General features: G+C 40.8%; 1 protein-coding gene across 2 annotated transcripts; it reads right to left on the reverse strand.

Annotated features, from left to right (window-relative positions):
* Positions 1-4,658: 4,658 nt before the first annotated feature.
* cpeb4b (cytoplasmic polyadenylation element binding protein 4b) lies at positions 4,659-35,550 on the reverse strand. Of its 2 annotated transcripts, XM_069718346.1 has the most exons (11): positions 34,946-35,550; positions 32,724-33,964; positions 21,287-21,377; positions 16,133-16,183; positions 12,563-12,586; positions 11,010-11,180; positions 10,680-10,769; positions 10,163-10,281; positions 9,895-10,009; positions 8,063-8,244; positions 4,659-5,050 (listed from the first exon to the last, which is right to left on the reverse strand). In XM_069718346.1, exons 2-11 carry the CDS (start codon positions 33,915-33,917, stop codon positions 4,823-4,825), a joined length of 2,265 nt encoding a protein of 754 aa, XP_069574447.1. In that variant the 5' UTR covers positions 33,918-33,964; positions 34,946-35,550; the 3' UTR covers positions 4,659-4,822. The 2 variants fall into 2 exon arrangements, with proteins under 2 accessions (XP_069574447.1, XP_069574457.1); XM_069718356.1 differs by lacking the exon at positions 12,563-12,586.
* Between the last annotated feature and the right edge of the window lie 36,539 nt (positions 35,551-72,089).

A 72,089-nucleotide genomic window follows, 5' to 3' on the forward strand; every position in this document is an offset into this window, starting at 1 on the left:
TTGGCCAATGCTACAACCTTCCACCAAGTTTCATGAAAATCGGTTCCGTAGTTTTTCCGTAATCATGCTGAAAAACAAACAAACTTCACCAATAACAAAACCTCCTTGGCGGAAGTAATAAGCACACTGAACGCATACTTTCATCACAGTTAAGATTTATTTCATTCAACATTTCACATTACAAATATTTAAAAATTATGCATACTGTTATAAATAGTTGGCTGCAAACAATTAAATAACATTAGATTTTTCTTTTTCGTTTCACTAGCACTTCTACAGACCAACTCCTAGAAATATGGACATATCCGTATTACATAACTTAATTAGAAAGGAAAATACAAAAATAGGAACTTATAAAGTGAAATGACAATAAAAATTAAGGTGATATCTTAAGTAAAAAATGCTATTAATAAATACAACAACCTTCCCATACACAGTTAAAAACTATTGAAATCTTGCCATTAAGTAACATCATTAACAGACAAATATTTAAATATTTATTTTCCTTCAGAAAATGTGAACCATATATTGTGGAGCACAATATAGCAATTAGTAAAAACTAGACACTTTAACATATTAAAAGCTTCACCTCAAAAATATAACAAAAATCTGATCAAAATTATAAAAATCAATTATACATTCCAATTAAAAATATACCAATAAACAGCTAAATACATTGTTGACCTAATAATTACAATGCAATCAATCACAGTAGCTTAAAATAAACAAAATAAGCAAATGAGCACAAAACCTTTAATGTTTTAAAAATAACTTCAATTATTTATATTAGTACAAATAGGTTGATTTCTTTTCTTTTTTACAAACACCAGCATGAAAAGGATTACAATAACAGTAGAAAATGACTGTGAAAAACATATTAACATCTTCTTTAATTAAATGTCTGCAATTAAAAATGGCATTAAAGAATTACATTGCAAAGAGTCTTTATCTGGAAAAAGGTTCAAAAGAAGTATTGCACATAACAACTTGAAGTTAACTTGCAACATTTACCACATTCAAGTCTTTAAGCTCCCCTTCCTCCAGATAGGTCTATATAAGATCACCTCGACAGACAGCGGGGATGAGTTCTCAAGTCTTTTAAACAGTGTTCTATAAGGATGCTCAAAGTCCTGCACTGCCAAATCAGTTTAGTTTATTTTTATCTCTCTGTCATGTGCATCCTGCAGAGGTCTGCGAATGGGGGAAGCAAGGAGATCAACACGTGGGGAAGGTGGCGGGGGAGGGGGAGGGGGAGGAGGGGAGTGAGAGTAGGTTTGGGGTGTCCTTAACAACTTAATAGTTGAGAAACATTTGGTGCACACCACAACAATTAATTTTAATAGCTAATTCATGTACTTGTCATTTTCTCTTCTTTTTTTCTTTTTTTTTTCGTCATGCATGCTAAGGATTACAATAGGTGCTAGTTGGCAAGTTCAAGAATATATATATATATATACTTTTTTTTCAAATATTAAAATATCTAAACACCAAACATCCATTCTTGTGATACGAGATTCAGCGTTAAGCGTGAACCAAATTTTGCATTCTCCTTATAATAAGTTATACTCCATCTATGGAGAGGAAACCAAGACAGAAGTTACCATTTCCAACTAGTATAGCCATGTTTAGAGACATTAACATCAATTTCAAATTACAACTCTTTTTTTTTTTCTCGCCATGCTGTTATTGACCAGATTGACTGGAAACATTGAGTGTACGAAAAGCTAAGACCAAGAGAGCGATACACTTTGGTCTCTCCTCTGCAGATCTGAAGTCGCATCAACACAAATGCGCACTTAGTTGTAAAGATTCCTCAGCACTGAAATGTATAAAAAGCATAATTGAAAATAATATATATTGAAATCACCCAACTTTTTTTTCTTAAAATGAACATTTCCATATATGCAGATCTCTCAGTAACAAAAGTACAAAAGCTACCTTTCACAATGTGAAAAATTGAGGTATTGCAAAAAGGAGTTTCCCCATTTGTGAAAAATGTGCCTAAAATGACTGTTGGAAAAAGAAAAAATATTTAGAAAAGTAGTGCATAATAAATGTTTATATGTGCATGACAAAATAATTTAGCTAGAAAACACTGTACCAAAAATCAGCAGGCCATGTATAAAATAATCTTTTTTTTTTCATCTCATTTAACAGCAAATTCTTCACAAAGTGTTTTAACTTCTAAAATGCTCACCCGCCACACCCACAAAACTAATGTCCAGGGTGCAAAACTGGTGCAACGACACCACGCCGATATGAGGATTTTCACTAGTGTGTGTAATCAAGTTTCTGTACTTACTCCCTGACATTTAAATGCTCGGCTAGTAGGTTACCACTGAGTGACTGAAAATGTCAAACAAATGTGAGGATTAGTTATACTTTCGCTGTGGGGACGTGCACTTCCTGTTAATTTTCCCAAAACACGCAGACCTATTGGAGATAAAAAATAACTAGAGCCAAACAACTCGCACCTCCATTTTGAGCTATGGAGAGTGTGAGGCCTTTTGTGTGTGTGTGTGTGTGTGTGTGTGTGTGTGTGTGTGTGTGTGTGTGTGTGTGTGTGTGTGTGTGTGTGTGTGTGTGTGTGTGTGTGTGTGTAAGCCCTGTTGTGTTTCCACTGGTGTTCTAATGGTTTTGACTGCTCTGTCATAGATATATATTTAGCATGTATATATATATGTAACATACATACTGTATAGATCATGTTCAAGGCCAATCTTTGGTTTGCTGGAGTCCAGCAGGGCTCGACAGTTAAGCGAAACTGGGTCGAAGTGACAATTTTAAGAAAATATATATGAAAACGAAATGAGAAAAGGAAACAAAACAAAAAAAAACACCAAAAAAAATCTAGACAAGAAATGAGCTACAGTATGACCCACTACTGCACAGCCATCTTTGGTTCCCAAAAGCCGCTGGCTACAACCGGCTGGACCTGCGATCTCGTTACCGAGAGCAAACTGCATGTGGGTCACGAGTGTGTAGTAGTAGAGCACACTGCAGAGACTATCTTCATTTATGCTTCAAAAACACTGGATGCTGAGTTGGATTAGATTGGCGGGAGTAAAGGATAGAGGGTTCGCTGAAAGGGCAGATCCCTCCGTGACTCAAAACGTGTGCTGACGATTCGGAAAGCAGGTAAAACTTTTTAATTGCTTCTTTCGTTAAATGTAGCTGACTCGCGGATGCAAAGTAGAACTTTTTCATTAAAGACTTGGGAGAATTGCACAAATGCATTTTCAAAACAAAAACAAAAACAAAAACAAAAACAAAAACAAAACAAAACAAAAAACCCCTAACAAAGACAGGCATTTCCTGTTTGGTGGTAGCCCCGTTTAAAAACTGCATTTAAAGACGGCCCCTTGACTGGCCTTCTCTCGAGGAGTTTACTTTAACCTCAGTCCTGAAAGATCCGGATCCGAGCCGCCGCTGCGCGCGGACGCGAGACGGCAGGTTTTGATCCGCAGACGAGGCCCTACCCTCTGTTCGCTGCTGTCTTAACAGCAGAGGCCGCAGGCAGACGTGAGGAGAGGGGGTGTTGGGGGGGGGCTGGATTTATCTCTTTTTACCAGTAAGCCTGTCTCTCCTTTAGCCTCCCTGTGCCATACATTCCCATAATACGCTGTATACTGTACGACGCTTTGCTCTGTCCCTACCACAACCCTGGGTTTGATTACAAAAATAAGGAGGTGATGAAGCAAGTGAGTACAAAACTGTGCCAGTCACATCACTCTCTGCCTGTTGCATCACTTCCCTCTGATTATAGTTCTAAGGAAAGGAGAACACCAGCGAGCGACAAGGTTTTCTTTCTTTCTTGCTTTTTTTTTTTTTTTTTTTTTTTTTTTACTGTATTCGGCACATTAGCAGCTGAGTTTGAGGTATTAGTTTTTGCATGTCAAAATGGAGATCGAAACCCAAATCTGTGTTGCTAAAATTTCGTTGTGATTTTCAAGTAACATCAAAATATTTGTGTGGTCTTGGAAATCATAAAAAGAGAGGTTGAAACATTTTGATCTGGGAGGGAAAAGAATCCATTCGTTCTGCAGCGGGCCCCTCTCTGTTCTTCAAAGTTAATTAAGATTCAGCTTTGGTTAACTACTAAGGGTCTCATATACTGTATCTTCACTCTTTAAAACCAGAAATAAGTGCACTCTTCTTTAGCAACACCTTTTTAATTCACATTTGCTCTGGAGCCTCGTCTCAATAAGCAAACTTAATTCCACCTCTCAGAAAAAAAAAAAAAAAAGAAAAAGAGCCAAAGATATTCTGTTTCAGCAGCGTTTACGCTGGAGACTCGGTACAAAACAAAAAAGTAAAAGCTCTGCTACAAAAGAAGTCCGTTGAATGTAAAAAGAACAGTATTTGTTTTGGGGCCTCTTGTTTTAAATTTAAAATCAAAAACACTGTTTAGAAAAAAAAAAAAAAAACATGCCAATTGAATAGCAGAGTACCATATCAAAACCTTCCTATATATGTATATTTAGAACTAATAAAAATATTTCCAAAAAAAAAAAAAAAAAAATCAAAAGCATAAATAAAATTATGTCGCACATCTGTTTTCCTTCCTGGACATATTTGGATATGACTCCAGTTTTTCTTTTCTATCTTCAAAATATTGATATATATATATATATATATATATATATATATATATATATATATATATATAAACTTAAAAAAAAGAAAGAAAAAAAATGTTTGGTGAAATTAGAGCAAAAAGGAACCAGCAACAGAAAAGTGCATTTATTTGTACAATGATTTGCGACTCCTGCACTACCTGCCCTCCTGCTCCTCTGTTGCCTCTCCCTCTCTTGTCGCGCGCTCAGTTCCAGCGGAAGGAGATGTGACGAGGTCGGTCGCCTCCCTCCTTCACCAGGGGTTTGTGAAACTCCCGTCCCGCGCGCGAGTGGATGGCCGCCCAGCAGTACTCGCAGTAGTACTGCAGGCAGGTGACGTTGGCGCAGAAGAACGGCGCGAACTTCCCGCCGCAGCGAGTTCCCTGGCACTCGTCGCACAGCTGGTCATCCAGCACGTATGGCTTCACTTCCACCTGCAAACAAAGGCGGAAATGATTAGTTTTTTTTTTTTTTTTGCAACACGCACTTGATGTTTCTTTATACTCCGGTTCCTTCATCATTCCAAACGGCTGCCCGGGAGGGTGGGAAATGTATCTGAAAGCTTGTGATTTGTTTGGAAATGTAGCGACGATAGTCTCTGTCGGTGGACTACGACAGCTACTGGTATTATTCTTCAGAGCAAACACTCGTTTGTTCATTCATTGTTTTTTTGGCAGCACAGTTGGCAATAAGCAGTAATTGCAGCAGTGCTTCACTTCCCGGAGAGACAAAACGGTGTCACCTGTGTGACGTTAGCTTCTTCTTCTTCTTCTTCTTCTTCTCCTCAGTGTTTCGCTTCACACCAAGTCGCAACCTGCCATGATATAACCCACTGGTTTGCCATTTCGAAGCCTCTCGTCTGGTATTTTAGCCATCGTTGTTTGTCACTGTTGTTTTTGTGTTTCATATCGGACGAGCTGATCAGGAGGGAATTTAGCTAAAGGCTTAAAAAAAAATTTTTTTTTTTTTAAAAAGTGACTTTTTGAATGGAAATCTGTGGAGCAAGAGGTTTCTTTGGAGCTAGCCCCTTGTGGACATCAGTGGTAGTGCACTTTAAGACACTTAGAAAAGTGGTGCATAATAAATGTTTATATGTGCATGACACAATAATTTAGCTAGAAAACACAGCAGGCCATGTATAAAATAATCTTTTTTTTTTTTTTTTTCCATCTCATTTAACAGCAAATTCTTCACAAAGTGTTTTAACTTCTAAAATGCTCACCCGCCACGCCCACAAAACGAAAGTCCGGGGTGCAAAACTGGTGCAACGACACCACGCCGATATGAGGATTTTCACTAGTGTGTGTAATCAAGTTTCTGTACTTACAGAAGACCCAAAAATGAAGTCCATGTTTTTACAGTCTATTTATCAAACGCAAGAGCGAGCTGGGTGAACTCGTGCGCCTCTGGCGAGCTTTCCCGGGAATGTCACCACCGTCACCCAGCTTGTTGAGTTTGTAATACTGCGAATGCGAGCTTGTTGATAAGTGGGGCCACAGGCTTAATAATCATTGTATCAGTGTATTATTCATTCAGTGCATTTACATTTAGTGATATCCTCTCTATGTCCTAGTTTTTGTTGTCAATGACAAAGTCTGCCATTCCCTCACGGAAGTATGTCCGTAGTGCAGGTCACTGTTCTTGTTAGTAATTTCATCTAATTGATAAGAGCCTCACTGTTTACAGTTTCCTTTCCTACTGCTGTATCAGAGCTATATAAAGATATAAATATATAAAGATGTCACAGCAAAAGCAACGTGTTTGTCACAGACTTCAGTCCTTTCTGAATTATTTTTTTGATCGGGGATTTGATCAGTTTTAATTACTGCATGGAGTTATAAAACAGGAAATATTGAACTACATTTTCTGTTTTGACAAGTAATCACAGGTGTCACCAAATCAACCAGGAATTAAAACATCAACAGTTCAATTCCTTTGAGGTCCTCAGAGGCTTTTAGTGTCCAATAGGTTAAAAAAAAAAATAGTAACCATACATCTGAATGGCTTTTTAAGGTTGTTGAAGGGTCAAATAAGACGACTCGCTTCCACGATAGTTGCCCAAATGCTGGAATTTGTGGCTTTTCAACCAAATGTATTTCTAAACCCCTTTTCCTTCCTTTTTTTTTTTTTTTTTTCACTGCTCAGTGATGATCGATTGCACGATTAGAAGGTAAATGTCACTTTAAGGCACTCCTTCTACAAAATTTGAACACCAATTATGCAAATCTGAACGCTATATAGTGTTCATTCAGTACTTTATATCATAACGTTACCTACTAACACTACATATTTCTGCTGGGTTTCTGCTCAAGTTATCGTCACTCAGTTATTGTGCAAATGTGAATAGCATTTGTGTCATTTCCAGGCCATTGAAACAGCCCTGTAGATATTACTGTAATTCTTTGACTGCTGACAGCAGTGGGTAGGTCAGCGATAGCCTTAGCTCATGAGTATACACATACCTTATCACACAACTGTGCACCGTATCTGTGAGGCTCAGAAGTCGCAGAGACCATAGCCTTTTTCACAGAAGAAATTGTTTTCATGTCAGAGTAGGACAAGACGAGGTGTGACTAACAAATTTATTGATGGTTTAACTCCATTTAGTTGCTTCAGTTTAAATGTCCTGGTATTGCACATTCTGGCTCACTGCAACAGCAAAATGGAAAAAAAAAAAAAAAATCCTTGTGAGTTTTGCACCTGTACTTTTCCTACTATAACAAGTCAAAAGGTCTCCTGTTGTAGCTGACTTCCAAACAGCCGATAGAGTTATAAAGTGGGAAGGAGGCATTTCAGGCACCTTTTGTTCTAGAAGTAAAAATCCCATCCATTGTTCCCAAAATGTAATGCGACTCGAAGGTGGAGCACTTCTACACTTTGGATCAGCATAAAACTCTCCCGGCTCAGTCGTTAGCATTTAAAATGGCTGGTTCTTTGATTAAAAACTTCTAAGGTACAGGCATGAGTAGATACATTTTTTGGGGCGAGAAGTTACCTACAGAGAAATATCCAATCACTGAGTTTAAAATTCTTTCAGTACTATTTTTAATATCCGTACTCTGTCTGTTGTAGTTATTTTAATTCTACATTTAACGCTGTAAAAAAGCACGTACGACCATTCAACCTACCCTGTGTAAATGTATGTCAGGTAAAATAAATAAGAGATGTTACATTTTCAGTCCAGTGTTCATCTTGGACTACATCACAAATACTTCTCTGTTCTCTCTCTTTAGTAGAGAAACACATTTTGTGCTGTATTTTTTTTCACTCCAACAATTTTATTTTTTTTAAAACCTATCTCTTTGCACAACTAAAAAAAATGGGGCAAATGCAAGTTTGAGAGAAATAGAACAGGAAGTAAGGTGGGGGGGGCACATAAATGAAGAAAGAAGGGGGCCGAAGGGGAGAGACAGAGAAACACTGTGCTCCCTTTTCTCTCCACTCACCCGTTTATCGATTTCTCCATGCTGCAGCTGTACAAAGCGAGCACTGATAGCAGCAATGTAGCTCTGCTGATTAGAGAAGGCGACCCGCCCTGCTCCCTTGGGGTACTTCAGCTCAGGGTCTGTGTCGATGCCAGCGTAGCAAACTCCTCCGTAGAGGCGGTCCATGATCATGGCCAGCTCCACTGCAGGAAGGGAAGGGGGGGGGGGCAGTGGATGACGCATAGAATTAGCTCAACAAAACATTCACAAAAACAAGTTTGACGCATCGAAGAAGCATAGACTTAAGAACCCTGTAGCCTCTGAACACAAACACACCGCACATCAGGTTGATATGGGCTGTTTGGTCTGAGAGTTTAAACCATCAACATTAAAGTTTGATGGGCCAAATATGAGAGTAGAGCCCTGTGGACAGCTGCAACAAATCCCAACAAGCTTATTTACAGTCCTTGACTGTTTTTCTCAACAAATGTTAACAAATAATGATAATTAGGGTGAGATAAATCTGCAAAATTACAATTAGAGCTTTACTTATTAAAAAGTTGAATAGCAGTTTTTACTGTGACCCAATTTATTGCACAGGATCATAAAATATTTAATGTGCTGCAGGGCGTTATGACCTTGGTCATTTCTAGAGTAACAGCACGGAGGTTTAAAACAAGGCTACCAGTGGTGCCGACAACATGAATACACAGTGCTCATCACAAAAAAAATAGAAAAAGGAATTTAATATTCTATACAGCACAGTGTGCCACAGAGAGCACTTCCTGATATCACCAGTGTAGGTCAGTGCCTCTTTAGTTCTATCCTCTGGCAAGTCTAGGGCTTCTCTTGACTTCAATACCGGTTTCATGAATCATCCCAATTTAATGAAATCCATTTTAACAAAAAGAAAATTATATTACAGGTTGGAGAACAAATCTAATAAGATTTACTCCTGCATAAATGTATCAAAAGTTATTCATTTTAAAATGAAAACATTTCAGTGTAGATGTAGCCTCGGTATTTGGTACTGCATGACAGGGCATTTTTCAATACTCTGTAGTATCGAAGCAGTTCGGTCCGTGCTATAAATTAATCCAAGTTTGTTATCCAGCCTTAAGGAAGTCTAATTTTAGAATGAATACAAGCTGATCATATTGCAGTGTCTTAGGGAAAGGAGCATTCTCATTCTGTAATCTCAAATATTAGTAAGAAATTGAGTATGAGAAGAAAAAGATGGCCAATTATTGTCCTTTATTTGGATTTTTATATAAACATATGCAAAATGATATATCAAAAAATTAAGATATGCAGTTAAAAGGCAACTGAACATAAGGAACGGACTAAAATCACTGCTTTATAGTTGCAGTTTACATTTTTAAAACAGATTTTTTTTAAAATATAAAAACATCAAGTTGTAATGATAAAGTAGACAAGTCTTTAAATATGGATGTTATTGCAAAGAAGCTACAAATCCTAAAATGCGGATGCTCCAAACACGTCTTCAACCTGACACGAACTTTGACCACCAAAATCTAATCAGTTCATCGCCAAGTTCATTGTCCAAATTTAATGCCAAATTTGAAGAATTTTCTTCAATGCGTTCCTCAGATATTGCGTTAATGAGAATAAACATAATACCTCCGGACACAGCTGTCCTTGGGGACCAAAACATTTTTTTGTAGGCCTTTGATAAATGACTGAAAATATGGGAAAGCCACAATAACAAACACTTGAGATTCAACCTACATTAAACTTCAAATGTAAGTGTTTTCATCAAAAACACCCGTGATCTTAATTCAGCGGGTGAAAAAAAAGAAGCCTAAAAAGACAAACAGAAAAGTGAGGCTTACCTGCACGGAGCGGACGAGGAACTCCTCCCACAAAGATGGTTTTCCTCGGGTCAAGAGGCTGAGATCCGTCCATCACAAAATCGCTGTCGTTCAGGTTCCAAGGGCGGATCTGGACCTGTCACACACAAAGCCCACAGGCTTCAGCTCGAGAAATAAATTCCACACGAGCTGCTAAAGTCAAGTAAAAGTCATAGCCACCGAGTTTCATTGAGTTCAATGGTAATAGCTAGAGGTTTCAGCGAATGGGTGCGTGTGCGTTCCCACTGACCGGCTTGTCTTTGATGGTGGGGCTGGACACGCAGAGGTACAGCTTGCCGTCCTCCTCGATGCAGGCATCGATCAAAGCCTGCACTGAGCTCTCATCCTGGAACAGCAGGAAAGCGTAGCCTACACGAAATACAGCGGGGTTATTCAAGCTGCCGGGGCCACACAAAGTAGTGACACAGAATCGTGTTGGAATTTATTGTGCTGATTACTGTGACTGTATGTCTGATCACAACACAGCAGGAAGACATAAGCTTTTACAAACAGACCAGACACGGTTAACAACTGCTTCGGATCATAGCCTGAAGACAAAACCAGATTGCATAGATGCATGCAAATTGATAGTGGTAGACGGATACAAGGCTAACGCACACTGTCGTCCCCAAGAACAATAAAATCAGTTACCACATTTTTTGGGGGGGATAAATGATCGAGATCATCCTTTTACACTAAAGTACTGTTTAGCATTTCATAGAAAATTGAGCACAGTGTGAACAAGCTGTGATGGGAAATTAGGATACCTTTGGGGGGGAAATAGGATTTGCTCTCAGCTTTGTGAGGCCAATCCACAAACAGGTGTCCAAAACGCCGGAAACTGGCTGTTATCTCATCTGAAATTAAGAAAACAGAATGTTGTCTCATTGGCAGTCTGCAGGGTTCTAAAAAGACAAGACTGATAAATATTTACAGCACGAGTCTTTCCTCAGAAAGTATACTTAAGTGTACAGTAACATTGCCTCGTGTGTTTCAGGTGTCATTTTCTTAAAGTGTACCTAAAAGATAATTATAGAAAAGAACAAAGAAATAAGCCCGGGCATGAAGTCTTTGTGATCTAAATGTAACTGCTGTACCTTCGTCTATATCGGGGGGAAGTCCTCCAACAAAGACCTTGCGTGAGTAGCGTTCGACACGCTCTCCGTTCTGGTGTGGAAAGCAGTGTGGAGAACCCAGGCCCGCAAGACCCTGATCGCCACGCTCGTCGTCAGGGAAACCATCCTCCATCGGGAAGAGAGAGGAGTGCCCTGAAGGTGAAGAAGAGGGGAGGAGAGCAGAATATATTTATTTCCTGAGGAGAGAACAAGGTGTAAAGATAAGTAATGTCACAGTAATGACACTAGTTAGGGTAACTGTACATTAGCGCTTTTATTTCATAAGGCTTCATTCAATTTTTACTGCGCAGCAAGTCGTCTACTTGGTACATGGTGAAAAGGAAGAAGCAGTTTTTAGTTTTTGTTTTTTTTCTCAAGCTAACACCATTTACAGCATCACTAGGGATGCGTGAGGAGTGCATTAAAACATATTTTTATATCCTTGAGCACTCTGCGGCTTTCATACCCCATGGGGGGTATGAAATGTTTAACGACGGCAAATGTGTTCAATATTAAATGTGTAGAAAGAAAAGGAAAAAAACATAAGTAGAGGTGAATGGTAGCACACAAAAAACAGGTTAGCAGTGGCCCATCTTAGAGTAAAAATCCTCATAAAAGTCATGTTGCATGGAGATATTGCAGGTTGAAAGGCACATATAGTCATATCCAAAGGAATTGGACGTAACAAAACATAATGTGCAGAATGTCATGTTACGTGTTATTTTGACAATATTTATTCTTATGAACCACAAATGGGCAGCAACAGTCTATAGAGCATTGAACACGCATGCAGGTTATCACGAAAAACACAGTAGTCCTCTCGGTGAACAAGTCTAACTAGTGGTGTGCGTGTGCGTGTGTGTGTTAGTGTGTTAGAGGTTAAGCTCTCCCTGTTCTATTCCTGCTCCCATACAACCTGCCCTGAGCTGCTTTATAAAGATTTATGCAAGGAGTTAGCCTTAACTTAATGTGTGTGTGTGTGTGTGTGTGTGTGTGTGTGTGTGTGTGTGTGTGTGTGTGTGTGTGTGTGTGTGTGTGTGTGTGTGTGCGTACGTGCGTGCGTGCATGTCATGGCCATGTGCCTGCATCTGTCGCAGTGTCTGTAAATCACACGCAACACTTTGTGTGTGTGTGTGTCACTGCCTCATTGCATTTTAGCCACAGTCATTGTGGCACTCATTTGCATTGTCGGCTAAGGAGGGATAATCTTGCAATATGTATGTGAAAATGTGAAAAAGCAAGCAGAGTGAAGCATAATGAGAGGGGGGGGGAAACTTGAGGATGAAAGATGCACAAGATCACTTTGCAAGCTTATAACAAGGCTCGACACTTAAGACAGTCATGCAGACAAACATGTCACTTCACCGTACGCATACACAAAGCAGTCATTCAAAACTCATATGCAACCAGCAGCCCATAACCAATAAAATCATAACCACACGGCTCACTGTGCCAAAATCACTCAAAACATCGAGACCTATGCAACGGACAATATTCTGAATATGTAACATAATATATTCATGATAGTATTTTACCTCGTCTCCTGCTATAATTCCTGGCTGCATGTGGAATAAGGACAAATCAAAGAGGAGGATGTTTATAAAAGTTGCATAATACACTGTAGCAACAGAAGTGCCAGGTGGTTCATGACAATGGAGGGATGTTCCATTGTCAGCCTTTGATTTTGTTAATCAGTCAGGAATCATAATCAGCTTGCGGTATTGACAGCATACTTATTTCTGAACGCTAGAATGTAGTTAAGTTAAGTAACTTAAAATGAAATAATTCCCGTGGCACTAAAAAAAAGTAATGTAATTATTAATATTAAACGGGGCGACTGAAAGACAACATGAATCAAACTATAAAGGAGTGTTACACTACATGTATGTTTGAAGGAGAGAACTATAAAACTTGTGCTTTTACTTGACCAACCCGAGTTCCCCAAGCAGACCATTCTCAACCCTGGAAACATTGACAGAAAACCTGAACCTATAAAATAAGCAACACTGAAAAAGCTTCATACATGTCAATCCAAATGAAGGCTTTGGTAGAATAAATGTACTGAATTTGAGAGCCCTGTCAGATACAATAAAGTGAGGCATGTGCAGATAGTTAGGTATCATTCAAAAATGTTAGTTGTCCTTAGTTGTTGTACAATACTTTTTTTTGATACCAATTTTATAAAAAAAATCATTTTAAGAAAAGGGAAATGACACCTCTGGACCGCACACTTTACTGATGTTGCTTTAATGCCTCAAATGTAAAGAGTAGACACCAGCTAGCCCGGCTTCTTACAGAGAAGCCAGCAGCTGCAGCATGCGCCACTCATGCAGGTGTGTGGACAAAAACTGGTTTGAAAAAGAGTGAAATAAGGAGTTCTAATGTCAGATTTACTCGTACCGAGTGGTATTATCTACATTGGTTGGCTGTCCGAGTAGTATTAAATATGATAAACCCTGTATTGGCCCACTAATGCTGATTTATTTATATATTTACTTTGGTGTTAACATGGCAGAAGTTATGCATTGTAAAACGTAAACCTGTTAGTGTGGATGTTTGGATATACAAAATGTTGTACCAATTGACAAGGCCTTTTTCCACAGTGTATAATACAGAAGCAATTCAGTCGGGAGCCCTAAAAGCATTGAGGTTTGGTACCGAGCTCTTTGCATAGAAACATGCTCCAAGACAAGGACAGCAACTTTGTTTGAATTCGATTGCCAGATATGATTAGACACTCAACACTGGCTTAACAGCTGGGCAACTTATTCAGTTCACTCAGCGTGACTGAAAAGTACTGAAATAATGCATAAGCTTTCGTAAGCATGCAAACAGTGGAGGGAGACTAATTATGACCCAGAATAATGCAGAGGGAAAGGCGAATAACGGGAAGAAAGGATCCAAAGGCAAAAAAATTTAAGACACACCACACGTAACCAGGGAAAATTAATCTCAATACTTCCTTAAAAAGGCACCAAATGCGTCATTAAGGTCAAGCAGCTCTCGCCTGACAACAGTGGATGCAGGACAGTCTGAAGAATAAAAATCAGAATAAAATGTATTTAATATGTCACTATAATCCAAACATTCCTCAGGGCAGTGGTTTTGTAAGAGCGTGACGCTGATACCCGTGTAGAGTGTGGTAAACCATGGGGTGGGAAATAATGTTTCTTTGCAGGGAGCTGAAGAGAGAGAATTAAAATGTGGACACTGGGGAGATTTAAGCATCTAAAACTGTAAGTACATTGAGAGGATGAAGAAGTAGCCAGAGCACATAAGCAATAATCTTCTCCTCCCTCAGTGGACTGTCCAGCCCAGATGGACATTAACTCTGGGGGAAGGTCAAAGAGAGCTGGAAACTGAGAGAGAGAGAGAGAGAGAGAGAGAGAGAGAGAGAGAGAGAGAGAGAGAGAGAGAGAGAGAGAGGTGCAGGAAAGCAGATTGAAAGAGAGCACACAGTGCTATAAAAAGATGTGTGTGAGAGAGAGAAATAGATTGAAGGAGATGAAGAAACAAGCTGATAAAAAGCTGTGTGGGGGTGAGAGCAAATGAGAGTGAGTGAGCGAGAGAGATCAAGAGAATGAGGAATGCAATCTGTGTATGCTTATGAAGAGAGAGAGGGAGGGCTGGTGTGTAACCTCTATCCGCTGCCTATCCACTGGCACCATCTGTCTCAGGGCTTGATGACAGCTCCTGACCATGTGATCACACCATGTGACCCGGCAACCTTTTGGAAAAAAAAAACAACTAGCTGGCCTCTCAGGTTTTACACCCTGGCCCTGGACCAGTAGGCAAAAGCTATGACACCGCAATTAAACAATGACGAAGGAAATGGCCTGTATGCAAGGGCAAGGCAGAGGTAGCTGAATATTAAACTGCTGTTGTTGCACCCTTCAGCATATGAAGGGGAATTGCCAAGTTGTTGTTTTTTTTAAATCAACCAGAGAGATAAAACTTACGCCTTTTCTATTTGTGGTGCAACAGTACAAGGTAACACTATTTAAAAAAAAAAATCAGAATGAGAAATTAAATGTTCTTTATACCTTAATAGTTTTCAGAAAACATACATTCAGGAAGGTATTTAAAAGAAAAAACAAATAAAAAAAAAAAAAAGGACAAAATAGCCTCAAAATCGAAAACCTTGAAATGAAAGGCTCAAGGCACCCAGTGGTCTAAGACACACACCACATATCAACAATCGTCGCCTAGATATTTTTGACTGCTTTACAATTGTTTCTATGGAGGCATTTATTGTAAATATGAAACCATTTTATCAAACCAAAGGCCATTTTTCGGTCTCATTCTATCCCCCCATGTCATCATAAACCACTTCTTCTCTCGCTTTACACTCATCCTCTTTCATTCATCTATTAGTTTAAGGCACAAAGCCATCAGGAACAGTCAAAATGAAACCCCGTAGAGGTTGCAAAATTAGGTGAAAGGTCACAACCGAAAATGCTTGTTAGTTAGAACTGCTTTGAAGCGGGAAAGTGTGGAAATGGCAATTTTATTTTTTTTATGTTGGCATTCACAAAGCGAAGGAGGAAAAACAGGGAGAGAAACACAACTTTGGAGCTTGGATTCCATCCCAGGCAGGTCAAAGGGAACAAGAGGCTCGAGACGCAAACACTCAGGGTTCACCGTCCAACTATATCCACCTGCCACACTCAGTGTCACCTACATAGAGATTTAACTCAGCTTTGAGTTAAAAAAAAAAAAAAAATAGTCTGTAAAATTGGGTGACTCAATAATAGAAAACAGAAGTGGTTCTCATGAAGGACTGAGTTCTTAGTGCAGGAACTAGAAATGATCCCGTTTTTTTGGTTGTTTTTTTTACCTTTTTATTTAGCCTGCAAGGTGAGTGCATATGTTCAGATTATAGCGTGATTTTAAATGACAAAAGCGATATCTTCTTACAACGATATTAAGACAGCTTGACATTTGATCAAATGATGTTTTAAAAGGACATCTCTTCAATTTAAAACTAATTCATCAAAATAGTTATCTTTTAATTCTGCACACAAATCTTTGTGCTGATTTCAATCCCTGGTTTGTAACGTTACAAATAAGACCTTCGCGTGCTGTGCGTCGGTTACCATACGTACCATTGAGGGGAAGAGGGTTGTCCGCTCCGGGGTGGGGGAACCCCAGGCGACCTACAAAGGGAGACACAGAACAGAAGTATGTATTATATTCGAAGTTCTGACGTTACTCCTATGGCATCGGCCAATGTTTTGTGCCGATTTGTTATTCCAAACAGAACCCTTCTTTTAGTAAGAATAATGACTATGCCAATACACTGGGTGTTACAATTCTGATGGTTGTTGTAATGCCTCCAGAAATGAATGGCTTTATTATAAAATGGCAGCCACATTAGACAAACAATAGGAAGCACAATAGCACTACAACTACTATCAATTATCAATTCCTGATTTGGCGGAAGGCTCTGACACTCTTGATTATAGAAACATATGCAAAGACTGGCTGGCTGTTGGGCTCTTTTAAAACTCTTCTGCAAACAATGTGGGGACGGAATGAAAGGTTGGTGTTGCTGTGTTAGAGTTCATTGAAAAGGGTTTATACCGAATAGGCTTTGGCTGCGAGAGCTGTGAGCACACGGAGTGTTGCGACGACTTCAATCTCATTAGAAAACTACATTTGTGGGACACCAACCATTTCTCTAACTCTCATCTACCTCCATTTCCCTATCTGAACCTCGTTCTTTCTCTGAGCCTCATATCATACATTTTACATTGAGCCATTTGCCAGGGCCATCTTGCTCTCACACACACACACACACACACACACACACACACACACACACACACACACACACACACACACACACACACACACACACACACACACACACACACACACACACACACACACACACACACACACACAAATACATGTTGTGATGCCAAACAAGCTTCAAAGTTATGCAAGACCCGCTTGCTGCAGAGGGATAATGAGATGAAAGGGCTCAAATAGTACGACCATTGTTGTATGGGTATGGACCGCCCTGTGATTGGTGCATTCCGATGCCTGGGTCACATGGAAATCTGCAGGCCCCTCCCCCATACCTCGCCTATTGAGCCCCACAGAACAGAGAAAACAGAAACCAGGACGGACCACCCGTGGCTCCAAGAGATACTATGCTATTATATTATACAATATTAAAGAGATTTTCATACATTTAGGGCCTATTCATCACAATCAAAAAATAAGGTCAGTGAAACGTTCAACTTAATCAAAATCCAATCAGAGGTGCCAGACAAAACCAGATTATACAGACGAGCTCAGATCCTCTGGACTATAACTGCAGAATTCACAGATTTATCTCCCTCTGTAATTTAGCTCGGGATACAGTGTGTGCTGATAGTTGCACCACCCAAAATCAAAGTCCATCTGAAAACAACATGTCATTAAATTGTAAAAGCCTATAATGGTCTCTGAGGAGCAAGCGCAGGCTTATGAGTCCACCACATCCCTGTGTGTCTGCAGCGTTGTGTGTGCCCCCTCTGTGAACCTTATTTGCATGCTGCTGGCTGCTCACACATACAGTACAGTGACAGCTAATGCACATGCATGCAAAAGCACACACAACGCAACGCAACACAACACAGTGCTGTGTGTGTGTGTGTGTGTGTGTGTGTGTGTGTGTGTGTGTGTGTGTGTGTGTGTGTGTGTGTGTGTGTGTGTGTGTGTGTGTGTGTGTGTGTGTGTGTGTGTGTGTGTGTGTGTGTGTGACTGAACACAGAGATCCTTTCTGTCAGTCAGGACAATGCTGGAAGCGATTCAAAGCCACTTCTACTGTAGACATTTTGTCTCGCCTGTTCCCTTTGCTTCATTGCTCTCACTTTGTTCAATATGTTGAGCTGGAATGAGAAATCGGTGCTCTGCTTATGTGCATGTAAATGTGCTTGTGTATGGATGCTGTCTGTGTTTATTATATTTGTGCGTGAAGGTTCTTGTGTGTGTGTGTGTGTGTGTGTGTGTGTGTGTGTGTGTGTGTGTGTGTGTGTGTGTGTGTGTGTGTGTGTGTGTGTGTGACAGAGAGCGGTGGAGAACGAGAGTTGGCCTGGAGAGGAGACAGCGCTCAAAGAAAATGTGCTGTAATTATGTTTTTCTTTTTACGTTGCCGTCAGGGAAGAGGGAAGAAGTCACTGCTACACTTGGCTCAGCACTGTACAAGCCTGAACTATAATTATGACAACGAGGAATAAATAGTATGAGATTCTATCGCAGGCCAAGGGATACAAGACAAAAAAAAAAAAAGATAAGGAACATTGGATGGGTTGTGTTGTGGTGCATCAAGTGAAAGCAGTAAAGAATCTGAAAAGGCAGACGAAGAACAGGTTGATTGAGAGGAAAGATAGATTCGTTGTGATGCAATATAGTGGATCGAACACGGTTGTATTGTAAAGCATAACAGCTGTATCACAGATAAACCCTACCACACGAGTCAGAAAAGATAAGTGTTGCAGTGCAAGTGGACGGAGCATTCACACAGGAAGTTGGGGTCAGAATAACTTATAAGTAATTTCATCATATTTTCAAACCCTGCGTGGTTTGAGTCCTAATGAAGCAAAAGCTTCGGCTTTTTAAATTTCGAAGAAGATTTGCTTTGTGTTGTGGTGCCGAGTTCTTGGAGCCAACAGTCGTAGAAAGAGTCTGTGCCAGCATGGCTGGAGCTAAGATACCAGAACGTGGCTAATGAGGTAGCCTTCCTGTCTTCTTCTTTTAATATAGAGGGAAGATTTACGACGGTTTGACAGCAGAACATTAGATCACAGCTGGGTGTTGCTGAGCCTAGTGAGTCTGAAGCTGAAATAAATGTATGGTCATGGTGAGGTGTCATCAGCTCAGAGTTTTCACTTATTTTGTTAAACTGGTGTGTGTGTGTGTGTGTGTGTGTGTGTGTGTGTGTGTGTGTGTGTGTGTGTGTGTGTGTGTGTGTGTGTGTGTGTGTGTGTGTGTGTGCGTGCGTGCGTGCGTGTGTGTGATTATGAGACGAGGATTGATGCACGTCTGATGTTGGATTTTCATTTTCTGTTCATTAGACACAAGCAGGCTCTAAAAGGAAAATATTTTGTGACTTCCCTTTTGCGACTTTTTTTTTTTTTAATTTTTTTTTTTTTAATAAACTGAAGTTTGAGGTCATACGGAGACCCCAGTTAATTAATGTACACTGCTTAAACCATTAGATTGTTTCAACCTAACAATGCAGTTGTTTTCTCGGATTAAGCCTTGTGATCTATGGAACTACTAAGAAATATGGCTGACAGCTTTAACCAGTGTGCCCCACCCAAATCCTTTAAGCTCAACTAAAGCCTTGAGAAATCAAAGGTGTTTCCTTTTAAACAACGAACATTACCAGAACTACTCCTACCAGTTCCTCCCTCTTAGGCAAGAGCTAATAGTGGCCACAGTATTTTCTGTTAGGCAAGTCCTCTCTAGCTAGAATTAGTGAGTTGCACGCTTTAAAACAATTAACAGTGGCTTGCTGCTGCATTCAATAATCCATTTCTGGGTTACCATTGATCAATACTGTTGAGCTTGTCTGTTAAATCTAAAATGGAGAATTCGCTTTCTTAGGCAATTACAAGTGTGAGCCCCTACTTTGTAACGTGTGGAACATATTGGAGCCGAGTTTATCCTCCGATATTAACCTATCGCAGATACCTCTGTATCTGTATAATATTGATATCAATATCAGAATTGTTTTACTCCCTTACTAACCGTCTCAGCATCAGCCCCGATATCCGTCGAGCTCTGGAACGTGTGTGTAAAATGCGTGATAGTTATCATTAAATCTATATTTTTTTTTATGGAGCATTAAAAAGCAAGAACACAAGGACTGATCTCTTGACCTCTAATGTAATCTAAATCCTACATCAATTCATAGGCATAGGCGTTGGCTATCTGAGACAGATGTTTCATTTCACGCTTATTATAGCAGTATGGTGGAAGATATATTCTTTTTGGTTGATAGGTACACAACCGTAATCAGTTTTGTATCTCACAAAATTGCCCAACTTTGAGGACATAAATAACGTTATCATCCTTGAGGATGGGAGGCTCTGCAGCAGTGATCATTAGAAACTAATGATGGCAACAGCTTCAGTTCAAATCAGTAGGAGTCCTTCCATCTCTCCCAAATCCCCTCTTAACCACGAAGCCTAAGTCTCCATCGTTCTCTCTGCATCTCCTTCTCAAAATGCGTGAGAGAAAGAGGTCACGCTCACTGCACCACGCTCAGGCACACTGCAATGAAAACATGTTTTGTTTTTTGTGTGTGTATTGTTTTTAATTTATTTTTATTGTTACTGCAAGTGTAAGGGTGAGACAAAGAAGATGAAGACAGTGGTGTGAGCTGACTGATACCCAGACTGACCTCTTATTATTGTTGATCATTACACCAAAAGTAGGCGCAGTGTCAAGATGTCTGATCTGTGGAGGAAGTGAAACTTCTCTGCTAACAACTGAGGTGTTATTTTGTGAATAAGTGTGTGTGTGTGTGTGTGTGTGTGTGTGTGTGTGTGTGTGTGTGTGTGTGTGTGTGTGTGTGTGTGTGTGTGTGTGTGTGTGTGTGTGTGTTTAATAGCTCCTCATTAAGTGACACAATCATAACTATAGAGAATTGTGTGCTCACACTACTGATTTTCTTTTTACAGCACTTTGCATGAAGTGAATTAATAAATGAAAACTTATTTTCAAAGCATCCACTACTTTTAGCACCTAATACTTTTTTTCACAGTACCATATATGTTCTTTTTTGTACTCTACTAAAAGTGTTTGAGATGATTTGTTATTATTTTGGTGCTTTCGATTTATATTTTGACACAAATTTTAAGGGAGGTGATACATACCTTGGAGGAATATTGCACACTAGTCACGTACCGGCCAAAATACTGAGAAGCACGGTGATAATAATGTGACCATCTTGTAGCTAAATGTGTCATTTAACTGTACACTATGTGTATATTACTTCTGTCTGCGCATCACTGGTTTGCTAAAAATACACATCGGCTAAATGGGAAATAAACAGAAGCAGGTTAGACTTTCATCTCCTGTTTAGCTTCTATCCAAAACCACGTTACATGTGGATCCTCAGTAAATGATTTTTTTTTTCATCATGATGTTAGAATCTATCGACTACATCTCTGTTGTCAGCATAATGTAAAATGATAAGAGTGGTATTGCTACTGGTCTGCTTCGCGTTTCATGTTTTGATTGACAGCTGGCAACTTCACCTTTCAGGGTGTCCTGCTCAGCCCTCATGATGTCAATCAGGGAGCTCTCCAGAGTATTCATGTTGAAGCTGTCAAATGACCTGGTGCGTTCCTACAGAAACAAAGAGAAACAGAAAAGAAACAGCGTTTATTTTTTCTTCACCTGCTTCAAAGCCATGCAGTTCACACAACTTCTTTTAAATAATAGTGACAACCAGTAGTTTTAACAGTCAAACTGGAGTTGAAGCAATTACACTGATCTTGTAATGTAACACTGGCTCAATTAACCCGAGCTGGCCAAAGAGCACACATACACAAAAACACAAGAACACGAGGTAGCCTTCATCTTAATTTACACAGGAAAGTATACTGCTTCACAGTTCTGAGGACTTCACACAGCATGAACGCGTGTGAACAAGGTAATAAAAGAATAATTAAAAAAAAAAAAAGAGAGCAGCCAGATGCTTTCCGGTTACTTGTTTTCACTTCATTCTCACTTTATCGTCAGCTTATTTCAGAGCAAAATGCAAAAAGACATGACAGATTTCTTCAGTTTTGGGAATACATTTTTCTTTCTAACTTTGTTTCATAAATGCAATGAAACTACTGCCAGGATTCAAACGTACGACGGCTTTCTTTTGTTAAGATTTGGGCACATTTGGCATTGGCCTATATAGTGGGAATGATGAGTACAATAAAAACTTCGGAATGAGCTCTAGTTTCATATAAACATCATAAATAATCAATTAAACGTCAGTCGATTAGAAAAGTTTTAGTCAACCAAGTTTTCATTAGTCGTTCAGTCACAGGAAGATACAAAAAAAATGCCTTTAACTCAGGAGCTGTGCCTTGTCAGAGACTTTATAAATAGCTTCCAGAAACATTTGTTACCATCCAAGCCGTCCCTTTAGGAAAGTGGCCTTGTGGGTAAACTGGCTGTGATGAGGGCCCTTGTTGTGCGAGGTGAGCGACTCTTATTCTCTGTTGCGAGTCTATGAGAAGTAACGTTAGCAGCACATGAGGAGCATGCCAACGGGGATGATTAAGTTACTCTAATGAGCCAAAAAGGGTCTGGATACAGTAAACTCAAGTTGTTGCCCAAGTTTTAGTTCAAGTTCCAGTTCACTGGAATCACTAAATTATTCTGCTAAGTAAGAACTGAGGTAAAAAAAAATTTTTTTAAAAACAACAACAACATGTATCTGTCAACAAGAGAAAAAGTTCCCCTGTTGACAAATGTTTTTTTCTTTTGTTGAATAAATCTAGTTTTCGCCTTCAGCGTTCGACTTTTCTTGTCCTGTGAGACACCCTCATAACTGCCTGTGTTAATAATCTAACCGCACAATGTTTTTGTGTGGTTTAACTGCTGTGCTACCTGCAAAGTTAACTAAATAACGAAGCAGTAAACACACTCATTCAGTGAGGCAGTTTAGTGAAAGTCAACAGTGAAAGGAACAGAAGCATCAGGCAGGAGCCAAGAGGATTCCTGGGCGACAGCTTTGTTACCTAAAACAAGGGCATCCTTGGCATACCAGCCACACTGGATATATTTGTATACACACTCAAGCACTTGGAAAAACACACGCCCATACAATGTGTTTACACAAAATATGCTCACACACTGAAAACATGTACCCAATCACACACACACACACACACACACACACACACACACACACACACACACACACACACACACACACACACACACACACACACACACACACACACACACACACACACACACACACACACACACACACACACACACACCAAGTGCCATGCTGATAAGGGTTCTGTCTTGACTCCACCTCAGCCAGACAAAATATGCAGCTTATGACAACAACTTGTCCACAAACTGATAAACTATTTTGTTTTCCCTGTATCCAAAATAACCAATGCAGCTGAGGACCACAACATGAAATTCCTATCTTTATTGTTCTCATCTTTAATTGGTTCTAAATGTCTTAAATGCCGTCACAACCTCACGCGCTTGAGTGTCTCATTCCTTCCTCCCTCCTCTTCCCCATTTTTCCAGTCACCCTTCAATGAATGGCATCTTAAAAAGCAGAAATACCTTTAAAAAGGTTTCATTTCTCATCCGTGTGTCAGAGATCTCACACAACCAGCCAATAACGCTTCTGGCAGTTGTTGTTCAGTAAGCTGTGCCTTATGACTAAAATGTTTAGTCACGCCTATTATGTCGCTAAACTGTCTGGTCACGACCGAAATAAACTTTTTTTTTCCTAAAATAGGCATCACATCAACAACTTGATTATTTTAAAGGGCCACTATGAAACAAATATTAGATTTAAAAAATATTGATAGATTGAACCTGACAAGACGCTTGACAGACCGGACTGACAATGCTGTTTAAAGAACAAAAGAACCACGCTTTCTCCAAACGTAGTGTGGTGTATAGTTGAGGAGAAATGTGGACGGCCGTCATGTTATCCAAGTTCAAAGATTCGCAGCAAAGATCGGGGTCAGCAAAGTAAGCAGTGCATTTATCCAATCAGGTGTAACGAAGGTCTGATTTAAAAAGACAACTGTCATGTGTCTATTGTTTTAGAATACTTAAAGTGACAAATAAAAAGGTGGAATAAATAAATGGCACTTCCAAGAAGACTAAACATTATTTACATTATTTTTTATTTATTTTTTTAAGTTATTTGTGAGAAGTCATAAGAAAATCTAAAATCAAAAAAACAAAGAAAAACAGTATCAAATGGTCAGCTTTATGTCAAATCCCCCCCACCCCGCCTCCTGAAAAGCCTAAAAAAAAAACACATTCTGATAAGAACACGAGCACAATCTGATCAGCTCTGCCCTCAGACTGACTGATAATGGAGAGGGGCTTTGCACATCAACAATTACCCAACACGTCAGTCAACCTGTAAATAACCTGTCAGTCGCTTTTCATTCACTACGTTGTCTTTCCAACAAATGCATGTATGCCTTAACTCTCTAGTTTTTAATCCAGCAACCAACTGTGGGCAACGTCAGTAAAAGAACGCCCTGAAAGCTCCCTGGGAAGAAAAGCTCATACCACGTTACCATGAACTCAACAGGGGTCAAATGCTACAGGGTTCAGAAAAACAGGGCTACGTCGGTGAACCATATGACCAAGGCTGCGGCAGGCAGGCAACTCGCTTGTTTTTTTTTAATCTACCATCTGGTATCTACAGTGGCTCCCAAAATTCTAGAGCACTTTTACAATCTGATCAGCCAAAGAGCGTGGATGGGTATCTGGCACGCTGCAAAAACAGCCAAATATCCCAGCTGTAGCCAACATTTTTACAGCATTTGCTCTGGTGTAGATTTCCCACACTGACTGAGAAGAACCTACTAAAAACAAAAATGACATGGTAGGGGAACACACCCAGTGCACACGCTCTTCCTCAAAACAAATATCAACACAGGGATATACGCCAGACTGTATCTACTATTTTCTCATATCCGCCTCTGTATCATATGTGGACTTAGGGCTATTGCTTAAGGTCAAATAAAGCAAACATTCAAAAACAAGTGAAGCAGAAACAAGTGAGGGACTGGTAACTCCTAGACATACACATCACTAGTGAGTATATCCTAGTAGAAGAATAAACCATATAACAGATCATGTATATCTGGACTTTATGGTACCTGTTTGGATACCATCTCTGAGTGGAGCAGTAGCGCAGGGTAATTCGATTACATTGCTTCTTGATAATGAGAATTCATTTTGTGGCTGAGCCGGACTCCTAGTTGGTGCGCTGCAGTTGCTAAGCATTAGCCTGGAGAGGTGCAGACCGTGATTAATCATTAGATTTGTCCATCCTTCTCTCTCAACAACTGGCCAGCTGACCGGCAATGTGCTTATCCCGAACAGATTGTGAGGCGTGCACAGGCGCACGCACACACACACACACACACACACACACACACACACACACACACACACACACACACACACACACACACACACACACACACACACAATAGCTACAAGCAAGACACACACAATTTATAGAGTACTCCATGTCATGTGTATCTATGAAAGCTTTCCCACAATTACCCAAGGCCATAGGTATAAATATAAAAACACATGGCAGGATATACTGTGTTATTTGCAGGCAACAGTGAAAAGTAGCCCGGGGTTTCTGGGTACAGAGAAAGAGTATAACAGTGAAGCAGTGTATTTAGAGTTAACTGCATCTAAAATGTGAGACGCACCTTTTTTTTTTTTTTTCTTTAACTGTGACTGACTTGGAAATCATCACGTAAAAAAGGTTGTGTGTCCTCAGAGAGGGAATAATTCAGAATTGGGGCTGTAAAAAGCCCAGAACTGAGAGCTGGTCTTAGCAGATTCAGTTACATGACATTACATTTCGCTGACGCTTTTATCCAAAGAGACTTACAACACACCGATGGTACACCATCGGGCGCAATTTAGGGTTCATTGTCTTGCTCAAGGACACTGCTTGAAAAAATGTTAATTGATATCAACATAGTTACTTTTTACCAAATGCCAAAAATTTGACCATTCAATTTGCAGATTTTCTTTGCCTTTATTTCAATCTGAACATCTCTAGGTTAAAAACCTAGAGCTATTCCAACGCATTGCCCTTAGGCTAAAGAGAATAAGGGTGCACATTTTCCATTATTTTCTGACGTTTCATAGACCAACAATTCATCTATTACTTGAGAGCATGATTGCTAGATTAATGGATGATGAAAATATCCATTAGTAGCAAGCCCTAAAGACTACTAACTGTTATTATGGATGGTATGGCTGACCTTGCTGGGCAATGCATAAAGTCTCACAAATGCAGTCACTTGACGCATGTGATTGTAAAAGTAGTCGCGGTACAGTAGCCAGGTCGTGCCAATGACTCACCAAGCAAAGTAGAGACCGTATTAAAATAGCTGCTTTTTCCTCCGATGTGTAGTTTTATGTGGAAAACAGTGCAAAGGTGAATTATTCACATATTCATCAGAGGCATCATTCACATCATATTTCTCTTTGACAATCGCTCGTTCTGCCAGGTGAGACCGTGTGGTGAATCAGCATGCTTCTGTTGCTTTGGTGCCATAGGAATTTAAGTCAAACTAATGCCCAATGTCTTTGAAAAGCTTGTGTAGCCCAGGCTAGACTTCGCCACCACAATGTCTGAGCTTGCTTATTTCACAAACCTTCAGTCATCGCCGCCACCACCACAACAGCAACAGATTAGGATATTGGGCACTTGTAAATTTCTACAAAAACATTCACAAAATTAGACCTTTTTAAAAGGTGCATTCTTTCTTTCTTTTTTTTTTTTTTTTCTTTTTTTTACTCTGAAGAGTAAAAATGTTTGTAATGACAAAAAAGATTAGGCGACTTGACCCATGGGTGAAACAGCCTCTCAACCGTTAACAGGATTTAATCTTAGGCAGCACAACACAGAGCAACCTCCAACTGAATTTTTGATGACATGTAGAGTAGCAAAGAATGATTAAATACAGCGAGCTGTGGGTGCCTAACTCCGACATTAATCATCCACGTCACCTGCCTGTTAATGAAAAATGCAGGCAGAGGAAGGCTAGAAGAGTGGAGAAAGTAATGGAGTGAAGGACATAAGGATACATGGGTGCAGTGGAATTTTTCAGGTTGTCAGTATTTAGAGGTTGTTTCTTGTGAGTCACCTCACATTCAATAGTGGGAAGGCTGAGCGTCGAATCACATCACATCTTTGAGACAAAAAAAAAGAGAGAGAGAGAGGAAGCCCAAAGTAAAGACGGGAAGGTGGGAATGGAAATAAAAGAAAGGGGATGATGGGTAGAGGGAAAGCGAGTAGTGAGGTAAGGCATCGTGAGAAGGGAAGAAAGGAGGGCAGGAAAGGGAAGCAGGTTGAGCTTTTGATGCTGGCGATTATCTTTCTTCCTGGTGAAGTGTTTCAAAGGCCTGCCGTGGCATTAAATACCCCCAACTGTCAAAAACAACCCATTACTCAGTGTTGGCTGAATGGCTCAATACTGCGCCTGTGTGTGCATTAGGGGTTTAACAGAGGCAGGACTTCCAGCACTACTTGCACTGCTTGGGGATTAGACTGAACTGACTCCTTTATTGTAAGCAATGAGCTAGGCTAAATACAATATGACACTTGCACATAAACTCTGCTTTGTCTTCTTCCTTTGTTAAGACACACGAGCTGGAGACATAGGCCAGGGACTAATTAGAGCTCGTGCACACGCTGGCATGTGCGCAGACACTCATAGACCCGAGTGCTCTTTATTCCAGTTTCAGAGCGTCTGTCAAGGGTACGAGAAGAGCACAATGAGGCCGAATGAGCAGCAGCAGAGCTATGTGCTTGCCCGTGCAGCTCAGGCCGCTCATTAGTCTTTAAAAAAAAAAAAAAACATTTAATTTAAAACCCTTGTCACAAGGGCCAAAGGTAATGGATGCAACCCTGGGCTTCAACAGTTTAAATCGCTGAGAGCGTGTGGCTGTAGACGCACGAGAATTTGCATGCCCACGTCACACATAAAGGAAGGACGGCTTAAGTTTTCAAAGTGATCCGGTTCTCATAATACATGTCTCATGCCAAACAGAGGCAAATGGACAGATGGATAGTTAAGTCAGCTGCTGTATAAACTTAGCCTGGTATTACCAGTCCCAAATTCACTGCTTGAACATCTATGTTCAACTCCACTGTGGATTGTTTACAGTTGTTGCATCCGGATGGGCGTCGACCTCGGGTTAACTCAAAACTACTAGGGAAGTCTTTAACCAATCGGTATTGACCACAACGTGACGAATGTTGTGCGCTGAAACTCACCCAGCTGTAAGCACCAGAGACCCTCCCACATTGTGAGCAGAGTGCAACTCCACGCAATGTCATGGCCATCGCAGACTAAATTTTAGGTATTGTTCTTGCTCCGGCTTCATTTAATCCATATGTCAGTCATTGTTTGAACTACAGATAGATAAAAAAAAAAAAAAAACTTAACTTCAATGTCATCCCACTTGGCCGCTAACTGGTTCGCCTTCCAGTGGCTGAGCGAACCTTCATACTAACAAGGTTTACTTAAAATAATCCTGAAGCTGAACTGAAACTGAAGCTGAAGTAGAACCTGGTGAAAAAAAAAAAAAAAAAAAAAGATCAAACATCAAATCTAGTTGTAGAGCACTTGGTGATGATATGGTTTTAGTGGTTGTTTCCTCTAAGCGACATGGACAAATTAAATGTCAAACATGTGTAGAAATGCTCAGTAGTGCAACTACAACACTGCTGCTCTTGGTCCCTGCTGCTGACCCAACGCTGCACTATGCATCAGGCCAAAGAACTACTGTGATGGATGTTTTTTTTGGTCAACGCAGTGAGCAAAGTCACATACTCCTTGAACATATACACGCAGAAGTGAAGAGGCATTTTAATCACGTACCTTCAACAGTACTGTATAAAGCTGCAAATTTTCAAAGCTACATAAACGGTGAGGAGGGAAAATGTAACCAACAGTTACCCAGGTGGCTTCCTGAGGCAATATCCTGTCCTGGCTGACTCTCCTTTGGGCCCTGCAGGTCTTTGCCTGGTCACTAGCCAAATTTACCAATCCAAATCAGCCCAGTACACCTGACACAACAGCAGGTCTCTGACCTTGAAATGTGTGGGTGAGGAATTAGGGAACAAAGAAAGAAAGAAAGAAAGAATACCAAGACAGAAGGTAAACAAGAAAGGCTTACCTGACATTTAAAAAGTACAAATGCCTGGTCAAAGGCTAGTTACCAGCTGACTGGTGTATTAGCAGTTAGCAGCAGTGTGCCTGGACAGGAGCCCATCCCGAATACTAAAGCTGCTCTAATACAGTAGTGGCCCTCCCTGCTGCAGCAACAGCAACAGTACTGGGATATCTTCTCCCTCTGTGTGCCATTGTGCTGTACACCACTCTGGGTAAAATATTAGCCAAATAGCATTCGTACTATAAAATTGCATCTTCACATTTATTGATTTAAAATAAATCATAAATAAATTGCATCTCATGGCCCAAGAAAATCACAAGATATCACCGAACCCCAAGAAAAAGTGCCAAGTGAGGGGATCTTTGTCTCAGCAGCTGGCTGTTGCAACGGCATTTTAGTGCAAATATTACAGAAGTGTTACGTCACTGGGGTCAGCTATCTGCTTTGCGACTGTAAATTTCTTTATTACAATAAGATCTAATCCAAAAAAAAAAGTACAATGAAGCAGACACTGTGATAAAAGTTATTTCATGAGTTGTGGTGGGGCAAAAGCCACTGATCCTTCATCTGTCGTGTCAGTGCTAAAATGGAAACTATGTGAGGCAGTTGGAGAAGGCCTACAGTGTGACACCAGTTCCTCATGGGGTCTGTTTAGTTCAGAGTTACAGTCTTTCATTTACCAAACCTGGGAGTGCCTTATGTGATCAGTCATCTGAGCAGAGCGTGATCTTAGCAAACAGTGACAACAGCCTTTTTGAGTACAGTTTAAAAAAAAAAAAAAAAAAAAGCTGTTTGTCTGGTGATTTTGGCTCTTTCTTCACTCTGCAACCAAACGGGAGTGAATGAAGAGGAAATGGCCGATGCCGACTGCCCTGACAGATGTTGCTATTTTAATGTCACATGGATATGCATGCACGGACGCTGAAAGTCAAACACAAAATTGACACAAATATATTCAAGAATGAACTATACACAGGAGGCATCCGACGAATAAACTTGATACTTGGTTGCCTGAGCAATAATTTAACAGTAGTTTCTACAGTGACAGCCTCAACACTGCAACGTGATCTATATGCTCTGTGCACATAATATATGTATGAGAATTTGATATACCTCCGATATTATTTCACAAACAGGAAGCACCAAATTTCCTAAGCATATGAACTGAATGCTTCCGAGCAATTGCATTATTCCGTGTGATGCGAGCGACATTAATCCAGACCTCAGTGGTAGACTATGTCACTATCGGCAAAACGGTGCAGATCCGCATTTGGCAGCACCCATTGAGGCAAAAACAATTCTGCTCGAGTTGAAAATGCACAACTTGAGCAAGCATTTGAAATTATGCCCAAGTGTACAACTCCCTTACTGCGCAGATACAGCAGCAGAGACGAGAGGTTCTGGAGGAAAATAAGTAAAAAAAAGAGGATTTCTTTGTGGGCTGTGAAATCCGTCTGCCAGAGAAGCCACATAGAGACACTTTTAAATCACTTTGAACGTTTTAATCATAAGTGGAATTATTTAAGCGTTCAGTGTCAATGTACATCTTCATATTTGTTTTCTAATCTAGACCTACAATGTCAGTTGCTTGTTATGGGTTATACTTACATAATCAGAGTCTCTCTCTCTCTCTCTCTCTCTCTCTCTCTCTCTCTCACACACACACACACACACACACACACACACACACACACACACACACACAGTAAGGCCATTCTACGCCCATCCTCCATCTGCCCTTGCACTATCAAGAGGGCGAGGGAACAATGCTACTTTAGTTGATCTGATTCAAACACAAGGAAGAGCAACATACTGCAGCTACAGTAACGCTAGCTTTAGCTTAATTCCAACATGGGGATGTAACCGAGGGGATTCTTCAAATGGATGCAGGATCACAATTCTGATTAAATTACAATGACTAGTTTATTCGAATTTTTTTTTATTTTTTTTTTTTTTATCACCTTTTAATGTCACCGCTACGACAAGTTGCTGAGTAGGTAGTGATTTTTTTTTTTTTTTTTTTACAAACTGTCTGTTTGTCAAAGTTGATTTTACAGCAATATACCTACAAAATATTAATAAGAAAGAGGTCCCAATAACTTGGAGCAGGTCAGGTACGAACGTCACCCCATGACTACTTAAATCAATTACCTGTAATCTATAGTAATTGTAAATAGCTGCTGACGGGTACTTGCTATTGCTTTGCTACTTTTCAGCAAAAAAAAAAAAAAAAAATACTCAAGACATGTCAATACATGTCAGTACAATGTCCTTACTGTTTAGCTTGTGGAGCTGTGAGTCATTATTTGCCAAAAGAGGGGAAAAAAAAAAATAACTGGAAAGGTCACAGCGAGCATCACGTTTTAAGTCATTTTGCTTGTTCAGAGGATTTTAGTTCATGGGTGAAAAGCATGCCAGGCAAAACTGACCTCCCAGGAAATGAAGGAGCCCCTCACTAGTGATCTTTCAGGCTAATTAGTAATGTTGTCGGGCTATTGACAGATGGCCTGAAACAACAAAAGGCAAGCAATCATTCAGGCAATTTAACATCACCTGCCTCCACCCATGATGACATTGGGAACCCCTGGCAACCAACCTACCTATGACTGATCCTAAATGAATCCGACGGGGTAAGAAGAAAATGGTAAGAAGGCGAAGGATCTGTACTGTTCTTAAAGACCTCTTTCATCAGGCTACCAGGCCTCGCTGGGCCTACAGCAACCTCCCTCTCTTCGACCCTTGCCTCCTTGTAACGACCAAACCAATCAATCACGAGCCAGATCAATAAAATGAATTTGTCTCAATGCTCCCTCCGCCCTTTTCCATCCGGGCTGGTTCCTACATGTGATAATACAATTATTTGAGCCATCTTTATTGTGTGCTGATCTGGCTATCAAAATTACACTACGCATAAGCTAATATTTTTTAGGACGGATTGTTAGGCTATGACAGCCATGACAGGTGATTAATAAAACTGTAATCCTGAGAAGTCATTAGGCTGTTTCACAAACTGAAATAGATTTATACCCTGTCAAATGGCAGGAGTAAAGAATAGAGCTTGGTCCTTCAATCTACAGTATTACGTCTGGATTTTGTTTGCTTGCTTGTTTCAGATGGGACTAAAAAAAAAAAAAAAAAAAAAAATCAAATCCTACGCTGCGTTTTGGTTCACCTATAGATTTGTCTTCACATCTTCGTCTGTCTCGGGTGTCCATTCCATTAGCGTTCGTTCTCCTTGCAACCTCTCTTGCTTTCCTCATTTCTAACCTCCCTCTCCTATTTCCATATCCTTCTCCCCATCTCCTACTCTCCATCCGTGATGCCTCCCACAATCTCCAACCCCCTACTCTCCCCCCCCCCCACCATCCCCCCACCATCCCCCCCAGCTCATATACGTGGCACACTCCACTGCAGTGACATAGCCACATTAGTCATCATAAAGGACACACAGCTGTGGAGTCCAATGGCAAATTTAACATAGTAGCAAATGCATCGTGTACATCCATACCCCCTCCCCCCCCATGTCTAAGAATAGCAGCTATACCACATACCGTAATAATATTAACAGCAAACATAAATGACACATTGCTGTTTAATAATTCAGGTGGCACGCATCTACTGATGAAAAAAAGTCACACCCAGGCACACACGGTGGACACCCATGCGTAGGAAAAACAGCACAGCGTGTTACAGTTAATGAACACGTGCCAGAATTACTGCTAAATCATTCAATGAAACTATCACAGTCAAACTGACCTGAAAGGGGAAGATGTTATCACTGCGGCCGACTCCGTCATCCATCCAGGACTTGGGGTTGAAGCCGGCAGGACTGTTTCGAGGGTACTTCTGGGAAGCCACATGGTTGTTAGGGAAGGTCTTCTTCAGTGGCGAGATAGAGTTGATGGGGGTCATCCCGCCATTCAGCCCGCGGCGATAATCTCTGCCCTGAGATCCTCCCCAGCCGCCGCCGCCACTACCGTAGCCTCCTCCGGGACTCCAGGAGGTGGAAGAGCCGGGGGAGGGAGAGGGGCTCTGGTAGCTGGCTGGACCCCAGGGGGACGGGGGCTTGTTCAGGCTGTTGGACAAATGCGGCAACTGGCTGAAAGCCGGATTCCTGTGCGGGAAGGGCGGCGGAGGATGTGGAGAGGCCGGGGAACGACGATGCTGCTGGTGTTGGCTGTGGGGGTGTTGGAAATGGGGATGCGGTGGGGGAGCAGGGTGGTGCTGGGACAAGGCCGCTGCCGGTCCGATCTGAGGGGAGAAGTTCCCACCAAACCCCGGACTGACATGGTGCGAGAAGTTCTGGAACAGCAGAGGCCCGTTGTTGGCAGAGGCTGGGTTGAAAAAGCTGACGTCCTCATTGATGATTGTTGATGGCGCAGGAGGGATGGCAGCCGACCAGTTGTTGAAGCCAGTAAGTGATGACGAGGTTGTACTGGACTGGACAGGGCCAGTTCCCCCGAGACCAGATGTCTCCTGGTAATCGAAGCCTGCAAGGACAGGTGACTCAAGACGGAGCTGCTTCTCCTTTCCGTTACTGCCCTCAGACGTGCCGTTCTCCGTCTTGGCCTCTTCCGACCGGGCTTTCTCCAGTTCTGAAATTATCCCGCCACCACTTCCGCCGTCCTGGTGGCTCCCGGGAGACAACTGCTGCTGCTGCTTTTCTTGCGTTTCTTGCATTTCCTGTTGCTGCTGCGCTTTGGGCTTCTCCGGCCCCCCCAGGATTTCGTCTTGCAAGCTGTTGTGGGTGGCAGAGGCAGGGAAGAGCCAGGGAGAGCCTCCCGTGGTGCCATTCCCCGCGGCTGTGGTGCTGTTTATGAAAGCAGCGGGGCTCTGCGACACATTTTGGTGGTGGTGCGGGGGCTGCAGATGCGGGTGGATTCGGACCGGGAATGCAGACTTGTTGCCAGTGTTGTTTTGAACTAGGACTCCAAACCCGTAATCCCCCATTTGTTTTCTCCCCCCACAAACAAATGCTATCCCGTGATCGTTTGGTCCTATTGAGAGAAGAGCACACAGGACGGCACGCACCCGAGTTAGCAGTCAGGCCCTCTCATTTCCCTGCAGATCAAAGGATTTAGAAACAACTAAGGTGATGGGCATCTAAATAGATTCCTACACTTTAAATTAAAAAAAATAAAATAAATAAATTTAAAAATCGTCATGAAAGAGCTCATTCTTACACTTGAACAATCCACCCTTCTTACTCTGCGCAGTATATAAAAAAATAAATAATAATAATAATTAAAAAAATAAAAAGCCAACCAGTTAACGTTACATCTTCAGCTAATTATAACCCCGTGACGTTGGCCAGCTTGTGGAGTCTACAGCTGAGCTGCTGGCAGCCGACAAGCAAGAGTCGAGAAACGCTGTCGAGATCACAGTCTTCATTTCTAGGAGACGTTTCAGCGACGCGGACCAACTGACGAGACATTTAAATACGCGCCGTGTCACCTCGACGGAGGACACGGTAACACAAAAAATAAAATAAAAAAATAAAAAAAATAAACCGAGGTACTGTTGAAATGAACTTACGTTTACACCGACGTAAAGCGTTCAGAAATAAAAAATAAATAAATAAATTAAAAAAAAAAAAAACCTCGACCTTGTTTGACAGCTGTCAAGCCCTCGACGGAGAGTCCCGACATTTAAATTAGATCAGATGTTTAAGTTTACTTTTTTTTTTTTTTTTAATAGAAATGCGACTCGATAATAGTGTCACGAATTATTATACATCCTCCCCACCCCCTTTTATTTTTTTTTTTTTAGTATTTCTCCCCGTACTTGAGGCGATCACCGACAAGCAGGCAGTTTATATAAACAGGTTAGCCGGCCAGCTAACTTTTCCATCCGTTGCTAACAGCTAGCTAGCGTTTTAAACCGTTAGCACCAATGCTAGCGAGCCGGACGAGCCTCGGATTACAGGCGAATAATAATAATAATAATAAAAAAAAAAATTAAAAAAAAAACACGTTCACCTTCTGATCACCACCTTCGACCTCGGCGATGTCTTTTGTCGAGATCCTTTCCTCTCCGGCTGGGAGCGACGGGGGTTGTCCTTGAGACAATGAAAGCGGCAGGCAAAAAGCTTTTTTTTTTTTTTTTTTTTTTTTTTTTCAGAGGCGATTTTAATAGCTCGACTCGTAACAGTGCAGTCGGTCAGCTTTTTTTTTTTTTTTTTTTTTTTTTTCCTCCTCTCTCTTCTCCTGACGTGTCCTGCCTGCTCAATGACACAGCTCCTCTATCTGCTGCCTCTGATACGGACTCATCAAAGAAGCTTTGTTAACGTGGCAACGTGTGAAATATAGTCGGCTTTTTTTTTTTTTTGTCGTTTTTGTCGTTTTTTTTTTTTTTTCTTTTCTCCCCGACAAGCCTTTTTTTTTTTTTTTTTTTTTTACTCGACCGGTTTCATTGTTCGCTGGATGTCAGGATCTTTTTCTCGCTAAACTGTCTTCTTTTTTGTTGTTGTTGTTTTTTTTTTTGTTTTGTTTTTTTTTTCCTGCAGAGCCAAGCCGATCCCCTGTGCGCTTTCTTGGCTGCCCCTCTCTCCGAGAACCGACCGTGGCCGAATGACAGCGAGAGATCAGCCGAGACACACTTCCGCTTCTAGCTCCGCCCCCCTTCCGCCCCCCCGGAGCCACACCTCGGCGCCTGATTGGCTGGGCGAACCGGCAACTTCGCCCAATTTCTTCGTCATTTAACGGCCGCGCACCAATAATACACCCCGGTACCAGCCATGGGTACACCCCACTGAGGGCAGAGAGATTAAAATAAAAAAAAATAAAAATAAATAAATAAATAAATAAAAACCCTCCTCCCTCCCAGCACGGCCCTGTCCTTTCACGATGCAGCCGGTATCAGGTCGTGAGAAAAATGAGGACCCCCCCCCTCTCCCTCCTCCTCCTCCTCCACCTCCCTCTTTCGGAAGAATGGCAAAGCCTCCGAAAAAGAGCATCCTTGGCCAAGCTTTTTGATCTCCTGCTCGTTTTGTTGTAAATGTGGAAATGGAAAAGGAAGGCATGGTATCATTTCAGTGGGTGTTTGTACTATTTTGTTGTTCAAGGTATCTCCTTTTTTCTCGGGTAACGTGATTTAAATCTCATCATTTTCACATTACATTCACCCATCACTGCACCATGCACTTTCTTCTTTTTTTTTTTTCTTTTTTTTTTATCCTTTTCTTTCAGGCTGTAAACAACTCTTTGCTGTGTCCCCTGATTTTGTGTTGTAAAAAAGAAAACATGCCACAATTGTGGCTTAAATAAAGACTATATAGGTGTAATTTCTCCCTTTGTCTCCAAATTGTGTCTTATAACAATAGTAGGAATCTGCACTTCCACTGTCTTATCATAGGCATTATTTAAAGCAATTCGGTTAAGATAGGCTAAGTAAATGTGCTTAGGCTAATCAATCCAAGATGAAAACCGCTATCATACAATTATCTCAGCTTAGATTAAACACCGGAAACAGGTAGAACCAGCCTGGCTCTGTCCAAAGGTTGAAAGAAAAGCAGCCCACTAGCATCTCTAAAGGCCTTTGCATGCTGGAGGCGGGTTTTTTTTTCTTATTTTTGCTTGTTTGTTTGTTTGTTAGTTGTTGTTTTTTTTGTGCAATTGATTTGCACATCAATATATTTTTTGAAGTGTTGTTTTTGCCAGTACTTTCACACATAACTGGAATTTTGCGTGGGGAAAAAGCGCCTTTTTATTTTTTTTTGGAGCTTTCGTGCTGCGATAAAAAATAAAAAAAAAAAGGCATCAAACAATCACATTATACATTTCAGGTATCGTGACATCCCGAGTTTCTGCCACCCCATAAAAATTTCACGGAGCAGATTGGCCAGCTCACCCGTATCATCTGGTCTCAAGTAAAAATGTTTCTAAAGAAAACTCCTTCTTTCTCAGATCAGCTACCCGCCTGTTGGTCCAGCTGCCTGCGTCCTGACTGATGATTGTGCACTTCAATAAATCACGTTAAAGCATCTCTGTGTCAGTTTAAAAGGAAAAGGGGTATATGTTTTCCTACAGCAGTAACTATAAGTTAGTAACTTAATATCAGCCGTGACAATTTTAGAAATACATTTTCGCCATTTGCCGCAAATTACTATCGCTGCCGGTATGAGTAGTGTTGATGCGAAATATTCGCCAGCGAGTATTTCATATGTTCTTGTCATTTATTCATCACGTCTCTAGTGTGTAAAGACCTTAAAAGTTCCCAAATGAACATATTGTACTACAATCGTTGAATCCATTAAAATCCAGACATTTTCAGGAACAATAAGTTGTGTGTTTAGACATGGTTATGTGCCAGGGCCATTTTTTTTGTCACAGTAACCTCCTAAGTCTTGTTGTCAATTTTTAGGTTGTTATAACGAGAATTCGATATAAGTTGATTTCGCAGAGTTTAGAGAGGCTGGTAGGTATTTTTGTCTGTATCTTTGCACAAAGCCAGGTCGTTTCCCATAATCCAAGTCTTTGCTCTGAGTTAAATTAGCATAAACCTGCCAGCTCCAGCCTCACGGGCGTACATGAGAGTGGTGTCATCTCATCTAAATCTTAGCAAGAAAGCAGATGTATTTGCAAAAATACCAATCTACTCCTTCAATAGCACCTCCTCTAAGCTATTTTAAAAAGCAGCCATTGGTTTTAAAACCAAAATGGCAACACTTCTTTACATACACCATGTCCTGTCTGATATAACTGTTTAACTTTATTTATAACAATCTTAATATCTCCCACTTATCTCCCAACATATAGCCCGGAGATGTGTCTGCGTCTGCTTTACCCGACTCTGCCAGATGTCTGACCATCCAACCTTTTTGCCTTCATCACCCGCCTACACCACCACCCCCCCCCCCTCCCCCACAATCTCTTTATCTGCCTCCGTGTCCTCCTCTGTGTCCTTCTCTCCTGTATGGTCATTATCACAGAGAGGTCATCAAACAGCTTTGACTCTGTCTGTCTTACCGACCCTCAACTGGCAGTGTTACATGCAGCCGCAAATGGCTATCTAATAAATCTGTCACTTCAAGTCCAGCTGGGAGAGAGTGATAAATTAGAGAATTTGTAATGGTCTGCATTATTAGCTATGTACACACAGGATGGGCAGGCGATAGGGCCAGGTATTGGCAGGACTAGAGAGTGACCGGATTAAAGTAATCTGATTTTTTTTTAAAACTAAAAAAAATAGATTACAGATGTCTGATAATAGCACTATTTGCATTCACCTTGCAAATTGGTGTTAGCTGTGCAAATACCTGCACATCTGGAGGTAAATGGTCTGAAAAGTACATGTGAAACCTTTACAATTGAGGAAACATTGTGTAATTTTGTGACTTCTGTTTTTATCTTCATAAATCCTCTGCATCACAAATATGACTCTGAATTTAGGGTGCAAAAATAAGTCTTTTTTAATATAATATAATAAGTAATTTATCCAGAAATAATGAAAAAAAATTCTCATTTTACATCCAGTGTTTTTAATCAGTGTTACTGGTTTACGTATAGCAGCTCCAGCATTATCACTTGTGTCACGCATTTCTATTATATATAATTTTTACTCATGACCTCCATTTCCTTCCCCTCATTTTCTAATCTCCATTCTGTTTCACAAACAAAACTGTTCAACTGAAATCTTATTCATACACTGGAGGGCAAGAATCAGCAGGAGGAAGGGGTAATGTTTGATATAGTCCTGACTGTGCTCCAGCTTTACAGTACTTCTTGTGTGGGGAGCAGTATTTCTCTCACGGTGGGGTGGATGATTAGGCAGAGTGCTTGGCACAGTAAATGGATTTCTAGGACGGAATAACCAGTCTTACTGGCCTCACTCAGGAGACTACACCCTCTACTCCTACTGTCCTTTTCTCTGTCTTTCACTCTCTGTCACACAAACACACGCACACACACACACACATTGTTTTTTGTTTAATCAAATTCTCCATGCCCAGTGGAACCCAAAAACCAAGCACAAAGCAAAAGGGGACATGACATACATATTTATGACATTATTTATGGGCTCTATATTTCTGTATCTACATTTTCAGCTTGAATTTCATCTGTGTTCAAAGCTACTGAGATGTGTAACATGTCTACTGTATGAATTTTGCTAATAGCCAGTTTTGCCATGCGCTCTCTTCCTGGCAGTGGTTTCCAGTGTGCTGTGCCATAGCCAAGACTGAATAGGTACTATGAATAAAACATTGAAACCATTAAAAAATTAATCGCCTCTACCTTAGGCATAATTATGGTGCAATTCCTCCCAGAGTGTATGTGTGTGTTTGTGAGTGCAAGTGTGCATTTGTAAGTGTGAGTACCGGTCCATAGGAGCAAATGTGCATGTGCAAAGCTGATAACTTCTTTATATTGACCATTTATAACCTAAAATATCATTTGAAAAATGTTACTCTGATAGTAGAAAGAGTTCTGCAGCCATCTGTACAAACTTAGAAATGCCTAATGGTCCATCTGAAAACAACTTTCCAAGTTGGTATTTGGAAAATTCAAAGTTTTGCCTTGACAGCAACTATATCTGTGTAAATTATGCAGCTGTTTTTACATGTATATTGTTGCAGTTTGAACAAAGCCTTGTGATTTGCTTTTGTAGAGTTGTGTTTGTGTCCTATAAAATATTCAGAGCTTGTACATGTTGCGAACAAAACGGCATGGACGTACTCCTGGGTAGCTTTGGGATGCAAAGCACCCCTGGGTATCAAATGGGGTGGGGGGAGGGGTTGTATTGATCTATGTTAAGATGATATTCATAATGACTGAAAACAAATTTGAAATATAAAGATATAAAGAAAAAGCATCCACCTCCTCTGCTTTTTACCCTACAAAACAGCTCGTGTCCTCGGTGTTTTTTTCTTTTCTTTTTCTGACAGCCTTAGATCTTTCTCATCCTTCATCCATCCAGTGTATTTTTCCCTGTTGTGGTCTCCCTGGGGAACCCATACTAATTAAGCCTAAGAGGTCTTTCTGGGTAGTGGGCTGGGATGACTGTTTGAAAAAGACACATGGATTGTGTGTGTGTGTGCATGCATGAGTGCGTGTCACAAAGGCCAGGCTGATTTCATGACTCCACTGGGTGCAGAAGGGATAATAAATTACAACAGAGCAGCAGCTGGGGGTCTGTGATGTGCATGTCAGTGTGCGTGGGCTTGCGTGCGCACACGAGGTTGAGCAAATATGTGGTTAAGTGTGTTAACACACATTTCAAAATTCAACGTTGTGTCTGCTGTTTGACTCATTTTTGGTCCTCAGTTTCATCTGATGATGATGCAACTTCCCCCATTAATAAAGAAAAATAGGACTATTGATGAAAAATATTAAGTCCTAATGTGCTTAATAATCTATGAACTGCAAAAAATGAATTTTATTTGGAGAGGCACCAACTTCAGAGAGCAAACTGGCAAAATTAGCATGATTACTGTAACTGGCATAGAAAATTAATACCAATTTTTGTCTCAGTGGGAACTGGGATAATGAAATGAGAACAGCACACACTGATGCAAAAAAAAGTTTCATGAAGAAGAGTGTGAATATCCTTTAATGAAAGAAGATTTTACCCTAAATTCAATCAGGGACTGAATCCAATGTCTTGATTTAGTCAAAATGCTATTGATCTGTCCCTGTGGGGAAACTGGGTCAAGGATGTACAAGGATGAACAGAAGAAAAAAAAAAGTATTTTATCTAGTGCCTATCTTCCACTACATCCCCGTATGTTGAGTCGTCCTTCTACTATATGTGGCAGTCGGCAATGTGTGAATTTGTTGTTGCCATGGCGATGTCAAATTTGGGCTCGTTCATTCACTGTTGGGGACATATAAAAGGGATTGTAATTCTGCTTATTTGCATCTATTTGAATCTTTATTTTTTCTTATGAATCAACAGAAGAAAAACATTTGGAAACAAGTATCGATATGCCAAAGGTCCTGTGTGTGTTTGTGTGTGTGCATGCGTGTGTGAATGTGTAATTAAAGAATGTGCACAGACGGGTGTGTGAAATCAATTGAGGAACTGTGCCTCTAAAGCCGGAGTGGTTTCATTTACCTTCTGGGCACTTCTCCATGGCTGATGAGTTTGGCGGGGCGACAGGCAGAAAGGAGCCAGGACAACAGTCACTGGATGGATGCGGTGGGCAGCTTCAAGTAAAAATTTTTTTTTTTTAAAACGCACCAAAAAAATCCACCATTTTGAAAAAAATAATAATTCTAATCCTGTGATATTCATGTCGTCAATCATATCAAATCTCTACGAGTCATTTCAATATGGAAAACAGAAGCATCCAGAATACAAAATATTTTAGTGTAATCGTGTTTCCTCAGTGCAAACCAGATCTGTTCCAGTTAGTAAATTTTCATCATGCTGGCGGCAGTGCCTTATGGAGGGCAACGTCAGTCACTCTGCTGCTTTAACCCAGAGTGAAATATCTCAACAGTTACTGGACACATTGCCATGAAATTCAGTGCATTCATGTCTCCCTCAGGAAGGATGTCATATGAATTATTATAACTTAGTTGATCTCCTTCCTTTTATTCCAGTGCCATTGTCAGGTCCAACTTTCACTTTGTCCAATAGGCTGCTGGTTAATAACTCCATACCTACAAACTTGAGACATTTCCGTCACTCTCAGCTGTACTTGGTGCTAATTAGTAGATGTTAGCGAGCTGGTGAACGTATTACAGGGTTATACCTGCTTAACATAACCTGACATTGGCGTTTAGCTCAAAGAAGAGCCAAGAGCAGTCATGGATGGTGACAGTTGGTCCAGATAAATACAAATTTATTTACATCTGACTGCCAGCAGTGGTTGTCTACAGCCATTTTGCAACGTTTTTTAGACACTTTTAAGTTTTTGTTTCCCACCAAAGAGATATCTTTGCTCTAATTAATATCACAAATCTCCAACTTGAAATATTGACCATTAGACTGACACCTCTCGTCAGCTGCTTGCCGACATGTTGGTCAAATAAACATCTACAGAAGCTGAAGTTAGTGTATCTCTGCCTCTGCTAAAAGTTCAGTCCTGTAGTGTTGAGGGCTAAAACAGAACGTGATGTTTGCCACCGATAACATTTCATTTCCCTCCAGGCCTCTGGAAATTGATGTTGACCGATTGAACGGGAACACAAAGTCTGTGTGTCGTCAACTGACCTGCTAGTTACCCCCAACCTGGGCTGTGACTCTTGTAAGATCTGGCTGCATGGGGTTCATTGTCTGTGTTTGTCTTTCTCATTTTGTGTGTGTGTGAACAGATTCACGCACACACATACACACATACCGACTGTGCTGACAGAGGCTAAAAGAAAGAGCAATGGACAGAGGAATGCTGAGTCAAGCAGACCTGAGCCTCCCCCTGCCCCAATGAAGGTACAGAGCATGTGGCCTCATCAATAATGTAATGTTCTCCTTAAAGCTCTGAAAGTCACTGATATGTGTGTGTGTGTGTGTGTGTGTGTGTGTGTGTGTGTGTGTGTGTGTGTGTGTGTGTGTGTGTGTGTGTGTGTGTGTGTGTGTGTGTGTGTGTGTTAAGTTGGTTTGTTTATTAAGACATCAGCCTTTTCTTGTCAGGGTTGAGTGTGTGTGTGTGTGTGTCTTTCTCTTTCTCTGCGTACTTTTATCGTTCATGTTAAGAGGACATAAATCTGTTAAAATGCGAGCTCCTGCTACATAAATCAATGACTTTTGCGATGAAGTTCTGTTGTGAGGTTGGTTTAGGCAGCGTGGTTAGGGTTAGGGTTGGATTAGTCTCCTGGAAACACAAGTCAAAAATAATGTCTGAAGTCATGGAATCCCAGCTGAGAGTGTGTGGTTGGGAGGGGACGCAACAAAAAGAGACAGTTTGGCTAATAGTGTTCACAGTTCACTTTAACATCGAGGTGGAACTCCATCTCTTATCACTCGACACAGCTGTACCGCCGAGGACACTGTGATGAATTGTGATGTGTGTGTCAGCCTGAAAACGTAATAATGCACACACTGTGACTAGCAGTCACAGGGGTCCAGACATGACTACACAACACTCCCTGCAGCTACTCTGTAATCCCCCAAAATCTAAGTTTCTTCAACTGTAAACTGAGAATTAAGGAATTTCTGGCAAATGTTTCTAAAGGCTGCACCTCACACCATATGCATGCAAAATGCCAATTATTTCACTTTGCATTGCTTTGATGAAGTCAACATTAATTGGGTGTATTTTGAAGTATTTGGGCCACCTCTGATTTTATTTACCACTGTGTGTTTGATGTAAACATGTACGTTTTGTCATAGTTAGGGTGTTTTATTTTGCCCAAAGCTCTCATACAATATGGAAATTGAAATCTTGATACATGTCGAGTGCATGTTCCCTCTGTGCATGATTAAATTCTTCATATGGTATGTCAACCGAAGCTTTGTTCTATTTCAAGCTACAATGCTGAAAAATCCCAAATGCATGTTGCAGTTAGTACAAGCTGGCTGAGGAAATTCAATGTGATGGGTTTTATCAGGTTCATTTAGCAAGGTTTTCTGTATTAGGAGTTGGGAGCCTTGGAAGGAGCAAGTGTTTCTTCCCTGTCAAAGATTTATACTGTGATACTCAGATTGTTTTATCTTAATTGCTCCTCCAGATGTATCTGTCCTCGCTGTGGTCCCTTCAGACCTTAAAGCTCAGCCAGCCAAAAGCTAACTGAAGTTAACTCAGTCAGTCATAATGTACTGAGGCCTCCCTCTCTTTCACCTCTGCTTCCTCTCGAACTTTGTTCAGAAGTAGCACATTTCAAGCTCGACTTTTCCTCACTGTGCCACAAGAAGCCTTATAAGAGAGGCTGTGAAACCTTATTTGAGCTGTCTGACTTGTGGGCGCCCCAGCTTGCTTCATACGAGCCACACTTGCTCATATTTTGTTGGTTTGCGCATGTCATCCAAAGTTACATAACATGATACACCACGTGATTTCTTAATCTGCTATCGATATTGCTGATCTCAGACAATATCTCAAGATTGAGCTATTTTCCAAATGATCCGAGGGATCTGAGCGACCAGAAGGAGGGTCACAGATCCACATGAGGTCCCGGCAGTTTACAGGATTTCATTAATCCTATTTGATGTCTAGGCTGGTGATGATGGCTGTGTGAGCTGCGTTAGCATTATTATCAAGTAAAAATACTTTTTGACCTTTCCAGTGAGTGACTGTATAAAGCAGGGCCCCTTAGTGAAGAGACTGATCCCCACCCACCCACTCACCCAGAACCCCTCAGGGGCCCACAGGATCTGCTGTGTTTATTGACCTCCGTTTGCAGAGTTCACAATCTGGCCCATTGGTAGTTAGAGCCATTGATTGGAGTATAACACAAACATGATCAATCTGTTAAAATCGCACTAGCTGGGAGCTCTGCCGGTCACCAGCCTCTGGGGTCATGGAGTCACACAGCAACGTGACTGCTGGGTGGGGTGTAACAGGGTGTCTCTGCATGCATGCACACACAGAAAGGAGCATTTTGTGTGCGTTCATGCATATCTATCATGCATTGATCAAACACAACCATTAGCATGGAGCATGTGCGCCGTGTAAACATACATTAATCACAGCATGCTTTCACACACAAATATCACAGCAGCCAACAGTCAATACTTCTCAAAATCCATAACATTTTCCTTGATGGTTTGTAATTCTGCCCTCAGAGGATCTTTTCCAGGAGATCAAGGAAAATAAATGAGAACAAATGTCACAGTTTCTTTCATCCTCTTAATAGAAACAACAAAGTCTCTGTTTGTATTTCACAACAGAGTACAAAGTGCTTTAGACACATCAAACATTAAAAACAAAGATAGAGGAATAAAATCAAAATGCAGAAACCACCTTTCACTTTTTATTTATCTGTTGTTTGCAGCATAATATGGACACGCAACTAAATGAGCGGAACCTGAACATAATCACTCTTCATGTCTTGTGTGCAGTTCTGAATCAGCAGAGGTTTTTAATAGAGCAAAGCAAATGTGAAAAAATATCCAGAATTAAATCAGGGAAGTTGCAGTAATAAGTACAGGTATGCAGCTTAACCTGGGCTGAGTACCAAATTTTTATACTTTTCTGGCACTGACCAAAATACTTCAATAGTATCTGGTATCAAAAAATGTGTTTCATTCGGTACCAAAGTTAGATGTCTATATTCACACTAGTAAAGTTTTGTTTTAAAATGTATAACTTTTGATACGTTTATGCAGGAGTAACTCTCATCAGTCTCAGTCTTGGGTTTATATTGTTCATAGTCTATACTAGGGTGGCCTTCCCCAGTAGATTAAATTAACCGGTTTAGACTTGGGTAAATCTTACATTAGAATGCCTTATTTCCCTCTTATTAAACTCATTTTGGCCATATACCTGTCTGAGTTATGTGCACTGCTGTAACTAAGGACCAGAGTATGTGCAGCTGCCCAACTATTGTCTACCAGTGGCCTGCATGTGAGGCGTTATTGAACATGCAGAAATTGAGTAAAATAAACCAAAGACTTAAGAAAGACTTGATGTAATTTTATTTAAAAAAAAAATAGATTTCATAAAATTGGTGTTGAAAAAATATAATTTTGGAACCTGTATCGAAGTCAAGGTAGTCTTGACCACGAGGTCTCCAGGACGTCCATGTTTTAAGATGATTACATTATTTTTCTGGTTTACCTATTGTTAAATTGTATCTTTATATATTGCTATAATTATTTATAATCTCCCATTTCTCAGGTGACCCATTAATTTAAATTAATGTTAATCTCTTCATATAGAGGCCAATTTGATCATACAGTAAGATGTTTTTGCCTTTAAACCGAACAATAACTAGTGAGTGACATTATAATGATGTTCCATGGTGGCATATGTATATTTTGTGTATTTACTCTTCTATTGTCATGTAAACTATGTTTACCTTGAACAGTGGAACTTTAGTAGCACTTAAAATGACACTTACTGATAACACTTTGTAGTTTGGCTTTCTTGAAGAAATTGTATTTTCTTGATTCCTGTTGTTCTGGGTTTTGTACCCTCATGGTTGAAATGCACTTATTGTAAGTCGCTTGGGATAAAAGCGTCAGCTAAATGAAATGTAATGTAATGTAATGTATTCATGTTTAACAAAAGGCTTTGCACACATGGGGCCTATGTATGTCTACTACATTATACACTGTATCATGCAAATATTACAGGCCTAAATCTTAAACTTTAAAGCTTACTTCCTGTGAAATTTGTATCACATCACAACCGTCACATGGTTAATTTTCTGTAATCCTGCTTTCATGATAACATGCTAACGTTATTTGATGTTTTAATTATTGGCTGTGTTTGTGCTGCTTTTTTACTCCAGTCTCTGTGTAGCTCTCTTTCTCTCAGCCAGCAGTAGTGGACAGATGGTAAGATCAAACCCCATCAAACATTTACAACCTCACTGACACAGCCTCATCACGCTCACTCCCTGACATCACAGAGAGCCACCCATACCTTCCCCCACATGTGCACACACACACACACACACACACACACACACACACACACACACACACACACACACACACACACACACACACACACACACACACACACACACACACACACACCTGCACTGGCTGCAAGCTCAGAATTTTTCCTAATTGTGAGTTTAATGCCGTTTTGACAGAAGTGTGAGTGGTACTTCATCTTTGCTCTCATTGACACAGACCATCTGTATTTTAAAGCAAAAAGGCTCCGCTGGACTTCAAGTTTATGATGTGTTTCCTTTATATTGTTGAGATTTTGGTCAAGGACTTTCATCAGGACATATTGAATCCATCAGACATGTTTTACTGCAGCCTTGAGTCCCCAGGGTCCTGTATCTCAAACAAACGGAGAAGGACATTAGAGAGGGAGGGAGGACGAGGATGATGAGTCAAGGGAGAGAGAGAAAGACAGTGAGAGGAGGAGGAGGAGGAGGAGGAGGAGGAAGAGGATGACAGTGTTGAGGAGGATGGGAAGAGAGAAACACTGATGATTAGCAGGCAAGGGATAAAGAAGAAGAGGAGGAGGAAGAGTAGGAGAAGTGGAGGTGGTGGAGGAGGAGGCACAGGAACTAAAATGGACAGCCGCTCTGCTGTCATGTTGTAATGTCCTTCAATGAAACAACAAGCGGAGTTTTGCTGAATGATGACAAAAATATGCAGTAAAACTTCTGCACAGGAAAGACTCGGTCTGACAGCAGTTGAAAAAAACACAGGCGTCATGTCTTATATGCTGAGCTGCTCTGATTTATGTTATCCAGTTTTTACTGCAGTTTTTGACATTTCTATGCAGCATATCTGCAGCTCCGGGAGATATAGCCACAATCCTCGCGGAAACACACACATAGAGACACATTTAAACACACAAATGTAATCTATACTGACATGCATACAGATAAATAGATGCACGAGTTAAAAAAGATCTTAATAATAATCACTGTGTTTCTATCCCAACAACCCCACAGAGATTTGGTTGCCAAGTCAACCACGGTCACCTCGATGACAACCAGGCGGTAGTCAGCTTGCCTTCATCTATATTCAACTGATTCATGCTTGCTGCTTTTCTCATCATGATTTTGTATGAGCATCGTACCTTTGTTAATCGCTCCAGGTTGGCGTTGTTTATGTCACTGGTTTTGACTGTAGATGTGGTCAATATTGTACCTTTTGCAACACAAAGTCACAGCCGTGTCTCTTTCCAGGCGTTCTATTGGCTTGATTACCTTTCAAAAAAATCTGGTAAGAACTCTGTAACATGCCCTAGAATTTAAAACAAGTTTATTTGTGTGGTGCATTTTTTTTTTTATAATCAAAGGCAATTCAAAGTGTTTTACGTAATACATCAAGCATAAAAACAGCAGTAACTAAATGCTACTTCTCCGTGTTTAGTTTGCACTCGGGGAAACAGTTAGCAGCCCTTTACCTGATGACCTCAAAGGTAGAAAGGGGTCACATGGTGAAAGAAAATGTATTTTAGTCCTAAGCCACTGAGAAACAAGAAGCAGTACTTTAAACTCTATTTTCTGACACACGGAAAGCCAGTGAAGAGACCTAAAGACTGACTGGTTTCAGGTGTTCATTTTCCTCAGTCGTTGTTGAGACCTCAGCTTGTCAAATGCGATGCTGTAACCAGAATCCTCTCCAAATTGCACTTTCTATTCACTGTAAAATGTTGACGTCTTTTTGAACTTTAAACAAGGTCCATTATTACTAGGATGAATTTCCAAACCATGAAGTTTTAATATTTGTGAAAGTTTATTGAGCCTAGAAAGACCTTGATCACATCTAAATTAAACTCTGCAGGTAATTGTATGACACTAATGTGCATGTGCAGGAATGCGGAAACTAAGATAAGATCAGTTAGGCATTTCTAAAATACTGCAGGAGTTTGAAAAGGCAGACCTTTAATATCCAGGAAGTCTTCAATGTGGCTTTTAGTATGCTTATGTAGAATGAACAGCCTGTTGATGTTTCACCTCTAACTTGTGCTATGCTTGGGTGGATAAGTGTATGTAGCCAACAGTTTTCATTTTGGCAAACAAGGCCAATCTATTTAGACAAGCCTCATTGACAAAGAGATTGCATGTGTACTCTAAAATGTTTCACCGTGTAGCTTTAAAGTTTTAATAATAGAAAATTAATTGCATTGAAGCCTCCAAAGGTTTACTATTAAAGTCATAAAAGGTTCTCCGCAGGGAGTAACTGATAAAGACTGGCTGCTGCATGATTTGCAACCCAAACAGAGATATAATGTGACCTAACAGTTCACAGTTTTGAATGCATGAAGGGTTAAATGTATATTATTCTGAGTGCACAAGCAGTAAGCATTGGAAGAGCTTTAGCAGAGCACTGTGAGACAGTCATGGCATGAACATACGCAAGTCATGCATAATAAACGACACAGAAAACTGCCTGCACACACGAACATGGACTCGCGACTCATAGAAAGACGCATTTGCTGTCCATGCTGTCACACCTCAGGTCATAATAATCCATGTGAGTCATCGTGCCATCACTTTCAGACAGGTAATTTACCCATAATGACATCGGGCATGCAGGTCACCAGAACAACACAGGCACAGACGAGACAAAGGTCGCAGTAACACGTATCTTTGCCTTGATGTCAGTCAGTGCATCTGCTGTTTGCAAAACACAGACGGTTCCAGTGTCCTCTGACCCGATAAGACACACTGAAAATTAAAAGTCCACTTTTTTTAATATATATATATATGAGGTGATTCAGAAAGATATGCCAAACAATATTTCTCACCATCTATCTCCTTCCCTTCCACTCACACACACACATCAGCCTTCAGGAACTCAAACCCAGAGCCAGTGATGAGACTGAATGCTCTCCCAGTGTTGACAGTGCTTGACTCATTCTGCAGTGTGCCTGCAGTCATTGAGATGCATAGCGAGGTCTAAACAGAGCTCTGCCAAGTTGTGGGCAGCCATTTAACCATCACAACACACACACACACACACACATACAGACACGCATGCATGTATGCAGACACAGATGCAGAGGGAGGGAGAAGAGCAGGATCATGTTAAAAGGCAATTAACAAGGAGCACTTGCTTCTGTGGTGTAAATTTAGAAAACACATATTTGTTGGGTTAATATTTTTCGTAAGAAAATTAATTGAGTATCCTGTCTAATGTGGTATGTATGACAGTTGCAGAGGCGGTACATAATAACGTTTTTTTTTTTTGCATTATATCCTCCATCAACTCTGAATGACAGAACAGGACCTATGTGAGTCTACAGTCATGCTAACCCTCATCTGAAACACAGCAATGTTTCCAGTGAGGCTAAATGCTGACGTGCTCTCAGTGACAACGGTTTAGCTAGTCTTGCACGGCCAGACCTCCACAGATCTCCACTGAACTATGCTGGGCGCTGCTGGTCCGGCTGCCTCCTTATATCGCCCTGGTGTAGGGGCTCTGGATGTGTGTGTGTGTGTGTGTGTGTGTGTGTGTGTGTGTGTGTGTGTGTGTGTGTGTGTGTGTGTGTGTGTGTGTGTGTGTGTTTGCATTTGCAGGTGGGGAGGCGAGCCCGAGCATTAAATTGGCTAAAATTTAACCAAGCAGACATGACTGATTGCATGATCCAAATCTTCCTCAAAACTTGGTGTATAAGTTGCTAGCACAGTGGGTTGTTGTTATTTCCCTTTGCAGGAATTTTGAAAATGATGGCAAATGGATAACACAACATTTTATATCCAGTGAGTCAGACTAAGATTTAGCAAGTGTCGGCTCATTATTTTAGCGAAGAAATTTAGCATGTTAACACAAAAAAACAGCCGAGGCTGATGGACGCAATAGTTTGCAGGTCCTATGTTTGGTTATAGACCTATTGGACAACATGTGAAGTCACCAAAGTGTCAATAATTCATAGCGGGGGGGGGGGGACTTGAATGTCTGTTTCAAATTTCATGGCTCTCCAATTAGTAGATTTGTGGAGATATTTTTTTTTAAATAAAAAATAGCAACCTAGTGGAAAAGCCATGGAGAAAACCACATTTTTCCAGCTCATCCTCTGGATACTGAGTAAAATTACAATTCAATATTTTCCGGTAACTATTCCAGGAGTTTGCACTCCACCTCATATTTTTATGAGATGATAGTCACATAAATTATTGATTTAATGAAAATTCAAAAAACCCATGACCCATCCTGAGATACTAAAAATGTCTGCACCAGATTTTATGGCAATACATCCTGTTGAGATCATTTATTTTACTGATTGAACCGACCACCATTGTTATATATATATATATATATATATATATATATATATATATATATATATATAGAGAGAGAGAGAGAGAGAGAGAGAGAGAGAGAGAGAGAGAGAGAGAGAGCCGTGCATTGGTATAATATTGACAAACTTTTGCATCAAACATGTCTTTACTTGATGTAAAAGTTTCTTGAACAGCATCATCTTTTCTTGGAACAAAGACTACTACCAGACATTTCCTGATGGCTTGTGTTTGTTTCCTCTGACACCTCTCTGCCACAGTAAATAGATAAATAACTGTTAGCACTACAAAGCAATATCTGGAGCAGTTTTCCTCGCCTACTCCTTTGAAAAGATGAATGACACTGCTCCTGCAAGAATATCAGTCCACATTCTTGTTGGGGATGACGAAACCATTAAAAAAAAACATGCCTTCTGCAAAGTGCAGGTTGTATGAGGGTATGACTTCAGGTATTGTGAATATGTTTTACGAACATCAATGTGAGTCTGGCATCCAGGTTGCAAACAGCTTCATCATCGGTTGGTTTGTGAAATGAGCATGATGCTTTTGTGTTCATCTCTCTCTCGTTTCAAATGGTATTGACTAGCCCAACTAACCCCAGCTTTACACTTTTATTGTGATTCCAGAAAACATTTTTGGTTCACAAAAAGATATCTCAACATTTATCAAATGGACTGCCTGAGACTGAGATTTGATACAGACTTTCATGGTCTCCACAGAATGGATCCCGGAGCCTTTGATGAGCCTCTCAACAGTCATCTTCTGCCATCGTCAAATTAAAAATGGAATTTGCCGTGACTTTGTGATTCGTATTAGCCAGCTAACAGGCCAACGGGATGAACTCAGACGGCTCACCTAAATATTACCAACGAGACACCAGCATGTTAGCATTGCCTCCGTGTGCATAGCATGCCAAATGTTATCCTCCAATTTACCCCAGAATACAACCTCAGAGAGCGTCTGGCCCGACAGTACACCGTGGTCTTCTTTTAATGTGAATCTTCCTGTGTGTTACTCGTGTAGCATCAGTGACTGTTCATTGAACTCTGAGTGCTTCCAAAACATGAGCTACCTGTGCGTGGACGCTTCCTGTGTGGACTCGGACGGAGCACCGGAGCTGCGGCTCCTCTGCAGGAAATGGGAGTGACTGACCGTTTTCCAAATGACATACTTCCCTTAGTACATTAACAGATAGAGCTCCCACATATCAGGACGGTGACTTGTGTCGTACTTGAATTTTGACAGGGTGGTTTTGTCTTAAATCGCACACTCATTCTGCACTTATTGAAACTAACTCCAGCATGCGAGTGGATCATCTGCCAACATATCTGCAGGTTTAATTATTTTACACAAAAATGTATGTGTTTTCGTGCCCTCTGTTTAACACACATGAAACACACTGATGGCTTCTGTCCAACAACAGTATAGCGGTACTTAGTGAAAAATGAACACTTTCGTTTGGTGTTCTGCAACAGATACAGCTTCCTCAGACGTCTTAATTTGTATAATCAGTATGATGGCAGCTTCTCTGTCTCTGCTACGTAGCCAAGACGGCGTCCATTGAGTTTTGAAAGAGTCCATCGTTTTAGTCTCCATTTTTGGACTGTTTTGAGTGCATCATCCGGGTACTTGTAGTGCACGTTTCCATGTAGTGCATGTTTCCATACTTGTCATTGTAAAAGCACTCCTGCACTGTGTGTTAGTGCGCGAGTACGCCATTTGGAACACAGCAACTGAGTCACGTTATTCAGATCTTACACCTGCATGGTCATTTATTTCCTATGGGACAGTAAAATCCAGTTCAAATAACCTTAAAGTTGAACACATTTACCTAAAATTCATCAATAATCTATTCATTGTTTCTAACAATATCCCAATCTTATTATCACACCTTAGATGCTGCTTCCCAAGCTGCTGCTTAACTTAGTGACAGCTTGGTGCAACACCACAAATATATGCAGTGCAGCTAGAAACAACCAGAAAGCTTGGACTCAACACATATTTAGCTTGCAAGTAGGTGCATATAAAACAAACGCACAATCCAACAATGATCTATAATCTGTAAGGATCATTTAGTGGAACAAAGGTCATAAGGCAGTAGTTTATCTGCATTCATGTAGGGGGAAGGGTTGGCACCATGAGGGGATGATTATGTGTTTGTTTAATAGAGCCGGCCAGCTGAGCATGATTCAAACTGATAATCTGGCAGAGACGCTTTCATTGGAGCTTTCTCTCTCAGTTTGATGACACACTTTTCGAGATATAACTGCATGTCAGAGGAAGTGTAAAAGAGAAGCAATAGTTCAGTATGTGTTACAAAACAATAATTGATTATCTTTGTTCCTCACCAAAAATGATCGAGTGACTATTTAGTGACCTAAAAACATTATTGGCCAGATTTCCACGGAATTTGTTGCAGATATTCATGGTCCCAAAATGATGAAGCCTTTTTGATTTCGGTGACCCTTCTGACCTCTTTTTTCCTGGTGCCTCCGTCAGCCAATATTTTTCTCTTGCATATAGAATATCAAAATTTAATGTGAAGGTTTCTATGCTCTAGTAGGAAAAGCCCTTTTGATTTTTATGACCCGATGGCCTTTCTTCTATCATCATCCTCAGTATGGTTATTGATTTTGCCCAATAATTAGAGTACATATTTTGAAGTGTAATGGTTATTGCAGTCGTGCGCTGACTTTTCATTCAGAAATACGGACACATTGATAATTTACATTGTATTTATAATGAAAATCAGTTTAATTCTAAAAGGGATTATTTAGTTGTTGTTGTTGTTGTTGTTTTAAATAGATATGGACATCAGACAATTTCTTTGGTTGTTGTTATCACATTTAAACCCCATATTTACAGTTTGATATCAGACATTAGTTGAGATTTCTGCCAATAAAAGATACCAGTGTCCTGCACAAGGTCAGTGACATCTTTTATTGGCACCAGAGTGAAAGAATGAGTCTTTTTCACTGCGTCTACTACCATTCGTTCAGTTATTATTCCTCTCCACTGCAATCCTAACAGCGGAATAGATGTCTAAATCTTTTTTATTTTAACAGAAAAATGTTAATCACCTTATCCTGCTGTTATAATTGGGGTCAAGGAGAACTCATCATTTATGAAGAAATATCCCCCCTCTTATCCATTTCTCTCCCTCTGCCTCTTTCTCTGTATTTTATCATTTTGTGGGGAGGGTGTCATGGCACCCTGAAAAAACTGTGACCTTGCTGTTCCACTCCAATTCATATCCGTGTGTGTGTGTGTGTGTGTGTGTGTGTGTGTGTGTGTGTGTGTGTGTGTGTGTGTGTGTGTGTGTGTGTGTGTGTGTGTGTGTGTGTGTGTGTGTGTGTGTGAATGTGATCGTGTGCATACGTGTGCCATCTAAAACGGCCCTATAGGAGTTTTTTTTGTCCCACAAAGGCACCTGACAGAAATGTCTCAGAAGCCCCGAACAACTCTGGACTCGACACACAGCCGGGCAAAATTAATCTACACACACCTGAAGGCAGAAACAAAGGAAAAAGAGCATGAGGATAGAGCTGTGCTCTCAGTATGTCCAATATTCAGTCTTATTTTCTAGGAAACTCTTCACAAATTCCTCTGTGGAAGAGAAACTGCATCGTCATTCTTAACATAGATGCCATTTTGTTTCAGAGACAGCACAGCATTAGAGCATCAAGGTTAGGACTGAGTTACCCGTGCAGGCACAAGTGACGGTTTTACAACATCTGGCACCGTTTGTCTTTTACCTTGCATCCACAAAATTTCACTCAGACAGTTTCTGTACAGCGGAGACCTGAGGACACAGTTTCCCTGCAGTGCAGCAGTTTGGTGACTCTACATTATGTATACGCTTTATATCTTTGACGCAAACACAATTCTCTCTGCCACGACCGCTCTTTATCTTTCCCTGACGGGCTCACTCTTTTTTCTTTGTTTTTTGTCTTTGGTGACCTTACGCTGCCTATTGCCATGTGTGGCAGAAAATAAGATGATGAGATTACCATGACAACATGAAGGCGTGACGTGGGGTTATTTCTGAGATGAACCCTGATGACACTGATGAATCATGGAAAGAAACAGGACCCATGTGTGTGTGTGACAGTCATCCTCAATTTCCTTCTCCTGTTGTTTAACATGCTCATACAGTATTTCTACATATATGCTGTAGATATACCGTAGTGCAACACTCCGATTTTTCAATTCAAATAATCCAAGGATGGTTTGTAGGAATTCTTGTTTTTCAGCATCACCCTCATTAACACTGCTGCTGACACACTTTCACAATCAGCGAGGTTGCTTTGCTGATGGGCACCTTGTCAGTTGGGACAGCACTACTGATTCAGCTTCCTCACACAGATTTTCAGAAGAGGTAGACTGGAATGCCATCTTTAACCTTCACAATCACAGATTTCTATAACATCCCTTCCTCATTTTTGACTTGTTTTCTTTCCCCTTTCTTCCTCTTCCTGTTGTTTTCTTCACCCCCTGCTGCCTCAGACTCGCCATGTCCCATTTTGCTTTTGTATTCAATCTCCTGCACATCATCGTCCCCCATTTTTCAACAGCTTTCGTCTTTCTTTGGTTTTGTCGTGGTCTTGCAAAAATAATCCTCCATTTTCGCACCCACAGACTCGTCATAGCAACAGAAGTGACTGTGTGACAGGCTGCATATCAAGGAGAGGAGAGGAGAGGAGAGGAGAGGAGAGGAGAGGAGAGGAGAGGAGAGGAGAGGAGAGGAGAGGAGAGGAGAGGAGAGAGAGGAGGAGGAGGAGAGGAGAGGAGAGGAGAGGAGAGGAGAGGAGAGGAGAGGAGAGGAGAGGAGAGGAGAGGAGAGGAGAGGAGAGGAGAGGAGAGGAGAGGAGAGGAGAGGAAAAACAGGAGGATGAAAAAGGCTGGCAAGAAGGAGAAGGGATGGAGGGAAGAGTAGCAGAAACAGTTATCTGCAGGAGGAAAGATAGAGAGGGGAAACGCAGAGCTTCGGTATCCGAAAAGATAAGTAGGTCAGTCCTAATCTGGGGTTGAGTTTAGCATATAAATAAATAATGAAGTCAGCTTCACAGTAAAAACACCATTTAGGTGGAAAACCTCCTAAATATGAAAGCCTGTCATACTGCACCGTGACCTGTTCTGTCCGCAGCTGCTGTCCTCTAATCTTGATGTCTGTGATCATTATATCAGTTTTGGTTTCTAAAGTGCAATGACACTGGCGCACTATCACTGTAAAGCATCGCAGTGATTAACAGACATGTAGTGAGAGGCAGATGTTGTGCATCGCCCAAAGAAACTGATTGTAAGAGAGCCAAGATACAGCAGATAGTGAGGAGGTAATCAGTGGTAAATTTTGTCACCGCATGCATGTGTGTCATATGAAAGAGAGGGAGAGTAAGCCTGGACTTTGTTGGGGAGATGGCACTGTTGGAGATATGAGGTGCATTAGACAGATGGGGCATGTGATAAGTCACATCTGGTGAGGAGAGGAGAAGAGAGGAGAGGAGAGGAGAGGAGAGGAGAGGAGAGGAGAGGAGAGGAGAGAGGAGAGGAGAGGAGAGGAGAGGAGAGGAGAGGAGAGGAGAGGAGAGGAGAGGAGAGGAGAGGAGGAACAAAAAAGCACACCATCGGAGTAAAAAAGGGGGTAACGTAAATGTACATGTAAAAAGCATTGCATTTTATCAACATAGACAGAAATAATACATAATGCATTCATATCTCAACAATATACAGTATGTTTGTCAGCATACTAATTTACTTTCGTTCCAAGAATGAGATGTGTTAAAGAGGCTCTAATTGATATTTGCATATCAATGTATGAAAATAACATGTGCAATGCAAGTGGCAACCAAAGGTGTTGTCACCCGTTGGTCGTAGCCATCTTGTTTGTTTTTTCATCAGAGATGACCATATGTGGTTGAGCTGGAGAGGTGTGGGGGTTGAATCTGTATGAGAATCCAAGGACACTTCACTCACCCACCTATAGCAGGAACCTGACTGCACCCCAGGCATGTCAATCAAACCAGACATACCCCCAAACATAGCGGTCCTTGAGGCCTAATATCTTATTAATGATGGGATGATTTTCAGAAGGAACACCAGAGCACTGGTCAGGAGGGAATTTAGCGAATAACAACATGATGATTTGTGGGAAAAAAGTTTGACTTTGTATTTTGAGAGAAGTTGATGCTTTTTGAATGGGAGTCTATTGAAGTCAGGGTTGTTTTTGAAGCTAGCCCCTAGTGGCTGTCAGAAGTATTGCATGTTAAGGCACATTCCCATCAGCTTCAATTTTCAGACTCACAGACGACACCTGTTTTTATACTCAGTCTATGGTACAAGGACGTAACCCGAAATGATCAACAGAAAATTCTTGTCTTTATGAAGCTTCATTCGTGAATTTCATCTCATTGTTTAGCTTTCTGACCTGCAGCTTTACTGTTTTGGTTCACTCACTCTTTTTTGCCACATCAGAAAGATCTCTTAACAAAAAAATATAGAATATCAAACTCACCAGATCAACACAAACAGTCTCTTCACAACTTGTTTCCACCAACAACAAAAAAAATCAGTTATTGGGTTGATTATGAATTTGGAGTCATGGCTTATTTAGTCTGATTTAGCATAAAACCTAGAGGCAAAGGGGAAACAACTAGCCTCGGTCTGTCCAAAGTTTTAAAATACACTCACCAGCGGATCAAGAGCTGATTAATTTGAGCAAAGTATCTTGCTTTTTTAACCTGTGCATAATCAGAAATGTCATAATTATAGTTTCCATTTTTAAGAAATGCACAGTCTCCAACATGTTTTTAGAAACCAAACTAACCAAAAAGAGAATAGTGCCATTCCTACCTTCAAATAAATCCCGCAGTCTCCACAAACCACTTACAGCGGTTCAAAGAGGCACTTTTATAGTCACTGACTACGAAACAAGACATGGTCAGGGTGAAATGAAAAAAAGGTCATTCTTGATTATTTATATAAACTTATACCATTAACACAGGTGATGTCACACCCCCTTTATGAACTTTCAAGGCAATCTTTTCCCAGGCCTTTGTTCTGACCCTGCTACCAACACACAGCTTCCTTTAATAACCTGGTTCCATGACATTTGTCTTGTTCTGAGGAACAACACCTGTACTTAACCCGGCGCCAATATCTGGGACACCGCTGTGCAGCCTGACGCACTTTTTGTCACCATCAGCCTCCACTGATTGTACTTATTTTTTCTTTGCCCTAATAGGCTGTTATAAAGCCACCTTTCATTTCACTGTAAGCTGAAACAACACCTTTCTTGCTGGCATTGTGCTTCAGTTCCATAATCTCACTTTGCAGTGGCTCAGTCATTTTGTTAACCCCATCCTCACCAGAACTGAAGTCTCAAGGGACCTATGGATCATCATATTTATGTAGGTAGTGTAACTGAATCTATACAGTGTCTCCTAGAACACAAGGGTATCTCTGCTCAGCTCTTTTATAGCATTGTAATGATGCCTTGCATCGGAAAATAATAGTCCTCGTAACCTCAATATCAGTGGCTTTTGCATGCTGTTAAAAATTGTTTGTCTTATAATTGTCTTCTACACCAAAGGTGGGAATTAGTTTTATTGAGTTAGTTGATATTTGGTCCTTTTGATCACTTTTTAGCCATACCTTAGCAAATATCTGACCAGTGTTATGATCTAATATACAGTATGAAGGTACCATATGTCCGCTGGGAGGAAATAAGAAACATTTTTCTAATTCGATTCGTTCTCCTGCACGGCACCAGGAACAGCTTGTCATGTAATAAGAGTCATGTTTGACTGTGTTGGTATTTGTGTTTTATCATGTGTTAATAACAACATGATATCACAACGGGAATTATCTGAGTATGGCTGTTTATATCATGTGTAAAAACAATATTTATTTATCTAAAATATGTGCACAGTGGAGACTCATTTGGTCGTAAGTCATTATAATATAAAACCATTGAGAAACATGTGAACCGGTTTTGGTTGCCCGGCCTGATGTATAAATGTACCACAGAGGGCTGGCTGTAATTGGTGATCTGATTCCCGAGGGCAGCGAATGACCTCACCGTGTGATTGAACACCAGTGCCGGTATCTCTGGTTACCGTTGTCGTAGCAACAACTGCTAATGCTATGTGTCCAGATCTGCATTGATGATGATAGCCTGGTTTGGACAGTTAATCCCATCCTAATAGTAGAATTTTCTTTTGCTTCCATTACCTCTCCCGTCCCCCTCGTCCTCTTTACATCTATGTTTTCAATAGGACTCCTCGATGATTGTCTCATAACCAGGCTAAAATATTATTGATGATTAAACAAAACAAGACTAGACACATTTTCCTGCCTGTGCCAGCATTTTCCTTGCCAGTACCTGCAGCATCCCTCTGGCCGTGTAAAGAAATTTGCCAGTTTTATATGTCAAATAATTAAATAAGGTTAGACGTGCCACTGTGCATTAAGGGAGACATCAGACAGAAGATCCTGTATTAACAGCTACCAATACATTTTAACAAAGCAATGATTCAGTCTCATTTCCTGAGATATTTTTCGGGCCTTTTCAAGTCACATCACTGAGCAGAATAAACAATATCCTCATGTATCTGTTATCAGACTAAAATCCCTCCGTTACTGCAGAAATTTGGAGCACGGTTTATTTTCCGTCTTAACGGCAGCTGAACGAGAAGGTTGATCGGTTTTCATCTCTGTCTGTTCGGTGGACGAGTTGTTGATGCAGAGGAGCCTGATGAAGGGAAAGTGCCTCCTCAACTCTGAAGTTGTCTTTCGTACATGTTGTGTGCTCTTTGCTGGCTTGCTGAGAATGCGATCATCTGACGAAGTGTTGATTGCAGTCACTGGGGTTAATGTTAAATCACTTACGGGTTCCTTCTGCTACATGTGTCAAAGACAATACATCCGACACGAGTGTTTAGTGCTTGGCTGAATAAACAACGGTAACGAGTAACTATTACCGTCTTTGTCCAGTAATTAATAAAGCAACGTGATATACAGTGAGTAGTTGATTCCATATAACGGTTTTTACTCTGCAATCGTTTGATGTAAAGAGCAAAAGAGCGCGTTTATAATATTGTACGTAGGCCTTCTGTATGTATGAAAACATAAATCTGTTATATCGCAACAAAACTAAGAGTCCACACAAAAACTCATGGCTCTGTCTGGTTATACTAAATGCTTGCCAAATGTTAACTTCAGCATAGCAGCTTCCGCACTGATATTGGTACCACTCTGATAATGATGCTACCGCCCTGAGATGTAACATCTTTTAGCTCATTATTTTTGGTTTTATAGCAGGCTACTTTATTGCTTCATTTTGATTTCACTGTTCTCACCGTTGTTTCCAGACGCGGCAGGCAGCTGTTTTTAGTAAGATACTGCTGCCAGGCATCAGTTAAGCCAGAGTTACCAACTAGCTGGTGAGCATAACTGTGTATTTAGCATATAAAGACACAAATATTTCTCTCAGTAGTTGGTGGAGACCAAACTGTAGTTCAAACAGAAGCAAATATTGAACTTACATTTGCCAGTTGGACACAAAAATGCCAAATCAACGCAACTGTCTGCTGGATGTGTAAATAAATAGAGGCATGAAGGCACCAAATTTCACAGAAATTTCTCCAACAGCTGAATTCACTCTGGGACTAAAAAAAAAAAAAAAAAAAAAAAAAAGTCTACCTCATCGTGGCACAGTCGGAAGAGTAAGAAGATCCATCCTCTGGGGATCATGAATATCTGAACCAAAGTTTACAGCTAATGATCCAGTACATGTAGAAAATATTTGAGTCTGGACTTTGCCACCAACCAAAAGGCATAGCGCCGCTGTCGAAAATTCAATGAAACACCTGTAAAATACATGTATAAAACAGACTCCCATGGCTTTGATCACTTTCAGTCTCTTTCCCTGCTGCAACTCTGTCACCTTAGAGAGGGTTTCATAAGATCAGTTCCCTGGTAGAGTGCAGTGTGCGGTCTGACCGGGCACAGCTGCTGTTTATGATCTCCTGTTGTTATTCCTGCCCCATTAGGACACCACAGAGCGGCTGAGTGAAACAACAAAGGCACCTACACACACAGAAACACACACACACACACACACACACACACACACACACACACACACACACACACACACACACACACACACACACACACACACACACACACACACACACACACACACACACATGCTAAAATATTCATCCACATAGAGAGCTGATTGATTCTAAACCTGGCAGCTACACAGCACCTGTTGAAATAGGAGAAAAGCCTAACGTGTTATTTCTTTAAAATGGTAATAGTAATAATCATAATCATAATATAACCTCAGCAATTGAGTAATTGCAAACTTTTGATCAGTATTTCTTAATTTTATCCAGGATAATATCTCCTTGATGTGGGCAAAAATGCAGCTTAATGGCTGAACACAGCTGGCAGTTCAACAGTCAATATGGACCCAGCAGGTAAAGAGGGGTCATGTTGACAACAGTGGACTTTTTCTAAAAAGCTGGGACTTTGTTTTGAAGTCATCTGTTTGAAAATGACACTTATAAATTCAACGTTAAATATGTACTACAAACAATTATGAAAACAGACATTCTTTAAGGGTTAATAGTCTCAGATTCAAATAAAAAAAATTCCGTTCAGTCTTGGAATATGTCTCTGGGGAACTTTGTAATAAACTGATATAATAAAACATAATTTGATTATTGAATAATCTACAAGATACACTATATATAGAGATGTAAAACATTACAGCCAAATTGCCTAAAAGCTGTTTTAATTAAAATGTTTCTATTGTGTTATAACAATAGATCAAAGGACTTATTTTATGTGCAAGGGGTCACTAGTAGTGACCATATACTGTATGTAAAAGTCAACATAGTTTCCAGGTCTGAAAAATAAAGCAGATGTGGAAGTGACTTCAGCTCAAGTCAGATCCACCGCTAACTCCCCCGCAGCTTGTCCAAATATGGTCATGTCTGGGTCCAAACCGCTTTGAACTGGCAAGATGGCAACAGCCACTATTCAAACTCGAGGCTTCGTAACAGTCATTCACAAACCAATGTGTGATGTCACTGTCGGTTGCTGCTCGGTAGTGACGAACACATAGATGGCATACTTAACAATCACTTCGCTCTTCTGAGGTTTTGGTGTCTTTAAGCACACTGTTTTGGTTTTACAGGCTATTGTATTGTATTGTTTTGCTTCTCTTTCAATGCTCTTCGTGCTGTTTGTTTTTAATAAATTACTCCTACCCAGCTAGCTGGTGAACATCGTTTTGCATTTAGCATCCAAAGAGTGAAATATTTGCCTCAGGAATTGGTGGACTCCAAACCAGAGTTGAAAGGAAAGCCAATGTTGCACAAACATTCGCGATGTGGCCACAAAATGACAATTGAGTGTAAATGTTGCTTCATATCCGCTGGATGTGTAAATAATACACTGCTTGCTGGCAAGTTTGTCATATCTGATAATGTCAGTGTTGTTGTGACGGTTTGTTCTGCTTCAATAAAGTCTAGCACTCTATTAACCACTCAAAATTACATAACAACATGTCAATATTTACTGGATTACACTTATTCAAATATAATTGGTTATTTTCTTTCTTCTAGATAAGGAAATATTCCTAAATAATCAATACACCAAAGAGGCATGGTCTAATGGTTTAAGATACACCTTTACAAATGCAAGCCACCGTGTGTTATTCTATCGACTGACCTCTTTCTGTCTCCCTCCCAGCTCCTACTATTGACTTTACGTATACTGTGACTCAGAGATGTTGTTCTTCTCACCGTCCTTTCGAGACACTTGTGACCTTCCCTCCTCTCCTTTCACTTGCCTCTTCTTCTTCTCCCTTCCTCTTGGCCTCTGACTGTTCTGCCCTCTCTGCAGTCATTCGTCCTCCCGCTCTCATCTCTGGACATGGTAGATGTCAGACAAGAGCAGAGAGATACAGTGACAGGCAGGGAAACAAGAAGACCAATCTGCTCCTTAGACATATAAGGAGGTGTGAAGAGCTCGAGAAACATCAATTTTGTCGAAGGAAAGACGTTATCTGAGGGTTTTTTTTTTTAAACCCCTTTGAACTTTAGCAGACACACAGTGTCAAAGGGGATACCATCCTTTGCAGCTTTTTTTTAGATTTTTAAAATATGCTTTTCCTCAGTTCACTTGATATATACAGTCATGTGAAAAAATCAGTCCATCCCATGTAAAAATTTGCCCTTTCTAACATATTTGGACGAGCAAACATTTAATCCTCTATGATGATAGATTTGCTAGTATGCTCATTACCCTGTTGAAAGGTCCACTTTGATTCCTCTTCATCTTTCGAACACACGGCATCACATTATCTTGAACCAATCTTTGATATGATGCAGAATTCATAGTTGAATCAAAGACTGTAAGCTGTCTAGTCCTAGGTTCAGCGAAACAAAACATAACGTTTCCACCACCATGCTTCACAGTTGGTATGAGATTCTTTTCCCGAAAAGCTGACTTTGGTCTAAACTTCATGACTACCTTTACTGTGGACAAATAACTCTATCTTAGTTTTTTTTTGTCCAGAGATATTTCTCAAAAATGCCTGGTCATTGCCTATATGCTGACTGGAAGACTGTAGTTTTACTCTGTTGTTCTTTCAATGCCATTTTCTGGCACGCCTCCAATGCAGGTCAAATTTGTGCAATCTCCTTCCGATTGTAGACACCTGCCCTCTGACATCTACAGCTGAGTTACCTGCAAATTCTGTGATGAAATTTGGGGAGGTTCTTCTTCTTTATCCCGGTACAATAAATATCTTCAGTTAGATATATCATCATTACATTTGGACATCATTTTCAGTGTAAGTAACTGAGTAGTTTATGTTGAGATTATTCACCATTTAACAAGTAAAAGTGGGTTTGGACTTGTGCCAGTGCTTTGGATCATGAGCTTCCATCAGTAGCCCGAATATATCTTTCACCCTCAGTCCTGACTGTCAGGCTAAAGGCAAAAAGACCAGTCACCAAAACACACTAAAGCACATTTACTGTACTCTTTTTAACAACACACACACACACACACACACACACACACACACACACACACACACACACACACACACACACACACACACACACACACACACACACACACACACACACTAACACAGTGAGAGGATTGTTGTTAGAAGCCAGTTCGCCAGGTCTCCACCAGCAGCACATGCTGAGCCCATGTGACCTTCTCTATCTCTCCCTCTCTGTCTCTCTGGTGACATCTGCATCGCTAAAGGCGTGAGGATAGAGAAAATCTGATACACACATTTGAGATAAACACATGCACAGTTCTCTGAGTAGGCACATGCAACACACACATCACTCAGATTAACCTTTGACCTGGACAGTAAACACACATCTACTCTACTTGTTGGGCGGAGATACTCATGTGACACTGACCACCAGACCAGACTTTTGCTTTATCTTGAAGCTCTATAGACTTTTTTATTTATCCAATAATGAACGATAAATAAATAAATATATTATTTGTGAATGAACGTACACCCTCTGCTCACGCTGCGTTAAAATGCAACTCTAACCGAGTTAACTCAGTAATCACAGCTGATAGTAAGTACAGTGTTGTCTTGGAAACAAGCCAAATGACCACCTGCAAACACGACCTGACAAGCTAATTAGTATCCTTCTAAACAAGCCAAATGTCTTTATGTTTTATGTACACCCTAACAGCCAGGTGGCATGAGGAATCCACAGCCAAGTTAAAAACATTGGGACTGAAACATTGTGGTGTATCGCAGAAAACAATTTCAATCATGTATATCTCCCTCAAGGTTTAAATACAAACATACAATCACACAAGTATCCCCTGCAGGTTGACATTGTGTGAAATAAAGCTATATTTAGTGGTCATTTGTGAAATGAGCCTAAACTATAATGAAGAAGAATTGTGGATAAGCAATGTATAATGATTTAAATCAACATGACTAAATGTTACAAATGAAAAGGAACAAATATCTTAATTTATTTTTATATTTGAGAGACAGTAAATATCTGATGAGTTGTCTTAGATTCACTAAGATCACAATTATAGCAATACACTCCTTGTGTTTCTTAGGTTGCTGATCTTTTTCTGACATCCAGTTTGACACATTTTGTACATACCTGCTTTATCGGTTAGAATATGTTCCACTAAGCCCCTTTAACTCAATATAATCTCTCATTCAGCTTTCCTTTTATTGTTTATTTGTAAAAATTAAGCGTGTTCCTGGGGTTTAGCTTAGACAAACTGCATAAGCTGTTAAACAATGACTACTTAGTAAGCAAAAAACTACAGTTACCGTAAATACTTAATAGTGCGGCAGTAACTGTGTTAAGTCATCATAAACTAGCGTCATCCATTTCCCTAAAATTCTCTCCTCTGAACTCATTGGGACAAAAGTACAAAGAAAACATTTTCCAATTGTTGTCATTGACCAAGTAATTTGTATTTTGTAAATATAAACAAATTTAGAATTTGATGCTGACAACACACAAAAACAATTTTGAGGCAGAAGCAAAATAGGAGTGAAAAGTCCATAGAATATTCACAATAAGCAGGTTAATTGGTAACGGGTTAAAGTGTCGAGATTAGATATAAACTGAGCACCCACCAAAGGCTCAGTCTTTGTAAAGATGGGTGGTGGCTCGGCACTTTGAGTCCAACTTCATGGGAGAATTGTTGAACAGTTAAAAAAAAGTTTGCACAGAATTCAGACTTTCACTACTTTCCATAATATTGTGAAAAAAGTTCAGGCAATTTGGAAAACCCTCCAGCCATGTCGGCCAAGTCTGGAAAGCAGTGTTAAATGTGCGTTACCTCCAACCCCTGAAGCAGCATTGCACGAGAAACCCTCATGCTATTGGGATAAATATAGCCACATGGCCTCTGGAGTACTTCAAAAAAACTGTTGTCACTTAAAAGCAGTATGCCGCCGCATCAAGAATTGCCAGCTTAAGCACTGTTACTCCAAGTTATCTTGGCCCGAGCTCATCTCTGATAGTTCAAAATGCAGTGGAAACGTCAGCTGAGGTCCGATGAGTTTCAGTTTGTTTTCACGAAAAACGAACATCGAGTTCTCCGCTCGAAAGAAGAAAGGGACCATCCAGACTGTTAACAGCGGACGGCACGAAAGCCAACATCCACTCTTATTATGGGGCTGCATCAGTGACCACAGCATGGCCAACTTACATATGTGTGAAGTTACCATTAATGCGTAGGCGTGTATAGCCATTTAAGAGATATATATGCGCTGGCATCAAAGAAATGTCTTTTCCCGGGAAGTCCGTGGTTGTTTCAGCAGGACAAGTCCGGGCCTCGTTCTGCACGTGCTGCCACAGCGTGTGTGCTTGACTGGCCTGCCCGCAGTCCAGATCTGTCTCCTTTTAAAAATGGATCATGTGCATTATGAAACAAGCCGTTAGATAGTGGTAGAAATTGTTGAGCAGCTGAAGTCTCATACCGCACAGGCAAGAATGGACATCAAATTCCCAAATTGTTTATATTCACAAAATAAAATAAAAGTTGGTCGTAGAAAATATTGGAAATCTGTTCTTTTTTGCTGAAATCCAGAATAAATACTGTAATTTTTTACAAGGTATGGGAAAGGCCATAAATCGGGTGGCAGTATGTAGGAACAAGCTGGCCACATGACTGCAGGATTGTGTGTGTGTGTGTGTGTGTGTGTGTGTGTGTGTGTGTGTGTGTGTGTGTGTGTGTGTGTGTGTGTGTGTGTGTGTGTGTGTGTGTGTGTGTGTGTGTGTGTGTGTGTGTGTGTGTGTGTGTGTGTGTGTGCGTGACAGTGTGGATGACGCTGCCCTTGTGAGGATCCTCTGAGCACTTTTAGAGGATGTAAAGAATGAAAGAAAGGGATCGCTTCTTATCTCAGGACCTCAGAGTCTCCTTGTCTCCCTCCCCTTTTCTCCCTCCACCCTTTTTCCACTATGTGCTGAGAGCACTTGTTTAGATGAGTAAAAGCAAATTTAGCTAGGGCTTGCCTCGGAAACAATTGTCTCAGTGCGAGGGGAGTGAGCAAAGGTTGACATGTGCACTGTATGGATAATGTAATTTGGTGCACATGTATGTGGATTAGTAGCTCCACCAGAGGGGCTGGGGTGTGTACAGGGTGTAGGCAGGGAGGTGTGCCAGAAAGAAGGAGGGAGGAGAAAAGGAGAGAGGAGACCAAATGAAGGACGACAAGATGGCATGAAGAGGACATGTGAGCGAACCTCTGCTCCACAGCTCTCGCCATGTGTCCTGGCCGGCAAGACCTAATTGATTGAGACAGCTAACTTCCAGTAATTCAGCTGATGAAGCTTTTCACTCTCAGGACTGCTGGCTGGACACAAACAAACTCACTAGCAGGGCAGCAGAGGAGTGCAGACAAAGACAGAGGAGCAGAGAGAGGGGGATGCACAGTGTTTTGTTAACATGTCGACCCACAATCAACCCCCCGACACACACACACACACACACACACACACACACACACACACACACACACACACACACACACACACACACACACACACACACACACACACACACACACACACACACACACACAGTACCACGACAACTGAGTGGAGACAAAGTGCTGATAGGGCTGTTCCCATTCCAGGGTTGGTGAAGGCACATGCATGGCTGGCTGGAGCTGTGAAGATAATGTGGCATGCTAGGCAGTAGACAGTCCTCCTGGTGGTGCAGAGGAATGTTGTCTGACCCTGTTTGGACTACGTTTTTTAAGAGTATAGCCACAGCTTGAGCTATTTCAGCCTGATTCAAATGATCTATCCCACTGCGTGGCCGATTGCTAATCCAGCCCAACGTGTCCAACAATGTATTCATTGCACCGCTGTCCGATGCAGTCTCAACCTGACCAAATTGAAGCATCGACAGATTCGTGCAACCAGATTACAGACCACAGCTTTCCATCGAAGGCAACCACTTCTCCCCCAACCCCTTTTCCCCCAAGGCTCTCTCAATCCCTGCTTCATTCTGAGCCACGCTGCTGCATGTGCATATGTGCCATAAATAGCAACGGAGAGGCTGCAGAGGGAGATCTGTAGATGAGAAACGCATGACCCTAAGATTACACCTGCTGCTGCAGTCTCCCGTGCAGCCACAAATGTGCTCTGATGTTCTGGATTAGGAAAGGAAAGGAAAGGAAAGGAAAGGAAAGGAAAGGAAAGGAAAGGAAAGGAAAGGAAAGGAAAGGAAAGGAAAGGAAAGGAAAGGAAAGGAAAGGAAAGGAAAGGAAAGGAAAGGAAAGGAAAGGAAAGGAAGTAGTGGAGAGAACAAGATAGAATTAGAAATGCTCTATCATATCTGGCACCGATTTTCTATTGAGGTTTCCCAAGCTTCTCGGTAGATATTACACTGATATTTCATCATTGCACTCTACAGTAGATTCGATTTCTGTCCTTAAATCCCTTCTCATACTTGAGCATGAAATGTCTCTGGTATTAGTTGGGAAGCAATAATCTGCCTCCGTGTGAAAGCCACATCAGCCAGATTTATGAAACAAAGTGAAAGGGAAAGAGGAGAAAGAAAGGGGGTCTGTCATGGGGAGGATTGGAGAACAGCATGAGTGCTTTAACCTTATTGTTCTTGCACTCTTGTTGCAGGTGTGCATCGGGAAGTGAGTGAGCATTATATATTCATCATTAAGCAAGGGTGTATTGATTATCAGCTTTTGCTATATATAAATGTATCACAGTTTTTCCCTATACTCCTCCACTGAGACTTTTTCGGTCATTGCCTGCTGAGATTTGTAATAGAGTGAAATGGTATGACAGCATGTGCCTAATAAATTGAGAAGTCAAACCATAGAGTTGACAAGTTAAAAGGTTGGATTCAATACCACAGATGTCACCAAAGATTGAAATGTGTTATTATTTAATATAATAATTATAAACACAAATGACAAAGGGCTTGGGGCCAAATCTGTCACTCAAGCCTCATTGATCTGAAGTAATGAAACACTGGAAGAGATCACCACAAGGCTACTGTGTCACAGTAATTACAATGAAGAATAGTTCAATTAAATGGTGGGTGAAAGGCAGCGATTTGGAAAGAGTAGATGATACATTTTCATACAGGAACTTGAAAATATTTTAATAGTTTTTTAGCTTCTGTGGATCATGCAAGTCTCTGCATCCTTCTATTTGCAAAATGGAAGAACTTAATTAACCGGTTCGGCCTTCATTGATTATAAGGACATTTAAGGCAGGTCAGGAATTGTTTTTGTGAATCTTCAAACTGCTTATTTCCAAGTATTCAAAGCCAGAGAACAAATATACATAGTAAAGTTCAGAATGTATGATCTGGACCACTGAGATGGCAGTAATACGTTTTGATGTGAAACATCACATCCAAATTCATCACCTTTGGAGAAATTATGATGTCAACCCACATTGTTTGTTGTTCAGGGATCTATAACAGAAAGGCAGCCATCTCACGAGAGTCATTAGCTCCAGTGATTACTTTGAATGGTTGTAGAGAGAATACAGGGTCTTATTACATGAGCAACAAATGGTATTCTCACTCAAATACTGGTTCCTTATGATATTTGCATATTCAAAGTATCCCCTGTGTACAGCTTCAACGCCATCCCTGTTCATTTCCGCTCATCACTGAATGTTTATTATTAAAAGTGGAAGAAGTTAGCGCAAAACCGTGCGTCACAGAGCCCCTTGGCTGCACTGTAGACTGTTGTTTATTACTTTATAACCAACACAAGAAACTGGTGAATCAAATTTTGTCTTGTAGTCAGTATTTTGGAGGTATTTCACCATGAAATGGATTAAAAAAAAAAAAAAGATTTTAATATACTTCTGTTCCTGTTCTGTGACAGTTTAACAGCTAATTTGTGTAAATTGAATGTAAGTGAATGGGTGAATGTCAGCTAATTTTACACTGTTGCAGAATTCCTTTTTATAGCTTCAAAATTTAGCCGAAGGCAGTGACTTAAAGTCAGTATAATAATTAATCCAGAGACAATACTCTAACGCAGATCATAATTCAAACTCTGACATACTGAATGCAAATAAGAAGCACGCTTCACTTCACTTTTGGCATTGTAGGAATAGATTTCTGTGATAAATAGGCTTCACAGACGAGCGACATGTCAGAATGACGCTGTATGACAGTAGAGGGAGACACATAAGTGGGCACAGTGGGAGTTTGTCAGATGCTCCAAGACATGGAATGAAGAAATAAAGGATCCTCATACTCAAGAAGGCAGGAAAAAAAAAAAACAGGGAAGCAGGAAGGCAGGCAACATATTGGTCTCCACTCATTACATTGTCACCATGAGTGCCCAATCTGGGACTAGTTGGCATGAATACAGTCTGATCCCACCCTGAAAGTGTGTGTTGGTGTGTGTGCTTCGAGGCTAAATGACTTTGTCCTCGTAAAACCAGGTTACGGCAGCAATTCCTTGGAGAAAATAGGTCTGGATTCATATTAAACCAAGGATTATGCTAAAATAACACCACAGGATTGGGCAGTGGATTGCATGTTTGTGTCCATACAACATTTCAGTCTCTCTGCATGCGGCCATGAGTCCGCCCTGCACACACATGGATGATTGCTCATGTGAGCTTTCGTCCATGCTGCTACATATGTGCAGGCACACTGCATCCGCAGTCCTGAATCTGCCTCCGCTTGTTCATGGGTGCGTGATCGGGCCACGTCCAGCCATGCTTGTGCATGTGTGTGTCGGTGCATCGTGCTGTTGCGGAGGGAGGCTGCCATTTGTTTGTGTTTGGCCCAGAAAGGACGAGCGATTGCCAAGGACCAGCTCAGTGGAGTGGGGAATAAGGCATGGAGGAGTTGAGCAGAGAATGTTTGGATATCTGATTGTCTTTTAAATGATGGGTAAAGGACCATTCCACCAAAATTAAACAATAAAAAAGCTTTTAATTTCAAACGGTTTAAAGTCACACAAGTAAATTTATGTAGACGAAATAATATCAGTGGCAACTGTTCTTTGTTAACATTTATAAATTCCCTTTTTTAATTGGTGTGAGTGGCATTTATTTTTTCATTATTGTAGGCAGTTTGAGGGTGACTCTGAGACAGATATTTCAAAATCTAGATGAATTATACCAAAAATATCTGTGTGGCTAAGCTGTAATTAAGAAAATATTTTTATAACTTGAGTGAACTGGACCTTTAATTTAGCCCCTTTAACCTGAGGTGACCAGGGGTTATTGTAATTATTTGAAATTATATTCACTGGAGATTCAAATTTTAAACGTTGCCGTCCTTTGTTGAAGAATATGAAGAAAGCAATGACAAAAAAAAGAGGGAATAAAAGTTAGGACATCAAGAAGAACAAAAGTTGAAATGTTAACAAAAAGTCAATATAACAACAAAAAGGAAATAAGCATCAATAATTGTGAAAAGTGAACAAAAGGAGAAAGAAGAAGAAGTGTGTGCAGTAAGGTGAAGAGTGGGGATAAAGGCTGCATAGGAATTGAAGGAGGGAAGGATGGAAAGAGGAAAGGACAAAGGAAAGTAAACTCACACACACACACTCACACTGTGGTATAGACCTTGATCACTTATTCATTCAGACCTGAGGAGGGAGCCAGGAGGATCAGGTTGCCTAATGACTAAAATACACACTAACTCACACACACATACACTCAAACATAGCCACAGGCAATGAATCCCACCGGCCAGGGGCTCGCCAGCTCAATTGAATTACTGTTATCGTACACCCAGGACTGAGACTGGGACCCTGTCTGCCCACCGACCACACCCTCTCTGTTTGCCCTGCACTGGAGGACACACACATATACAGGATGAAATACCACAGTGTGTGTGTGTGCGTGTGTGTGTGTGCGTGTGCGTGTGCGTGTGCGTGTGTGTGTGTGTGTGTGTGGAGCGCTACATCCGCTCCACACACACTCATGCAGCCTTCCATCACATCCCTATACTGCATTGTCCCACCACAGGCCCGCTCCCATAATAGCCAACATTTACAGTCAGTATTGATTACCCACTGGCTGTGGCTCTCAGTTTTAGGTCCGTGTACACACACAGACACACTGACACACATTGAATAGACATGCAGGTGCACATACTGTATTCCTATATGCATACTATACAAACACACATACACACACACCGCACTGAGTACCCACTTACACACATATTTCTGAGATGTTAGATCTCAGTGTATTGATTTCCACTGTGAATGGAAATCACTCCTCTACATTATAATGCTCTATCTGCTCTCTCCCTTCTGTTCATTTTGCCTTCCTTCTGATGTGTTTTGTTTCATTGTTTAAACTAA

Source organism: Brachyistius frenatus, unplaced genomic scaffold (genome assembly GCF_029030835.1).
Source record: "Brachyistius frenatus isolate BFR_SWC_R1_liver_20210118 unplaced genomic scaffold, ASM2903083v1 Contig_5, whole genome shotgun sequence".
NCBI classification, from domain to species: domain Eukaryota; kingdom Metazoa; phylum Chordata; class Actinopteri; family Embiotocidae; genus Brachyistius; species Brachyistius frenatus.

Bases quoted from the DNA above. Each gene is read 5' to 3' on its own strand.
- cpeb4b (XM_069718346.1), bottom strand. From the start codon at position 33,917: ATGGGGGATTACGGGTTTGGAGTCCTAGTTCAAAACAACACTGGCAAC. The intron at 10,282-10,679 runs GTATCCTAATTT...TATTTCGTGTAG, and splicing joins ATCCTATTTCCCCCCCAAAG to GCTACGCTTTCCTGCTGTTC. The intron at 8,245-9,894 runs GTAAGCCTCACT...CCCTTCCTGCAG, and splicing joins TCCTCGTCCGCTCCGTGCAG to TGGAGCTGGCCATGATCATG.